This window comes from Mastigoproctus giganteus, chromosome 5, assembly GCF_048544385.1.
Source record: "Mastigoproctus giganteus isolate SK-2022 chromosome 5, ASM4854438v1, whole genome shotgun sequence".
In the NCBI taxonomy this organism is placed as follows: domain Eukaryota; kingdom Metazoa; phylum Arthropoda; class Arachnida; order Uropygi; family Thelyphonidae; genus Mastigoproctus; species Mastigoproctus giganteus.
In genome coordinates this window covers 229,071,436-229,143,524 of record NC_143579.1, presented here as the reverse complement: position 1 = coordinate 229,143,524, position 72,089 = coordinate 229,071,436, and the positions used below count along the sequence as shown (strand labels likewise).

Sequence of the window (72,089 nt, the reverse complement as noted above, 5' to 3'; positions counted from 1 at the left end):
ACTAAAGCAAAGACAACATCACCAATTTATCATATGAAGTGGCTAAAGAACCAAAGAGACCATCACCAAGTTATCATCTGAAGTGCCTAAAAGACCAAGGAGACCATAACCAAGTTGTCATCTGAATTCTTTTTATGAATCATACTGAAAATCCTGTACCTAGCGCGCTGTGCTACTTGTTTGAGATGCTCCATTTGAGAAGATACCACCAAATTCTAATCTGAAGTGCCTAAAGGACCAAAAGACCATCACCAAGTTGTCATTTGAAGTTCCCAGAAGATCAAAGAGACCACCCAGTTTTCATCTGAATTATTTTTATGATGTCATACTGAAAATCGTGTACCCAGCATGCTTTGCTACTTGCTCAAGAGGCTCCATTTGAGACGATACCACCAAGTCCTCATCTGAAGTGCCTAAAGGAATAAAGACACCATGAAGTAGTTGTCATCTCAAGTGTCTAGGCAAAAGAGACAATCGTCAACTTGACATCTGAAGTGCCTAAAGGACCAAACAGACCACAAAGTTGTCATCTGATGTGCCTAAAGGACCAAAGAAGCCACACCAAGTTGTCACCTGAAGTACCTCAAGAGACCATCACCGAGTTGTCATCTCAATTGTCTAAGCCAAATAGCCAGACTAAAGAACTATTTTGCTAGGTACACTGCTGGTACCCTACCTATCGTTTAGAAAATCATGTGACCGCCCCTGCCTGTATAAATATATTTGCACTTTCTAATTACGAAAAGCTTCTTTCTAATCAGGAAAGATGCAGTAAATATGAAGATATTTTCTTTCTACACTATACTTACAAATAAATATTAATAATGCAATAATCAAAAGGACTTTTCTCTCTTGCAAACAGTAGAACAATATATTAATAACAGTTTATAAATTTGAATAAAATAAATATTTAGTTAAAAACGTTTTTTAGTTTATAAAACCTCTTTAAAATTTTAAAAGATATTTAAAATAATTCTGTTAAAATTATAGTAATTTAAAGTTCCTTAACACACCATACTAATTTACCACTGTGAAAGGAGAGTAGAATTATCATTCCGGATGTAAATTAAAAACCAAAGTTCACCAACTCCTAATACTCGAAGCCAAATCAAAAAAATAGGTATGAGAAATCAGTTTATAGGTATCGGAAGAGTTCTGTACCTTAAAATGCACCCCCCCCCCGACTTCAATGAACCTTCTGATCAGATATATAAGTAAATCAGGGTTATTGGTATCTGTAAAGTAAGAGAATAAATGAACAAATGCAGGGGCGTCCAACCTTTTATGGATAGGGGCCAAAACAAAATGCTGAAGGTCTCAGGTTCCAGGAGTTGTTGCTGGCCACAAGACTACTTCCTATTATTAATTATGCATTTTTAAATATAGAATTCAATTTTTATTATCTACCTTCGTATATGCAGTTTTATTGTTTTTATATTTCATAATCAAATACTAAAATAAGCCGATTATTACATAATACAAATAACTATTATTATTATATGGTTATAATAATACAGTTAAATTACGGTGGAGAGGGAAAAAATGAGAGCCCATGTGATATGTATGAAAATTAATAATAATTGCTCGCTTTCTATCAGTCCGATTTGAATGAAATTTAGGATGAGTCGACAAATCTTTTTAAATGGTTCAAATATAAAATTTCATGAAAATCCACTCAATGGTAGTATATTTGTTACATGCGGACGGACGAACGAACATGGTGAAGACAATAGGGACATCATGCATATATGCTAACTCACCTAAAAATTTTGTATTATTAAAAAGGCTATTTTATCCATTTTTATAATTATTAAAAAGTATTTTGCCTTTGCAAAGAGTTGTCCTGGTATTGCACTAAGTTTCAAGAATGACATCGCGATTAATGGGGCAGCGGCGAAACTGCCGTTCTGCTTGATCCGCCAGCGGGGCCCAGAAGAGCCTCAGGAGAAAGCCCACAATTCATAGTTACGCCTCTGCAATCTGCCATTTATTTAAAAGACGACAGCCAGTTTCAATTGAGGTGTAAAAAAATTTCAATAGCTAAGATAGTCCTCAGACAGAGTAGAAAACAGCACAAAATTTGCAGACAGGAAAGAATATGGTCCAAGTCAATAAGGTCAAACAGTATTAGCTGTTTCAAGCTCCATTCAGATTATTTTTTTTTTTAATTAATCAAATTGTTGTTACTTATTCTCAGTGAGTACCATTACTCAGGCGTCACCGTTTCAAGGCTAGTTGGTTTTTCATCGGTGATTAGTGGTAAAACAAGTATCAACAGTCTTCTCTATTAGTGAAGCGTTACTTATTCGAGGTAGTTCAATACATGGGCAACTCGTTATGAAGGAAGAGCATAATATGAGAAACAGAATATGGTGTATCTATACCAATATTATATAGAATCTTAAACTCTTAAATATTATGCCTTGTTGCATTTAGTTTATTTAAGTAAATTAATTAATTAATTGGGAATAGATGTATCATAATTTTTATTTTTGGATGCTTCCATATATGGACAATCCAAATTTAATGCCCATGCATATTTAGTTTTTTCATACAATTTTTCATATAATTCGGAAAATAATAGTAATATTTATAAATAATCTTAAATAAATATATAAATACATTTTTAAGGTTTCCCGAAAAATTCATGATGAATCAACATTACAGAAATATTACCTTGAGGACTGTTATAAATCGGTATGCTCTCGTTGATTTGATTAAATAATTTATTATTTAATAAAATCTAAAAGACTGAACGCTATTTTGGTTTTTGTATGTTTAAAAAAATATAATTTTAATATTTATATTTCAAAAAAAAATTGCAAATTGTGATATTTTCATTATATTACTTGTTAGAAATTTGTATAACAAGACGTTGTACAACTGTATTGGTTGCACTGTCTTCTGATTATTGATAACACAATTATTAAAATAATTACAATCAATTATTAAAATAAAAGTACCCCAGCCTCATGCGATTGGCTAATACCAGTCACATGATAAGAGTTGCAAACCAATCATGTGAGCGTGAATTTCTGTGGGACATCAGTAGATCCGGTTAACCGGATCTAGAGATTTTAATCTCTAGTAATTGGTTTAATGTTATTACTTTCAAATATTTCAATTTTTTTTTTTATTCTCAGTTTACTTTAATAAACATAAACAAACAACAAATACCACTTCCCACATCACCTATCCATCCCCTTTAAGAATTTGTCTACTTCTTCCTAAAAATTGTTAAAACCATTTATACCTTCATGTGGCCCAATGCAAAATGGGGACTCCATCTAAAAAAAAAAACTAATAAAGAACATTTTCAATTTCATTTTATTGTAACAACAAAACAAACAAATTATGACAAAACTAAATATAAAATTTCACCAAAATCGCTAAAAACATTTTTGAAAAAAAAAACGTAATTTTCAAATTAATCTTCAAGTTTATTGACTTTGGCAGGGAGAAAGTTTAGTTTCCGATTGAAAAATCGCTTACAAAAATATTAGCAAAAACAGTATGAATTTGGGGCCCCCTCTGATTGGGGCCCTAGGCAAATGTCTTTTTTGTCTACAGGATAAAGTCCCACTGCTTCCAAAACAACAATGTAACGCTTTGGCTGAAAGCAAATTTCTACACACTGGTCTATAACCATCCTTCCTAAATTCTGAACATCTCCACCACGAGTCTCCCCGGTATTGCACTAACCACTTTATATACAAAGCACTGCTCCAGTACAGAATCTTAGGGGTAAACTGCCACTGACCCTAAGGGCCTTTATTTACACGCCCGCCCCTTAATTAACATTCGTTTTTGAATCACAGAAGGAATTCCCTTCTTGGAGATAAAATTAATACCAGGTTAAATGGAGTCAAAAAGTAGGCTTAATAAATTTCGAATATATATTATACACATAATAAAATAAAAGGTGTTGCTATATACTCATAAAAAAATAAAAGTAAACAAGACATTTTATAATTTATTGAAAATATTCAAGTAAAATAATAATTGCAAGCATCTTTTTAAAGAGATTTTATTGTTTTTGAAAATATTATTATACTATGTCAAAATATCTTTGCCTATGAACATAATCAGCACAAGAACCAAATAATAAACCAACAGCGTCTGATATTTCACTTATAAGAATTGTGGGCACGATGCCTACTCTAATGATTTTCAAAGTTCATCCAGTATGAAATTGAATTTCGATCAGTAACTAGAAATAGGAGACAATAATCAAGGGTGGAATTCAGGTTCATTTAGATATAGATAGAAATGGAATTCTGAAGGATACTCAGCATGGTTTTGTAAAGGGAAAATCATGTTTATCTAATCTCGTTAGCTACTTTGACAGGGTCACTCAAGAGCTGGACTTAGGGAATAATTTCGACATTGTTTATTTGGATTTCATCAATGCATTTAATTCAGTCCCACATGAACTGTTACTTTATGAGCTGGAACAAGTTGGAATCACAGGGAAAATCCTTAGATGGACAGCTGGATGGCTTCAGGGCAGGAGGCAGAGGGTCGTGATAAATGGTTATTCCTCAGATTGGGTTGATGAAAGAAGTAGGGTTCCCACAAGGATCAGTATTAGGACCACTGTTGTTTTTGATTTTCATAAATGACATCGATGAAGGGATAGAGAGCTAAATTTGCAGACGATGTAAAGATTGGTAGAGTAGTTAACGATCACCGCCAAGCAGAGCTTCTTCAGAATGACCTAGATAGACTTCAGGGATGGTCAGAAAAATGACAGCTATGCTTTAATCCAGCAAAGTGTAAGGTATTATAGATTAGGTATTAAGGTATTATATTAAAGTGTAAGGGGAATAGAAACCCCAAAATAATTTTTACACTTGATGGAGTTGAACTAAAGCCAGTAGTGGGGTAATCAACGATGATGAGTTTCTTTAAGGAATAACCCTGCCCCTTAAAGCAACTCCTTAGCTCTCAGAAGAAACCTTGTTCACTTAAAGAAACTCCTCCAGACAACTAAGAAAAAAACAACAATAAATAAAAATTAACAAAAAAATAAAATAAATAAAACATCATCCATTTTAATAATTAAAGGAAGAAAACTCCCTTCATCACCGATAGAATGAAACGATATCAAGGAAGATGGAATGTACAAAATAATTCCTTAAAATGAAAATAAATGAAATGCGCATAATAAAAGAAAGGGTGTATTAGTTTATATCTATAAATTTCAGATAATCACCAAAAATATTTTAAATTTTATTATAAAGTTTAAAATAAAATAATTATTGCAAGGTTATTTTATAAGAATTTCCTGTGTTATTAATATTTAACACAATCACTCGTTTTTAATAATCAATAATAAAGTTAACTGTGTCCCAGATGTTTTTTTTTTTTTTTTTAATTTATATATATTTTTCAATCCCATGACAGGCATGGCACCAAGTGCACAGGGTGATTATGGCCCTTAAAATGGACACTGTAGCTGAGTCCAAGGGTACTTAAGTAAGTCTGCTTTGAGTGACCGGGGTTCAAGTCCGTGACTGCTAAATACGGTGCTGGATCTTGAATTTGCTCTCTATTTTGTGAATTCCTCTGACCGTGCGGTCGTCCCAGATTATAAACAGACAAAAATGTATTTAAATTTATTTATTTTAAATAAGTATAGAACAAGACTATTGGATATTCCGGATTATTGAATGTTTATATAAAAATAAAAATATTTAGGTTAAATAACCCAAAAATTTTGGCACGTGCTTTTATGTATACAATATACGGATTTTCATCTCCTTTTTCTTCAATAAAATAATAAAAATATATAAAACTGTAGAGTGAAATCATTTTCTTTTTGGAAATTACGTTATACACAGCTTGATAAAAGAGCTGATCTGATGCTTTTTGGCCCTTTCTATTCTGGTTTGGGCAGCCATCGTAATTTAAATTACCTTTGTACTGGTATTGAATTATGTCTTGAATAAATGTCAAATTAACCTTTCAAAGACACCATTTGTTTGAAAGTAGTGTAATATAAAGCCAACTCGTTGTGAAGGCAAAGTTTGTTCTCCTGCTAGAGATAAAAACTATTGCATCTCCGGCCATAAAAACACATGTATGGCGTATAAAAGGTTTATTTATTTATTATTATTATTATTTTTTTTTAGTTCATGTAATGTCTTATGTTCTAAGAACAGTATGAACCAGAACTGTAATGCTCAATACGTTCTACGTTGATATCAATATTTGTAAAATAATAAGAGAAGTTCACCTCAATATGATACGTAGAACACTTCCGTTTGATACCCTCCAGAAATTAAAACGAAAACAATTTTTTATTAAAAAATCGAAAATCTTACATTACAATAAGAAATAATTAACAATAATTAAAAATTAAATGAACACAATTAAAAGTCAATTTAACGCAATTAAAAATTAAGTAAAAAATTAATTTAATGAAAAAAATACAAAATGATTTTCCTTTCTGACCCTGACAATGTCTTTCGACCGTATGTCGTGATCATAAGAATGAAAATTACCGAATAAGGGTGAGCGTGGAACTTAAATAGGGATTATTTGTCCTCGTGCATGCGCGTAAAGGCCCACGAGTGGGAGATTAGATATGGCCGGCGAACGTTAACAGAATTCTCAATTCAGCGTGCTCAACCCATTGCAATTTGCGGAACTTAAGCCTCTCTTGGTAAGAGGATCCCTTCATTCCCCTCACCAATCTTGTTGCCCTTCTCACAATTACCCCCAGGGTCCTTTTCATTCTCTACCATTGTCAGTGTAGTACCACAGAGTTGGTACGTCACTCTGGGGTTGCTGCTTCCCATATTAGTACTTTGCATTTGTCAAGGTTAAACTTCAGTTGCCACTTCTTAGCCCATCTGCCCAAATTATCTAGACCCTGTTGCAGTAGCACACTGCCATTACTGTCATTAACAACCCTGCCAACCTTTGTATCATCTGCAAACTTCGACATTAAGCCTGATATACCTTCATCAGTATCATTGATAAATATACAAAACAACAGTGGACCTAACACCAAACTGTGGGGGGAACTCCACTGATAATTTTAGTCCACGAAGAGCAACACCCATTGATTACCACCCTCTGTCTTCTCCCACTCAACCATCCTTTTATCCATTGTAGCAACTTACCCTTAATACCATTCTACTCCAATTTGTACAATAGTCTTCCATGCGCAACAGTGTCAAAAGCTTTCCTGAAATCCAAATATATGATATCAAAATTATTTTTTGCATCCAGTTCCTTTGTAACCACATCATAATATCCTATCAGATTTGTCAGACAAGACTTTCCCTTAACAAACCCATGCTGTGTCTGAATTATTGCTGCAGTCTTGTCTAGATGATCCTGCAATGCATCTTTAACCAGTGACTCCATTATTTTACCCGGAACAGAAGTTAAACTAACTGGTCTGTAATTACTCGTGTCACCCTTCGATCCCTCTTTGTGAATTGGGGATACATTTGCACATCTCCAGTCCGTTGGAACCTCCCGTTGTATACTAGGTCATTTAGTTGTGTTGCGAACGAGGAAAGGACTGAGCGATTGTTCAGTATAGTGTGTAATTTTCGTATTGGCCTGGCTACAGTTTTAAATTCGGTATCTTTGAAGAATCTGTTGTTTGTGCCACTGTTCAATATATGGAACAGAAATAAATTTTTTTTTTTTTTTATATTAATATCGTTGGTTGGTGTAATTTTTTGTATTCTATCCTTAGTTTGTACCATAATTCTGTCTATTGTAGCAAGTGGGTAACCCCTGTTTAAGAATTTGCTGGTTAATATTTGTATTTCTGAACCCAAAGGCTTAATCCTATTGGCAAACCAAAAATCTGTTTTTGTATACTTTTGTCTCGAAAGGTGATATACAGTTTAATTAAGTGAAAAATTTCCTTAATAGAAAGTTTTTAATCGGCATCGAGTTATTATTTAACATATCCCGAATAATACCTAACGAGGTTATTAAATAATGTATCGTAGTTCTTAATCCCAAATTGTATCGCCTGTCTAAAGGGTTTTATAATGCTATATACATGTGTGTCCAAGGATGAAAATGCTGAGTTCCTGTAGGAAACAATAGGCCCAATAGGAAATCCGGTCTTGTGTAATTTTACCTCACCGAAAAGTGCAGGAATATTGTATGTTCTGGCCTTCAATTCCTTTAACTGAGCCATATTAATGTAGTCGTGTTTTCGATACGTGGTTAACGTTTTATTGTATTGATTGATCAAATTGATAAATAGCGCCTTCAAGATAAGTGGAGGTATCTGATACAGCTGAATCTAACTTATTAATATAATCAGGTTTATTGAGTATTACCACTGAGCTGTCATGTGTATTCAATTTAGGAAGTCACGTTTCTTTTATTATATATTTTACAGTCGATTTGATGTATTTTATTTACTTATTTTATCTATGTTTAAAGTTATAATTGGTCAGAGTGGGCGGCATTAATTATGGATAGATTTCCTGACCACTGAGGCCATTTTAGTGATTTGTAACCTGTTGATATGTCTCATTTATCTGTTCTAAGAACAAGTAATAAGAACTTATTACTTTATTATTTAATTCAAGTTCTAAGAACAAGTAATTCAAGTAATTTATCTGTTCTAAGAACAGATAAATTACTTGAATTCTCTATCCTTCTATTATGAACTGCTCAGTTAAATCTGTCAGATTTGGCTACATTCACCAATTGAATTAAAATCAGTTTTTTCAACAACTGTGCAGGCATGTACACGATTACTTTTTGTCATATAGTGTATGTTGTTGATGAAGAAAATAGGAGTTTTTCAAAAGCCACAGATTTTTCACATAATCATTTCAGCTATTTTGAAAAGTACCCTGATCATGTCCAAAGATTGGATATGATCAGGGTGCTTTTCAAAAATGATATCATTTGGATATGATCATATGATCCCCCTGATCACATGACCAGGTGGGGTTCATCTAAGACATAAGCAGTGTTCAGGGCGAAATTGATTTATGACAATCATTTTTTTGCACTGTGGTACCCAAAGGGTTCCACAGTGCAAAAATACAACTGCTGATAGGGCTAACCAGCTATTCATTAATATGAATTTCTTAAAAGAGTGGATGAAATAAACTTAAAAATAAAAGATTTTATAAGAATATTTCAATATTTTTCGGTATTTTGAACTATCCTATTATTTACAAAATTATTTTAAATCTAGAACTGAGTTTTTTTTTTATATTTAATGTAATTCCTAAAAACTAAGGGAATTAATTAATCATATTTATGCTGAAGATTCTCTGCTAAAATGGGACACCTTTATAGCCAAAGATCCTTCAGATCTTCAATCCTTCAAAAAAAAAAAAAAAAAAAAATCTTAGGGTTGGTCACCAAACCAGTGCTTTCAAAGCTTCTTTTAGCTTTTCATCATTTTTAAAATGAGTTCCACGAAGATGGCCTTTGTTGTCTATTCATAACATGGGCTTCTGCAGCCTCCAACAACTCTCAAACAATTGTACGCCTCAGAATACTGACAACTGAAGTGGGCGGCTCATACCATGGTATACCCTTTATTAGAAGTACTACAGCCATGGCGCTATCCTTAAAACTTCCAAGACCCCATAGCTCAACTCTGGAAGATGACTCATTGCTATTGTCTCATCTGTGCCAATGCAAAGATGCCTTGGTACAAATAAGACAGTAGACACTACTTTAAAGCCCGACCCCAAAATACATCGAATCACCAAACCTTAATCTTTGAGTGAGAGAATACAATGCGTCCGTATTTTAAAAACAATTTAAATCCTTCGAAACCAAATAAATAATGAATCCATACTTTTAACACTTTGAAAACAAATATTAAGAATCCTCTGAAACGTTAAGAAACTAAAGAATTTTGTTACTTCTCTGAAGCGTGGAGATTAGTTGCAATCTTAGTGCATGCGCGTGAAGGACCATGAATCTGAGATGGATTAGGGGCGATGTACATTGATTGAATTTTGATGTAATTTAATTTCGAGCGTCCCGAAATTAATAGTTTGGTGTAATCATGTTGGATGCTGAGAATTTTTGCTTCGTTGAATAGAAAGGTGTCGCCTTCACTGATCGCATGGAATGCAAGTTCAGAAGCCGAGGAGCAGTATGAAAGGGCGGACGTTGAATGGTGCTTCATTCTCGCTTTCAGTGTGGAACGAGTGGATCCCTGGTATGAGGAGTTGCAATCCGTGCAAGATACATTGTAGACTAAATCACTTAATTGGAACGTGGAAGAGGACTGGACTTCGTGGTTTTTAAGGGCAGCATGTAGTTTTGTTATGGGTTTGGCTATGATTTTGAATTGTGTCTTTGAAAATACTATTTAGTTGTTCGAACCATTGTTCAATATAAGGTAAAGCAATAGAACATTTTTTTGTTATTATTGTTGATAACTGGGATGCTATTATGTAATCTGTTTTTAGCTTGTAACCTTATTTCTTTTATAATAGTTAGGGGTAACCTCTATTTTTAAATCTGTTTCTTAGTGTTTGTATTTCTATGGTTAGAGTTGATTCAGATGTTGATTATTTGTAGGTATTGAGAAATTGATGTAGAATAATGGATCTTTTATAGGTGAAGGGTAGTAGCTATTGTAATGAAGAAGCATTCCAATGTTGGTAACCTTTCTGTATATGCTGAATTGAATTTTGTTCATAACCCGTGTGAGGTTAAACTTTTAAAAATGTAACGATTTTGTTTCAGTATTTTCGAATTCTAGTGTAAAGTTTAATCTTGAATGGATATTATTAAAGTTTTGTATAATGTCTTGTATGGTCCCCCCATCTGTGATGCAAAGTATATCGTGCTCAGTGCTCTCTAAACGTTGGGTTCAATGTTTAAAGGATAGGGTTACTGGAAAGTCCCGGGATTTCAGAATTTGTACCTGGGACAGGTGGTTCATAAGACACGAAATCCGAGTGGTTAAGTAAGAGTATGGGAACATACTTCTTTACTGAAGTTTTCTTCAGTAAAGCTTCAGTAAAGCTTACATAAGCTTTCTTCTTCAGTAAAGAAGAAAGCCTTTAGGGCTTCAGTTCGGTGGACTATCTAGTGGTCAGCCCGAGAACACCAATTTAGAGCTGTACCGTCGGAATGTAAGGAAGATTGAATCTCGCCACGATGTCCATCATAACCTCAAAAGACATCAATCATACTGCATGATGGAAGAGATGGCGGGTGGGTTCACCGGAGCTTTGCTCTGAAGACTAAACATGGGTTTCACCACTTTAAGCCTCCAATAAGCAAAGTGATGCACCGGTTGATGAGTGTAATCTACCATCTAGTATTGCCTGGTAACACAGTGGGCGCCACACCTCGATCCCTGCTTACGTTGGTTCGCACCTGGGTGGTCATACTGGAAGTGACTAACAGTCCCATCATCGTGAAAGGGCAAGCAGAGGATTTGACTGTCGCAGATTGACGAAATTAGGTCCACTTGAGTTGAGTGTCACCCGAATATCAATTCCATCAGCGTTTTAGACTCCCAGGTAGCAAGTCCAGTTTGACATATCTGAGAGAATGTCTGTGACACCTCCCAAGGACCAGATTCATTATCGTGATTATTACCAGCTATCCATCTCACCGAACTGAGTGTTCCTGGACACATAGGTCTGTTCGAGTTCTTGTATCACGTGACACTTGAACTCAGATTAAAATGAATATTTAATCATCTGGATGTAAATGATATGAAAACACATAATTTCACGAAATTTTGCTAATTGTCCATTTTCGTTAAAAATAATTGAATTTTATTGAATAAACTAAATAAACCAATAAAAAGAATTGTCGGATCACAGCATGGCAAACAATGTTTGTGTAAATATTATTATTATTATTATTATTATTATTATTATTATTAGCCATATGGTGGAAGGAAGCCCTATGCTGCACCAGCCAAAAAAAAAAAAAAATTCTGAGTTACCCTGAGAGAGAGAGAGAGAGAGAGAGAGGGGTAGAAGGGAATCACCAAGAAGGGAGACGAATGATGATATTCTTCTCTCCAGCTCAGGACCCTGGGTGTGCTAAGACCATACTGATTCAGATGTGAGCCCCTTAAATATGATAAAGCAGAAAGCCAATGCTGTAATAATTGTACTTAAAGCTGAATGAACATGTCAGAAATATTCCTAGAAATTCAAAATTAAAAAGTAATTGTATTTTACTGGAAACTACACATCAGAAACAAAGAACTGTAATCTTGTAAAGAGATATTGGGACCATTGTGGAAAGAAGGTTCATGGAATATGACTTCAGTAAGAGATCCGAGCAAATAACATGTTTTAAACCTCTTCAGTATTATATAAAAAGATAAAAGTAAACTTTTTATTAAGAATAATGTATAACATATAATATTCTTATGAAATTATGAATTATTCTTTATATTTTCCGAGAAAACTTTAGTAAAATCAGAAATTTTTTAAGACACCTATTTATTTTTAAACAGATTTCTAGTACTATAAATAAGATTCGGTGAATTAGTTGGTTGTACTTGCTTCGGCAGTACATATACTAAAATTGGAACGATACAGAGAAGATTAGCATGGCCCCTGCGCAAGGATGACACGCAAAATCGTGAAGCGTTCCACATTTTTTTGTTCTTTTTCCTTTTTAATTTTGAGTTTCAGTTTGGATGCAGACTTTCCTGAACACGACAAATATATCCCATGACATATTCGATGATTTATATATTTTTGTATATAAAAGCAAAAATATACTATAGGGATGTACCACTTTAAAGACGTTGGCATAGTCAACCTCTTTAAAGTGATACATCCTTCCAAGCAAAAAAAAAAAAAAAGCACTGCGCCTTCTTGGATTTAGTAACATCTAATATATATTACAATTTTCGGATTATGCTGTCATATATTGCTAAGCGCAATTTTCCAGATTCTATCGCCAGGCTGGCTTCAGATTTGTATAATGACACCAATTCGCACAATTTAGTAAATTGTCTTCTGGATATCCTGAATTTCAGGATACAGGATAATTGTCTATGCAGTCCGTTGAGGGTTTTTTTTTTTTTTCTTTTGTATGAACATAATACAAACTAAATCCTGTATATGAGGTTGATTTTTTTGTGTTTGCTAGACGAAAAACCAGAGTTTCCGTGAGAAAAAACAATGTTACCCTCCCCTGAGACCAACTAACTCAGTCACCTTGTGAAAAAGGCCATAAAAATTCCATGTCATCGACAGGACTCGAACCCAGATCTTTTCCACCAGATGTAGGGGGGACGGAGTTTTTGTAACGGCCTAACCACGAGGGCATATAATTCTGGAAACTTCATATTTTTCAGTTGATGAATAGGCTACGTGATGCTTACAAACTTAAAAAATAAGTTTGTAAGCATCACGTTGCCATCAGAAGTCAAATTAGTATTACTGTAACGACTCCAAATACCCACCAACCAACGAAACTGTGCATGTGTCAATTACCCTTGAAAGTTTCCGGTCTAAGGAGTATGAGCCGACCGGGCTAGCTAGGTGGGTAAAGTGCCTGCCTGGCAACCCAAAGGTTGCGGGTTCGAATCCCGCCTCGAGCTTGGATCAAAGTACTGCAAAAACCTTGGGAGGTGCACTATGGCCACAGAAGCCGATGCGCCAACAACTACGAAAAGAAAAAGAAAGGAGGATGAAATTACAAAATGGACACCAAATTGTACGCGTCCATATTAGAAAGATTTCCTTTTGGAGAAGTCGTTTAACATGTAATTTCTAATACTTGTGACCGTGATCCAATCCTGAATATTCACTCTGTCCCTTTCATAGAGGTGTCCATTAAGAGAGTTTTCACTGTATATACGAGGTGTGGCAATAAAGTTCCTGGAATGGTGCATTAAAAAGAACCCAAAGTGAAGGGTGCTCAAATATGAATTCATTTTAATTCAGAGTAATCGCCACCTGGTTGAATGCACTTATTACACTTTCTAAAAGTGCTTGAAAAGAGTCAGCGAAGGTGTCCCAAGATATGAAGTTCAATTAGACGGTTACATTTTTCTTTATTTCTTTATTGTGCTCATATTTCTTTCCTTTCAGGACATTTTTTCACCTTGGGAAAGAGGCAGAGGTTCGCTTGTACTAAATTGGTTGAGTGTGGTGGAAGTTTGATGTGTACAATGCGTTGGTTCGTCAAAAAGGTATTCACAACAAGTGCGAATGAGCAGAGGAATTGTCATGTAACAAGAACCAGTTGCCCTTTCTTTCAAGATTGCTGTCTCACGCAAAGACTTCACCATAAACAGTTAGTAGCATTTAGTAGATTTTTATAGTAGACTTTCCCAGTTTAAAATAAAATCTGATATTCGTTTGTTGTTCCATTGCAAAATTCAGATACAAATCGTTGACGCTACAAACGAAACTGATTGTTACTTGCAAACTGCCAGCGTACTGGACAATGTCTACAACACCATCTGTTGGAGGCTGTCTGAACTACTACAAGCCACTTCCATTTATTTTCAAACTCATCGAACATGACCACAACAGCACCAGTTCGGGAAATTTCTTGCCACAACAAGTGCATGGGCAAATGATGTTTATGTAAATATTATATACATAGCTCATGATGTTGTTGAAGTAATCCAGAGGGAATACTAATTGTGGCTTTACTGAACATGATTATGAAAAGCAAGATGATTTTGTAATTTTGAAAAGCATGTCAACTAAAGGGACACATGTATGGAATTCGGATCCAACAAATCAAAAGTCAGGTTGCGCTCCTGTTTGACCCTACAACACAAAGTATCAGTTATATTTGTATTAAAAACAGATTAGTAATCATAATATTCTTGAAGAATATATATTTATATTTCAAGGTTTTCTTAAAGATATAGAAATACATAGATGTTTTTAAAACACCATTTTTTGAAGCCCTATTGGAATTTGTAGTATAAATACGATTTTAGGTGAATATTGGTTGTACTTGCTTCGGCAGTACATATTCTAAAATTGGAACGATACAGAGAAGATTAGCATGGCCCCTGCGCAAGGATGACACGCAAAATCGTGAAGCGTTCCACATTTTTTGTTCTTTTTTTTTCTTTTAATTTCCAGTTTGGTTTTGGATGAACACTTCCTTACTTTCCTGAACACAACGAATATATCAAATAACATTTTCGATCATTTACATATTTTTGTATATAAAAGCAAAAATATAGTATAGAGATGTGCACACTTTGTAGAGGTTGACACAACCACTTGCGATAATTCGGAAAAATGAAATTCACTCTTAACTGGTTGCTTAATAAGAGTTTTTCTTTTAATTGTTGATTAATATGTTTCATTTGTTTTAATGAATAACATAACTTTTAGTTAATGAACAATATTGACTCCTAGTAAAAATGAATATAAATAGCTTTGTTCAGAGCGTTTCATTCCATTATCCTTTTTAACGTAATATGATACCCTCCCTTCAATGTGTCAAAACTGCTTCCTTTTAAAATTCCAACATGTAATTAGCTTAATGTGCTGGGTTGACATGAAAAACAAAAAAAACAAAAAAAACAAAAAAAAAAAAAACAAGCACTGCTCCTTTTTGGATTTAGTAAAATCCGATATTATTGCAATTTTGCGACTATGTTATCATCTATTGCTGAGAGCATTTTCCAGATTCTATCACCAGGCTTCAGATTTGTATTATGAACGAAATTCGCACAAATTAGTAAAGGGGCTTCTGGATACAGGATAATTATCTGTGCAGTACGTACATACCACAAACTGAATCCTGTATATAAGGTTGATTTTGAGTTTGCTGGACGAATGACCAGAGTTTCCAAGAGAAAACATCATGTTACCCTTATCTGAAACCAACTAACACAGCCACGTTGTGAAAAAGACCCATAAAAATTCCCCATGTCATCGACAAGACTCGAACCCAGGTCTTTTCTACCAGGTTTGGATTGGCGATTCTACTAATTGTGCTACCCACCCGAGCTTATAATTCTGGCAACTGAATTTTTTTCAGTTTGACGAATACCAGAATAAGTTTGTAAACAACACTTTCCAGTACTGGAAAGTACTGGAAAAACGTAGCCATCAGAGGTCAAATTAGTATTACTGTAAGGACTCAGCCTTCGTAGCAAATACCCGCTGACCAACAAAACTGTTCATGTGTCATGAAAGTGTCCGGTCTAAGGAGGATGAAAATACAAAATGGAAACCAATTAAATTTTAAGCGCCCATATTATAAAGATTCCGTTCTGCAGAGGTCGTTTAACATGTAATTTCTAATACTTGTAAACGTGATCCAATCCTGAATATTTAATCTATCCTTTTCACAGAGGTGCCATTTAGAGAGTTTGTACTGTATATATACGAGGTGTGGCAATAAATTTCCCGGAATGGTGCATTAAAATGAACATAAAATGAAGGGTGCTCAAAAATGGTTTCATTTAAATTCAGAGTTTTCGCCACCTGGTTGAATGCACTTATTACGCGTTCTAAAAGTTGCTATGAAGAGTCAGCGAAGGCGTCCAAAGATTTGAAGTTCAATTCGTTTAAGCTTTTCTTTATTTACTTATTATCGTGACATCTCTTTCCTTTGAGAACATTTTTCTCCTTGGGAAAGAAGCAGAAGTGGGCTGGTGCTGAATCGGGTGAGTAGGGTGAATGTTTAGGTAAATATGATTACATACATAGCTCATGATGTTATTGAAGAAATCCAGAATTAATAGTAATTGTGGCTTTGCTGGAACACATTTATGAAAAGCAGGATAGAGTTGTAATTTTGGACAGCAAGTGAACCAAACCGACTCGTGCATGGTATAGGGATCCAACAAATCAAAAGACAGATTTCAGACCCCTTTCACCCTAAACAACAGGGTATTAGTTATATCTCTATTAAAAATAGTTTCGTAATTATAATATTCTTCCAGAATATTTATTTATCTTTTAAATGTTTCTTAAAATTATACAAAACCTGTGAGGTTTCTAAAACACCAGTTCATGATCCTATATTGGACTCTGTACTATAAATGAGATTTCAGGTGAATGTTGGTTGTACTTGCTTAGGCAGTACATATTCTAAAATTGGAACGATACAGAGAAGATTAGCATGGCCCCTGCGCAAGGATGACACGCAAAATCGTGAAGCGTTCCACATTTTTTGTTCTTTTTTCTTTTTAATTTTGAGTTTCAGTTTGGATGCAGACTTTCCTGAACACGACAAATATATCCCATGACATATTCGACGATTTATATATTTTTGTATATAAAAGCAAAAATATACTATAGGGATGTACCACTTTAAAGACGTTGGCATAGTCAACCTCTTTAAAGTGATACATCCTTCCAAGCAAAAAAAAAAAAAAAAAGCACTGCGCCTTCTTGGATTTAGTAACATCTAATATATATTACAATTTTCGGATTATGCTGTCATATATTGCTATGCGCAATTTTCCAGATTCTATCGCCAGGCTGGCTTCAGATTTGTATAATGACACCAATTTGCACAATTTAGTAAATTGTCTTCTGGATATCCTGAATTTCAGGATACAGGATAATTGTCTATGCAGTCCGTTGAGAGTTTTTTTTTTTTCTTGTGTATGAACATAATACAAACTAAATCCTGTATATGAGATTGATTTTTTTGTGTTTGCTAGACGAAAAACCAGAGTTTCAGTGAGAAAAAACAATGTTACCCTCCCCTGAGACCAACTAACTCAGTCACCTTGTGAAAAAGGCCATAAAAATTCCATGTCATCGACAGGACTCGAACCCAGATCTTTTCCACCAGATGTAGGGGGGACGGAGTTTTTGTAACGGCCTAACCACGAGGGCATATAATTCTGGAAACTTCATATTTTTCAGTTGATGAATAGGCAACGTGATGCTTACAAACTTAAAAAATAAGTTTGTAAGCATCACGTTGCCATCAGAAGTCAAATTAGTATTACTGTAACGACTCCAAATACCCACCGACCAACGAAACTGTGCATGTGTCAATTACCCTTGAAAGTTTCCGGTCTAAGGAGTATGAGCCGACCGGGCTAGCTAGGTGGGTAAAGTGCCTGCCTGGCAACCCAAAGGTTGCGGGTTCGAATCCCGCCTCGGGCTTGGATCAAAGTACTGCAAAAACCTTGGGAGGTGCACTATGGCCACAGAAGCCGATGCGCCAACAACTACGAAAAAGAAAGGAGGATGAAATTACAAATTGTACGCGTCCATATTAGAAAGATTTCCTTTTGGAGAAGTCGTTTAACATGTAATTTCTAATACTTGTGACCGTGATCCAATAATGAATATTCACTCTGTCCCTTTCACAGAGGTGTCCATTAAGAGAGTTTTCATGTCTATACGAGGTGTGGCAATAAAGTTCCTGGAATGGTGCATTAAAAAGAACCCAAAGTGAAGGGTGCTCAAATATGGCTTCATTTTAATTCAGAGTAATCGCCACCTGGTTGAATGCACTTTCTAAAAGTGCTCGAAAAGAGCCAGCGAAGGTGTCCCAAGATATGAAGTTCAATTAGACGGTTACATTTTTCTTTATTTCCTTATTATCCTCATATTTCTTTCCTTTTAGGACATTTTTTCACCTTGGGAAAGAAGCAGAGGTTCGCTTGTACTAAATTGGTTGAGTGTGGTGTAAGTTTGACGTGTACAATGCGTTGGTTCGTCAAAAAGGTATTCACAACAAGTGCGAATGAGCGGATGAGTTGTCAAGTAACAAGAACCAGTTGCATTTTCTGTCAAGATTGCTCAGCCTGGAAATCCGCTTTCAGTCTCAGCCTGGAAATCCGCTTCAATAGCCTTTGCAGAACTTGTATGTAGAACGCATCATTCACTCTTTTTCACTTCAGGTACAAATTCCTTTGTGAATCGCACCATGTTTCTTTAAAAAAAAAAAAAAAAAACATGATCAACATGTTGGTCCTTGACTTCTGTAAACGAAATTATGTTGGCCTCAGTGTTAATTTCGAAGTCCACTGCATGCTGTGAGGTTTTGTCTCTGGATTATACTGAAACACCAACGACAATATAGTGGAGGAAAATAGGTTTGTCTTCACAAGTCTGGATGAAGTCTTTGCGTGATGACATTCTTCGTTGTTTCTACTCATCCATGCAGCTGTGCAACATAAATTTTGTACAGACCTTCCTTTTCCCGAATTTGACAAATTGTCTCTTCATTCATATCCAATTCATGAGCCATCATTCTGAGGGTCAAACGACGATCTTTTGGCAAAATTTCTGAACTTTTGCTACTCTGTCCTCATTCCGGGAAGTTGATGTGAGCCCACTTCTTGGGTCATCGCGACTGGCACGACTTAACTCATCACCATAAACAGTTAGTAGCATTTAATAGATTTTTATGGTAGACTTTCCCAGTTTAAAATAAAATCTGATATTCATTTGTTGCTCCATTGCAAAATTCAGATACAAATCGTTGACGCTACAAACGAAACTGGTTGTTACTTGCAAACTGCCAGCGTATTGGACAATGTCTACAACACCATCTGTTGGAGGCTGTCTGAACTACAACAAACCACTTCCGTTTATTTTCAAACTCATCGAACATGACCACAACAGCACCAGTTCGGGAAATTTCTTGCCACAACGAGTGCATGGGCAAATGATGTTCATGTAAATATTATATACATAGCTCATGATGTTGTTGAAGTAATCCAGAGGGAATACTCACTGTGGCTATACTGAACATGATTATGAAAAGCAAGATGGTTTTGTAATTTTTGAAAGCATGTCAACAAAAGGGACACATGTATGGAATTGGGATCCAACAAATCAAACGTCAGGTTGCGCTCCTGTTTGACCCTACAAAACAAAGTATCAGTTATATTTGTATTAAAAATAGATTAGTAATTATAATATTCTTGAAGAGTATATACTTATATTTCAAAGTTTTCTTAAAGATATAGAAATACATAGATGTGTTTAAAACACCATTTTTTGGAGCCCTATTGGAATTTGTACTATAAATGAGATTTCAGGTGAATATTGGTTGTACTTGCTTCGGCAGTACATATTCTAAAATTGGAACGATACAGAGAAGATTAGCATGGCCCCTGCGCAAGGATGACACGCAAAATCGTGAAGCGTTCCACATTTTCTGTTCTTTTTTTTTCTTTTAATTTCCAGTTTGGTTTTGGACGAACACTTCCTTACTTTCCTGAACACGACAAACATAACATATAACATGTTCGACCATTTACATATTCTTGTATATAAAAGCAAAAATATACTGTAGGGATGTGCCCACTTTGCAGCGGTTGAAACAATCACTTTCGATAATTCGGAAAAATGAAATACACTCTTAACTGGTTGCTTAATAAGAGTTTTTCTTTTAATTGTTGATTAATATGTTTAATTTGTTTTAATGAATAACATAACTTTTAGTTAATGAACAATATTGACTCCTAGTAAAAATGAATATAAATAGCTTTATTCAGAGCGTTTCATTTCATTATCCTTTTTAACGTAATATGATACCATCCCCTCAATGGGTCAAAACTGCTTCTTTTTAAAATTCCAACATGTAATTAGCTTAATGTGCTGGGTTGACATGAAAAAAAAAAAAAAAAAACAAGCACTGCTCTTTTTTGGATTTAGTAAAATCCGAAAAATCCGATTTTACTAAATACTAAATTTGGATTTAGTAAAATTGTATTATTGCAATTATGTTATCATCTATTGCTGAGAGCATTTTCCAGATTCTATCACCAGGCTTCAGATTTGTATAATGAACGAAATTCGCACAAATTAGTAAAGGGGCTTCTGGATACAGGATAATTATCTGTGCAGTACGTACATACCACAAACTGAATCCTGTATATAAGGTTGATTTTGAGTTTGCTGGACGAATGACCAGAGTTTCCAAGAGAAAACATCATGTTACCCTTATCTGAGACCAACTAACACAGCCACGTTGTGAAAAAGACCCATAAAAATTCCCCACGTCATCGACAAGACTCGAACCCAGGTTTTTTCTACCAGGTTTGGATTGGCGATTCTACTAATTGTGCTACCCACCCGAGCTTATAATTCTGGCAACTGAATTTTTTTCAGTTTGACGAATACCAGAATAAGTTTGTAAGCAACACTTTCCAGTACTGGTGAGTTCATTGAAGGCATGTTGTGGCATGCTCTGTGAGAAAAACGTAGCCATCAGAGGTCAAATTAGTATTACTGTAAGGACTCAGCCTTCGTAGCAAATACCCGCTGACCAACAAAACTGTTCATGTGTCATGAAAGTGTCCGGTCTAAGGAGGATGAAAATACAAAATGGAAACCAATTAAATTTTAAGCGCCCACATTATAAAGATTCCGTTCTGCAGAGGTCGTTTAACATGTAATTTCTAATACTTGTAAAGGTGATCCAATCCTGAATATTTAATCTATCCTTTTCACAGAGGTGCCATTTAGAGAGTTTGTACTGTATATATACGAGGTGTGGCAATAAATTTCCCGGAATGGTGCATTAAAATGAACATAAAATGAAGGGTGCTCAAAAATGGTTTCATTTAAATTCAGAGTTTTCGCCACCTGGTTGAATGCACTTATTACGCGTTCTAAAAGTTGCTGTGAAGAGTCAGCGAAGGCGTCCAAAGATTTGAAGTTCAATTCGTTTACGCTTTTCTTTATTTACTTATTATCGTGACATCTCTTTCCTTTGAGAACATTTTTCTCCTTGGGAAAGAAGCAGAAGTGGGCTGGTGCTGAATCGGGTGAGTAGGGTGAATGTTTAGGTAAATATGATTACATACATAGCTCATGATGTTGTTGAAGAAATCCAGAATTAATAGTAATTGTGGCTTTACTGGAACACATTTATGAAAAGCAGGATATAGTTGTAATTTTGGACAGCAAGTGAACCAAAGCGACTCGTGTATGGTATAGGGATCCAACAAATCAAAAGACAGATTTCAGACCCCTTCACCCTAAAAAACAAGGTATTAGTTATATCATTATTAAAAATAGTTTCGTAATTATAATATTCTTCCAGAATATTTAATTATCTTTTAAATATTTCTTATAATTATAGAAAACCTGGAGGTTTCTAAAACACCAGTTCATGATCCTATATTGGACTCTGTACTATAAATAAGATTTCAGGTGAATGTTGGTTGTACTTGCTTAGGCAGTACATATTCTAAAATTGGAACGATACAGAGAAGATTAGCATGGCCCCTGCGCAAATATGACACGCAAAATCGTGAAGCGTTCCACATTTTTTGTACTTTTTTTCCTTTTAATTTCCAGTTTGGTTTTGGACGAACACTTCCTTACTTTCCTGAACACGACAAACATAACATGTTCGACCATTTACATATTTTGTATATAAAAGCAAAAATATACAGTAGGGATGTGCCTACTTCGCAAAGGTTGGCACAGCCACTTTCGATAATTCGGAAAAATGAAATTCATTGTAACTGATTACTTAGTAAGAGTTTTTCTTTTAATTATTGTTTATTATGCTTCAGCTGTTTTAATGAATAACTTTTAGTTAATGAACAATATTGACTCATAATAAAGATGAATAGCTTGTTCAGGGCATTTCATTTCATCATCCTTTTAATGTTGTATGGTACCTCTGAAACTTAGTCGGTCAAAACTCCTCCCTTTTAAAATTCCAAAGTGAAATTAGCTCAATGTACTGCCTTGATATGAAAAAAAGAAGAAAAAAAAAGAACTGCGGCTTCTTGGATTTAGTAAAATTCGAAATTATTGCAATTTTGGGATTATGCTGTCATTTTTTGCTGAGGGAATTTTTCCAGACTCTATCACTGGCTTCAGATTTGTATAAAGAGCCCAATTTGCATGATTTAGTAAGGGGGCTTCTGTATAGCCAGAATTTCTGGATACAGGATATTCATCTGTGCAGTCCGTTGATAGCTTCTTTTTTTTTTTTTAATCCTGTATATAATTTCCGGGAGAAAAAACGTTACATTCACCTGAGACCAACTAATTCAGCCATAGTAACGAATGGGCCTGGAGTACTGGGGTCCATAGTTTAATATACACGTAAGTTAGTTATAAACCAGTTATACAAATAGATTTTTGTTAATCTATTTGTATAACTGGTTTATAACTAACTTACGTGTATATTAATTCAGCCATGTTGTGAAAAAGGCTCAAAAAATATCTCATCGACAGGACTCGAACCCAGGTCTTTTCCACCAGATGTATGGTATGTATATTGTGTCGATGGCTCCTGGAACGTTGGCTCATTATTTGCAACGAAGTGTTTTAAAAGTAAAATAAGACGTAATATGTGGTGCAAAGAATGGTTGAAAAAAAGAAAAGTTTATTTACATGTAAACTTGTTAAGTGAATTGCAGTTGGCCCATAAAGATTGGTATAATTATTGGAGGATGAATGGAGAAACTTATTTAGAGCTTCTTTCATTAGTTACTCCAGTAAAAATAAAACGATACTTTAATGAGGATGGCCAGTTCACTGCACGAGAGATTAACTGTAACTCTGAGATTTCTTGCAACTGGAAGAAGTACGAAGATCTTAAATTTTTCACAATAATTTTAGAGAAATTCACAGAAAAAGCCCACAGATTTATTAAAATTTAATAAAATAATATAGTAATGAATTTTATTATTGCTGTTATTATAAATTATATTTATTGACACTCTGATATTCAAAGTTAAAATTTACATCTATAATCCAGGCAATTTTTTTATTAATCGGCGACAAAATTAATAGTGAATTTTTTTCATAGAATTTATGTAATTATTAATGATAGTTGAATAGGGAAATCCCCCAATCTGGCAGTGCGCCTGCCACGTCCCTACACACGCTCCGGTTTGCCCGCACAGGCCACTCTGGTTCAGGCAAATTGAAGGGGTTTTCATATTTCCTCCGCTCGCCTGTGCAGGTCAAAATAACTGTGCAGTTTTATCATCTACACGCTCCTGTAGACCTATACAGGTGTGCCTGCGCAGGCATAACTGACGGGTTTACCTGAACGTGTCCAGCAGCCTTTACTCTCTACTTTCGGAATTCGGAAAAATGAAATTCACTGTAAGTGGTTGCTTACTAAGAGGTTTTCTCTTAATTATTGATTATTATGTTCCAGTTGCTTAAATAAATAACATAACTATTAGTTAATGAACAATATTGACTTCTAGTAAAGATGAATATAAATAGAGCGTTTCAATATAAATAGAGCGTTCAGAGTGTTTCATTTCATTATCCTTTTAATGCACCCATCTCCTCCTTAATGGATCAAAACTCCTGTTTTAAAATTCCAACATGAAATTAGTTCAATGTACTGACTTGTCATAAAAAAAAAACAAAAAAACTGCGCCTTCTTGGATTTAGTAAAATCCGATATTATTACAATTTTGCGATTATGCTGTCATCTATTGCTGAGCGCATTTTTCCAGATTCTATCACCAAGCTTCAGATTTGTATAATGAACCCAATTTGCACAATTTAGTAAAGGGGCTTCTGGATGCCCTGAATTTCTGGATACAGGATAATTCTCTGTGCGGTACATTGACAGTTTTTTTTTTTTGTATGTATCTACCACAAACTGAATCCTGTATATAAGATTGAATTTGTGTTTAGTGGACGAGAAACCAGAGTTTCCTGAAGAAAAAAGAATGTAAACCTCACCTGAGACCAACTCCCTCAGCCAAATTGTGAAAAAAGCCCATAAGATTTCGAATTCAAGTCTTTTTCACCAGGTGTAGGGGAGTCGGCGATTCCACTAATTGTTCTAGGTCTGTGGCGTCGGGCAGTGCAGTCGCATTTTACTGTGCTCTGTGTTCAACGTAGTTTTCTGGTCGGATCTAAATCGCCAACGGTGTTGAAAGTTTGCCTATCGTGAGGACGCAATGTACACTTCATACAGTGTTAATCTCCATCCTCTAGGACAGATACAACAGGTAAAATCTTTAATAATTGCTTTCGAAAATTCTGTTAATAAATGACTATATTCGCTAGTCAGACTGTTCAAGGTACGTCGTCAAGGTCGCGAGCCTCGCAAGAAGGCATGGAAGTGACCCCTGCAGGTTAATCCTTGCCTGAAGCTTCTTCACTGCCTTCGAAGCTGGTAAAATCTGGAACGATTGGTGATTGATCTCACCATTGATAATGAGAGGTTAAAAACAAATTTAGACTTAAGAGTTTTGCCAACGTCCACCCCTGTGGCCACTTATGCTAAGGTGGCTGCAGCGAGCGCAGGCATAAAGACTACTGCTGAACTGATTCCCTCGGGAACTAGGTCAAAGCATGTAGTGTTGATTAAAGCTAGTGAAAAGTGTGAATTAAAAACGAGTGAAGAAGTTAAACAGGTGATTGCAACGAATTTTAAATCCGAACTTAAACAGATTAAAATAAAATCTATACAAAAGTTAGAGAAAAAGGCGTTGCAATTGAAACTGCCACTGACGAAGACATTACTAAATTAAAGAACTGCCCGAAATTTGGGGAACACAAATTAATTGTAGACTCGCCCCGAAAACTAAACCCGACTGTGATATTCTATGACATGCAAAAAGATATGTCAGACCAAAAGTTCTTGGAGGATCTGTATGTCAAAAACTTGTGCGAGCACAATGTTAGTGAGGAAGATTTCAAAAAGGGGGTTAAGGTGAGATTTAAGATTAACGCTAAAAACAAAAACAACAAACACTGGATAATTGAAGTTCCTGCCTATATCAGGCGAATAATATTAAAAAATGACGCTCGCGTCTACCTGGGCTGGTCGGTTCACAACGTGAAGGATTTTATTATCGCTTCACGTTGTTTTAAGTGTTTGGCTTATGGGAATTCGGCTAGATATTGCAGACAGCAGGACTACACATGTGGGCGTTTTGGAGTGCAAGGTCACCAGTCGCAATCGTGTCCCACTCCTCAATCACCTGTTACATACCCTTCTAGGACTCCTGGAATTATACTCCTACAAAGGCAAAGTTAAAGGATTACCAAACGGCTGTAGGGTGGTTCAATCTAATGTATCTGTTACAGGACAGGGTGCAAATGCTGTGGCAAGGGTGTGGGCAGCTCTCGTTATAGCGGACAAGCAGATCACGATCACGAGGGTAAATGGACTCTGCTCCGAGCATGCGGCATGTGCATGCTTGGAAGGTTTTGGACAAATATTCTTCATCTCAATCTACATGCAGTGCTCACAGCATTCTCAACAAATTGAGCCTTATCTAAACTTCCTTGAGACAGCTTTAATTAGGTTATCAGGCAAAAAGATAGTTATAATGAACGACGCAAATGCTTCTTCCACCATGTGGAACAGCCCCATAATGAGTAATAAAGGTGAATTACTGGAGGAATTCATAATAACTAACGGATTGATTGTCTGGAACTCCCCCGGGCATCTGCCCACTTGCTCATCCCCTTCTGGTCAGTCTTACATAGATGTCACTCTGTCGAATGCAACATTCAGGAGATGCATAGAAAACTGGACTGTTCACTCCTCTTGGTCGGTAAGTGACCACAATGTAATAACCTTTGACATAATATCCAATGAAAACGCAGCAGCTTTGTGAGGCACTCGTGACTTCCCCAGTTATAAAACTCGACAAATCAATTGGAATCCTTTTGAAAAATTACTTAAGGAAAAATTTACGGATGAAAAACTGACAAATCTGACAGACCTTACTTTGGACCAACATCTAAAAGAATTGATGGCAATCATCACCGAAATATGCGACGAGACGATTAAGAAGAAACAGAGAAGACAAAATTCGGTTACTTGGTGGTCCCAGAACCTTTCTACTCTAAGGAATCATACAAAGAGCGCAAGACGAGATGATCAGAGAGCTAGGAGAGATGGTAGCTCTCTGAAGATGAGATAAATCGATTGAATGAAATATACAAAAATGCGAGAAGGGCATATTTCAACAATATTTACAAAGAAAAACGCTCCGCTTGGGAACGCTTAGTTAAACAAACTATGGACCAGGAGCCCTGGGGCTTGATCTACAAGCTGACTCTAGACAAAATTCATCCGGGGGAAATATTCTCCTCTGTACTTAGACCTGATAACTCCGAAACTCTGACATGGGCCGAGACTATGGAAACAATTTTGGATGAATTGATTATGCAGGATGAAACTGTACCAGAAAGTCCGGTAGAAACAGGCATTCGTTTAGAACATCTTTCCTACGTAGGCCAAAGCCACGAAGATGATTTTGACAGACACGAGGTAGGTCTTGCTGTTGCGACTTTGCGTGATGGCAAATGCCCTGGACTGGACCTATTAGAAGTTACCATAGTTAAAAGAATCTGGAGCACCTGTCCCCAACTGATGATGAACCTCTTTAATGCCTGCCTACAATATGGATCCTTCCCCTCTCCTTGGAGAAAAGCAAATCTTAAATTACTCATTAAGAATAACAACAAAACAGCAAATCAGGCAAATTCATATCGCCCAATTGCTCTACTTCCGGTCTTCGGAAAAATACTAGAGAAGTTGATTGTAGCGAGATTCCAAAAGCACTACAGAGAAAGAAACCTAAACTACAAATATCAGTTTGGCTTCACTGCTGGGATGTCTACAGTGGATGCCATTAACCTAGTTATTAATAACGTTTCAGCCTCCAATGAAAAGTATGTCCTCGGCCTCCTTGTGGACTTCAAAGGGGCCTTTGACACTGTTTGGTGGCAAAGTGTCCTGGAGAGGTTCCGAGAGGCCGGGGTCTCCATGCGTATTTATCATCTCATCACGGATTATTTCCAGAATCGCTCACTTGTGGTCTCCACTGGATCCTGCTCTGTTGCGAGACCTGTGACTCGCGGTTGCCCTCAGGGATCAGTTCTCGGACCAGTATGCTGGAACGTGGTCCTTGATGGGTGGCTGGCTACCGAACATAATTGCACTACTAAGATGGCTTACGCAGAAGATTTAATTATCCTTGTTTCTGGAAACTCCATACTACAATTTGAAATCCGTGCTAATGAAGTCCTATCAGACCTAGATGAGTGGTGTAGTACACATAAATTAACTATTTCTGTTCCCAAAACAAAACAAATTCTTCTCAAAGGAAAATTAGACCCAAATAGACCTCCAAGTATTAAGATTAAAGAACAATCAATAAAATTAATTAACTCGTACAAATACCTAGGAATTATGTTAGATAACAAACTTCAATTCATTACCCATGCTAAATACGTACTAAGCAAAATCAAGACTTTGACAGGCAAAATAATCAGAATTACCAAAGGTTCGTGGGGTCTGAAACCCTCCACTTTCAAGTTGTACTATAAATGTATATTTATTCCTATTGTCTGTTATGCTGCGGGCGCTTGGGGCCCCAGTATACGCAGAGTCACGGTGGAAAAAATCTTGACTCAAGCCCAGCGCTTCTTTCTGATTGCAACTTCAAGAGCTTGTCGCACAATTTCAACGTCGGCACTACATGTAATCAACGGCAAACTACCAATTAAATACGAAGTGCTGTACAATTACTTTCAGTATTGTAGAAGGAAGGGTATTGCGGCACAGTTCAACCAGTTTTCTGTTAACCTGTACGTGCCAGTGAAAGAAGACAACACTAGATTAAGAAACCAGTTCCTCCAGGAATGGCAAAACGAATGGACTAATGCCAACACTGGAAGAATTACTACCCTTTTTATACCTCAAGTTTCCGAATTTGACAAAAAACATTGGCCCCGGTTTAACCCGGGTCTTCACCTAACTTTCCTTCTATCCGGGCATGGCAGCCTAAACTCAAAGTTATTTACTCTGGGTTTGGCTGCGTCTCCTCTTTGTAAATGTGGCTCAGAGGAGACAGTCCAACATATAATCTTAGAATGTCGATATTATGTAGACATTCGATTTGAACATCAGGCATTGACCGAAGTTTACAATGCAAATAACTTCACCAAGTTCTTAGAATGTAAAGAAAATTATGAGGCACTGGCTAACTTTGCAGACAAGGCTTTCTGCAGAAGGAAAGGACTTGCGGGCTGAGAATAATTATGTAATAAGTGTACTACCACTGTATATAGTTGCATCCTTGGTATTAATCGTATTGTTACAAGACCTCTGATGAGGAAATTTATTTGTATTTATTGCCGGAAGGCAATATTAGCGTTCAGAATATATAAGTCGATGTGCCAGGATCACTGTTGGGTGGACGGTGTCCTGGGACTTCAGCCTGTAATAAGTTGTATATCATACATTGTAAATCTTAAATTGTATAAATTGTAAGATATATATCGGACCTCATTGTAACCGAACTGGTACGTCCTAACTATCTGTATAGTTGTATAAGTTGTGAAGGTTAATATAGAAATTGGTGCCTTCAACAAATTGTAATAACTTAGTTGCAAGTTTAATGGATATACAATATGGTCAAATGTGCGGCTATACTACATTGATCTCAGGCAAGAGACTTATTGTTTGTAATCATTCCTGTGAAGATGCTGGATCAAAAGATGTTTTGCTAAACTACAAATTGTAAATAATGTACAGTTACTCTTCAGCGGCGGATAGGGGAAACCCTGGAGCCCGCAGAAAATAATAAAATACATTGAATACTTATCCCTTTCGCAAAGGTGTCCATTAAGAGAGTTTGCACTGTATTATACATATATATAATATAATATATAATATATATGCTCATTCGCATATATATTATATATATATATATGCGAATGAGCGGATGAATTGTCGTGTAAAAAGAACCAGTTGCCCTTTCTGGCTCAGCCGTGAAATGCAGTTCAATACTCTTTGCAGAACTAGTATGTAGAATGCATCATTGATTCTTTTTCATTTCATGTTCAAATTCCTTTGTGAATTACACCATGTTTGTTAAAAAAAAAAAAAAAATTAACATCATCATCTTAATCCGGGACTTCTGTCAACGAAACTATGTGGGCCTGAGTGTTGATTTTCAAGTCCACTACATGCTGTGATGCTCCGTCTCTGGACTGTACTGAATCAATCAACACTCATCTCCAAAGACAATACAGTTGAGGAAAATAGGGTTGTTTTCACAAGTCTGCATGAAGTCGTCCCATTATGATATTCTCGTTTTTCTGCTCATCCGTGCGGCTGTGCGACACAAATTTTGCACAGACCTTCCTTTTCTCTAAATCGTCATGCACAATTTGACAAATCGTCTCCCCATTCATATCCAATTCATGAGCCATAATTCTGAGAGTCAAACGGCGATCTTTTGCCAAAATTTCCGAACGTTTGCAACTCTGTCCTCATTCCGGAAAATTGATGGGCGCCCACTTGCAGGATCATCGCGAACATCCTCACGTACGTCTTTGAACTACTTATACCATTCAAACACACTGGCTCGACTTCACCATAAACTCATCACCATAAACAGTTAGTAGCATTTAATACATTTTTATGGTAGATTTTCCTAGTTTAAAACAAAATCTGATATTCGTTCATTGCTCCATTGCAAAATCCAGATACAGATCGTTGACGCTACAAACGAAACTGGTTGTTACTTGTAAACTGTCAGCGTGTTGGACAATGTGTACAACAGCATCTATTGGAAGCCGTTTGAACTACAACATACTACTTCCGTTTATTTTCAAACTCATCGAACATGACCTCAACAGCACCAGTTCGGGAAATTTAATACCACAACTGGTGCACACACGCTAAAAACAGAGGATTCTTTATTTACTTTTGTTGAGGGGGAAGGGCCATCCTGTACATTAGCTTAAGCAAAGTAAACTTGGACCCTTTAATCCGGTTTATATGGTCTGTGCCAGAATAGGAATTCTCCACTCTTTCAAGAAACCCACAGTGGCACCAACCAGAAGTAAACCGAATACACTCGTATTCAGTTGGTATTCAGTTTACTTCAGGGGTTTACTTCAGGCTATAATCAGAGGAACAGAGCATGCGCAATTGATGTTTAGATAAATATGATTACATAGTTCATGATGTTGTTGAAGCAATCCAGAAGGAATACTAATTGTGGCTTTACTGGAACATGATTATGAAAAGCAAGATAGTTTTGTCACTTTGGACTTTTATATACATCGGATTTTACTAAATCCAAGAAGGCCCAGTGCTTGTTTTTTTTTTTTTTTTTGTTTTGTTTTTTTCATATCAATGCAGCACATTACGCTAATTACATGTTGGCATTTTAAAATTAAGTAGTTTTGACCCATTAAGGGGATGGTATCATATATCATATTACATTAAAAAGGATAATGAAATGAAACGCTCTGAGCAAAGCTATTGATATTCATTTTTACTAGGAGTCAATATTGTTCATTAATTAAAAGTTATGTTATTCTTTAAAACAAATGAAACATAATAATCAACAATTAAAATAAAAACTTTTATTAAGCAACAAGTTAGAGTGAATTCCATTTTTTCGAATTATAGAACGTGGCTGTGCCAATCTCTTTAAAGTGGCCACAGCCCTATACTATATTTTTGCTTCTATATACAAAGATATGTAAATGATCGAATATGTTATGTGATATATTTGTCGTTTTCAGGAAGGTAAGGAAGTGTTCGTCCAAAATCAAACTGGAAATTAAAAGAAAAAAGAACAAAAAATGTGGAACGCTTCACGATTTTGCGTGTCATCCTTGCGCAGGGGCCATGCTAATCTTCTCTGTATCGTTCCAATTTTAGAATATGTACTGCCGAAGCAAGTACAACCAATAATCACCTGAAATCTTATTTATAGTACAAATTCCAATAGGGCTTCAAAAAATGGTGTTTTATAAACATCTATGTATTTCTATATATTTAAGAAAACTTTAAAATAGGAGTAATTATTCTGCAAGAATATTATAATTAATAATAATGTAACTAAAACCTTGTTTTATAGGTCCAAACATGTGCGAAACCTGTCTGTTGATTTGTTGGATCCCTATACTATACATGTGTCGCTTCGGTTCACTTGCTGTCCAAAATTACAAAACTATTTTGCTTTTCATAATTATGTTCCAGTAAAGCCACAATTAGTATTCCCTCTGGATTGCTTCAACAACATCATGAGCTATGTATGTAATCATATACACCTAAGCATGATTTGCGCATGATCTGTTCCCACTTCTCTGTATCGTTCCTATTTTAGTACTGTACGTACTGTATATGTAGTTGCTCTGAGAGAGAGGGAGAAGCAGAAAGGTATCAACAAGAAAGAGAAAAATGATTATATCTAGCTCTGGACCCAAGGTTTGCCAAGCACATACTCATCAGATGTGAGCCCCTGGAGTTTACCTGTGTATTCAGTTTACTTCTGGTTGGTGCCACTGTGGGTTTTTTAAAAGAATGGAGAATTTCCTATTATCGCACAGACCATATAAACCGGATTAAAGGGTCCAAGTTTGCTTTGGTTAAGGTAATACATGACGGCCCTTCCCACCCCCACCCAACAAAAGTAAATAAAGAAAAGAGAATCAGTTAAGTTTTACTGTCATTTCTGCTTTTCCTGGAAATCCTTTGTTTTTAGCGTGTGTGCACCAGTTGTGGTATTAAATTTCCCGAACTGGTGCTTTTGAGATCATGTTCGATGAGTTTGAAAATAAACGGAAGTGGTATGTTGTAGTTCAAACGGCCTCCAACAGATGTTGGAATTTGCCTGAACCGGAGTGGCCTGTGCAGGCCACTCCGGTTCAGGCAAATTCAATGGTTTTTCACATTTACTCCGATCGCCTGTGCAAGTCAAAATAACTGTGCAGTTTTATCATCTGCACGCTCCGATAGACCTGTACAGGTGGGCTTCCTGCGCAGGCATAGCTGACGGGTTTACCTGAACGTGTCTAGCAGCCTTTACTCTCGTAAACACGACAATTATATCACCTAACATGTTCGATCATTTACATATTTTTGTATAGTAAAGCAAAGATACACTATAGGAATGCGCCCATTTTGCAGAGGATGGCACAGCCACTTTCGACAATGCGGAAAAAAATCTACATTTTTCTATAATTCTAAGAAAATATTTGAAATATGAGTATATATTCTGCAAGAATATTATAATTACTAATCTATTTTTAATAGAAATCTAACAAACACCTTGTTTTATATGTCCAAACACGTGCGAAACCTGTCTGTTGATTTGTTGAATCCCTATACTATACATGTGTCGCTTCGGTTCACTTGCTGTCCAAAATTACAAAACTATTTTGCTTTTCATAATTATGTTCAAGTAAAGCCACAATTACTATTAATTCTGGATTTCTTCAATAACATCATGGGCTATGTATGTAATCATATTCACCTAAACATCATTTGCGCATGCTCTGTTCCCCCTTCTCCTCTGTATCGTTCCAATTTTAGTATATGTAGTTCCCTTGAGAGAGAGAGAGTAGAAGCCCTACTCACCAGATGTGAGCCCCTGGTGTTTACCAGTGTATTGAGTTTACTTCTGGTTGGTGCCATTGTGGGTTTTTTAAAGGCATGGAGAATTTCCTATTCTCGCACAGACCATATAAACCGGATTAAAGGGTCCAAGTTTGCTTTGCTTAAGATAATGTACAGGATGGTCCTTACCCGAACGAAAGTAAATGAAGAAAAGAGAATTAGTTAAGTTTTACTTTCATTTCTTCTTTTTCTGGCAATCCTCTGCTTTTAGCGTGTGTGCACGAGTTGTGGCAAGAAATTTCCCGAACTGGTGCTGTCGAGGTCTTGTTCGATGAATTTGTAAATAAACAGAAGTGGTATGTTGTAGTTCAAACGACCTCCAACAGATGCTGTTGTGGAGATTGTCCAGTACGCTAACAGTTTGCAAGTAACAACCAGTTTCGTTTGTAGCATCAACGATCTGTCTCTGGATTTTTTAATGGAATAACGAACGAATATCAGATTTTGTTTTAAACTACGAAAATCTGCCATAAAAATGTATTAAAGGCTGCTAACTGTTTATCATTAAGTCGTGGCAGTTTGTTTGAGGGACGTGAGATGTTCGCGATGACCCAAGAATTGGGCGTCGATCAATTTCCCAGAATGAGGACAGAGTTGCAAGAGTTCGGAAATTTTGGCAAAAGATCGTCGTTTGACCTTCAGAATGATGGTCATCAATTTGATATGAATGAGGAGACGATTTTGGGAAATGGAAGGTCTGTGCAAAATTTGTGTCACACAGCCACATGGATGAGCTGAAACAACGAAGAATGTCATGATGCTAAGTCTTCACTAGACTTGTGAAGACAACCCTATTTCGCTCTTCTGTATTGTCACTGGAGATTAATGTTAGGTGTTTCAATACAAACTAGAGACGAAGCATCACAGCATGCAGTGGACTTCAAAATGAACCCTCAGGCCAACAAAGTTTCGTTTACAGAAGTCCAGGATCGAGACGATGTTGTTCGTGTTTTTTTTTTTTTTTTTTTTTTTGTTCAACAAAGATGGTGCGATTCACAAATGAATTTGTACCTAAAGTGGAAAAGAATCAATGATTGGTTCTACATGAAAGTTCTGCAACGGCTGTTGAGGCGCATTTATAGGCTGACCAACAGTCTGACACCTGTGTGAATGGGACAGAATGGATATTCAGGATTGGATCACCGTCACAAGTGCTAGAAATTACACGTTAAACCACCTCTCCAAAATGGAATCTTCCTAATATGGACGCGTACAGTTTAATTGGTTTTCATTTTTGTGTTTTCATTTTGTGTTTTCATCCTCCTTAGACGGAACGCTTTGAAGGGTCATTGACACACGAACAGTTTCGTTGGTTGGCTCGTATTTACAATGAAGGCTGAGTCGTTACAGAAATACTGATTTGATTTCGGCTACGAGTTACTCACAGAGCAGGAAACAACATGCTTAAATGAGCTCACCAGTACTGGCAAGTGGTGCTTACAAACGTATTCTGGCTATTCGGCAATATAAAAAAAAAAATAATAAAAAAAATGCAGTTTGCCGAATTATAAGCTCTCGTAGGTAACACAATTAGTAGAATCGCCGACACCCCTACACCCGGTGAAAAAGACCTGAATTCGAAATTTTATGGGCTTTTTTCACAGTGTTGCTGAGGGAGTTGGTGGTCAGCTAAGGTTAACATCGTTTTTCTTTTTTTTTTATTTTGCAAAAATCTGGTTTTTCGTCCACTAAACACAAATTCGACCACTACACACAAATTCAATCTCATATACAGGATTCAGTTTGTGGTATATACATGCAAAAAAAAAAAAAAAAAACTGTCAATGTACCACACAGATAATTATCCTGTATCCAGAAGCCCCTTTACTAAATTGTGCGAATTGGGTTCATTATACAAATCTGAAGCTTGGTGATAGAATCTGGAAAAATGCGCTCAGCAATAGATGACAGCATAATCGCAAAATTGTAATAATATCGGATTTTACTAAATCCAAGAAGGCGCAGTTTTTTGTTTTTTTTCATGACAAGTTAGTACATTGAACTAATTTCATGTTGAAATTTTAAAAAGGAGGAGTTTTGATCCATTAAGGAGGAGATGGGTGCATTAAAAGTATAATGAAATGAAACGCTCTGAACAAAGCTATTTATATTCATCTTTACTAGAAATCAATATTGTTCATTAACGAAAAATTATGTTATTTTTTTAAACAACTGGAACATAATAATCAATAATTAAAAGGAAACCTCTTAGTAAGCAACCACTTACAGTGAATTTCATTTTTCCGCATTGTCGAAAGTGGCTGTGCCATCCTCTGCAAAATGGGCGCATCCCTATAGTGTATCTTTGCTTTACTATACAAAAATATGTAAATGATCGAACATGTTAGGTGATATAATTGTCGTGTTTACGAGAGTAAAGGCTGCTAGACACGTTCAGGTAAACCCGTCAGCTATGCCTGCGCAGGAAGCCCACCTGTACAGGTCTATCGGAGCGTGCAGATGATAAAACTGCACAGTTATTTTGACTTGCACAGGCGATCGGAGTAAATGTGAAAAACCATTGAATTTGCCTGAACCGGAGTGGCCTGCACAGGCCACTCCGGTTCAGGCAAATTCCAACATCTGTTGGAGGCCGTTTGAACTACAACATACCACTTCCGTTTATTTTCAAACTCATCGAACATGATCTCAAAAGCACCAGTTCGGGAAATTTAATACCACAACTGGTGCACACACGCTAAAAACAAAGGATTTCCAGGAAAAGCAGAAATGACAGTAAAACTTAACTGATTCTCTTTTCTTTATTTACTTTTGTTGGGTGGGGGTGGGAAGGGCCGTCATGTATTACCTTAACCAAAGCAAACTTGGACCCTTTAATCCGGTTTATATGGTCTGTGCGATAATAGGAAATTCTCCATTCTTTTAAAAAACCCACAGTGGCACCAACCAGAAGTAAACTGAATACACAGGTAAACTCCAGGGGCTCACATCTGATGAGTATGTGCTTGGCAAACCTTGGGTCCAGAGCTAGATATAATCATTTTTCTCTTTCTTGTTGATACCTTTCTGCTTCTCCCTCTCTCTCAGAGCAACTACATATACAGTACGTACAGTACTAAAATAGGAACGATACAGAGAAGTGGGAACAGATCATGCGCAAATCATGCTTAGGTGTATATGATTACATACATAGCTCATGATGTTGTTGAAGCAATCCAGAGGGAATACTAATTGTGGCTTTACTGGAACATAATTATGAAAAGCAAAATAGTTTTGTAATTTTGGACAGCAAGTGAACCGAAGCGACACATGTATAGTATAGGGATCCAACAAATCAACAGACAGGTTTCGCACATGTTTGGACCTATAAAACAAGGTTTTAGTTACATTATTATTAAAAATAGATTAGTAATTATAATATTCTTGCAGAATAATTACTCCTGTTTTAAAGTTTTCTTAAATATATAGAAATACATAGATGTTTATAAAACACCATTTTTGAAGCCCTATTGGAATTTGTACTATAAATAAGATTTCAGGTGATTATTGGTTGTACTTGCTTCGGCAGTACATATTCTAAAATTGGAACGATACAGAGAAGATTAGCATGGCCCCTGCGCAAGGATGACACGCAAAATCGTGAAGCGTTCCACATTTTTTGTTCTTTTTTCTTTTAATTTCCAGTTTCATTTTGGACGAACACTTCCTTACCTTCCTGAAAACGACAAATATATCACATAACATATTCGATCATTTACATATCTTTGTATATAGAAGCAAAAATATAGTATAGGGCTGTGCCCACTTCGCAGAGGTTGACAACTATTGTCGATAATTTGGAAAAATGAAATTCCCTCTAACTTGTTGATTAATAAGAGTTTTTATTTCAATTGTTGATTAATATGTTTCATTTGTTTTAAACAATAACATAACTTTTAGTTAATGAACAATATTGACTCCTAGTAAAAATGAATATCAATATCTTTGTTCAGAGCGTTTCATTCATTATCCTTATTAACGTAATATTATACCCTCCCCTTAATGGGTCAAAACTCCTTCCTCTTAAAATTCCAACATGTCATTAGCTTAATGAGCTGCGTTGTAAAGAAAAAAAAAGTAATGGATTTCTTGGATTTAGTAAAATCCGATATCATTGCAATTTTGCGATTATGCTGACATCTATTGCTGAGCGCATTTTCCAGATTCTATCACCAGGCTTCAGATTTGTAGAATGAACGAAATTCGCACAAATTAGTAAATGGGCTTTGGATACAGGATAATTGTCTGTGCAGTACGTACATACCACAAATTGGAGCAGAATGGTATTAAGGGTAAGTTGCTACAATAGATAAAAGGATGGTTAAGTGGGAGAAGACAGAGAGTGGTAATCAATGGGTGCTGCTCTTCGTGGACTAATGGTATTAGTGGAGTCCCACGGGGTTCGGTGTTAGGTCCACTGTTGTTTTCTATATTTATCAATGATATTGACGAAGGTATATCAGGCTTAATGTCGAAGTTTGCAGATGATACAAAGGTTGGCAGGGTTGTTAATGACAGTAATGGCAGTGTGCTACTGCAACAGGATCTAGATAATTTGGGCACATGGACTAAGAAGTGGCAACTGAAGTTTAACCTTGACAAATGCAAAGTACTGCATATGGGTAGAAGTAACCCCAGAGAAACGTACCAACTGTGTGGTACTACACTTAAGGTAGTAGAAAATGAAAAAGACCTGGGAGTAATTGTGCAGGCAGATATGAAGTTTTCTGAGCAATGCAGACAGGCTGCCAGGGCAGGTCCTGGGGTTTTGTCAATGATATATAGGAATTTTGCTAGCAGGGAGAAGGAGGTGATTATCCTTCTGTATAAGGCAATGGTCTTGAGTACTGCGTACAGGTTGGAGGTATCATTTTAGGAAGGATGTAGATTTACTTGAGCGTGTACAGAGAAGGGCAACAAGATTGGTGAGGGGAATGAAGGGATCCTCTTACCAAGAGAGACTTAAGTTCGGCAAATTGCAGTGGCTGGAGACTAGGCACGTGCGCGGTGATCTGATTGAACTGTATAAGGCTTTGAATGGGTTGAGCACGCTGAATTCTGATGGGATCCTTCCACTTGTTCAGATTACAAACCTAAGGGGGCATAAATTCAAATTAAAAAAAGACAGATGTAGAATAGATGTGCGGAAATTTGCCTTTAGCCAGCGGGTGGTTAATTGCTGGAACAAACTTCCATCTGTCGTTGTGGAAGTTGATAATTTGAATAAATCTGAGGAGGAACTGAACAGGCATTTGGAGGGAATGGTGTGATTTTTTTTTTTTTTTTTTTTTTTGGCTGATGCTGCATAAGCTCATACACTTGCTTTCTTGCATCACATGCCACTATTACTACTACTACTACAAACTAAATTCTGTATATAAGGTTGATTTTGCGTTTGCTGAACGAATGACCAGAGTCACAATGTTATCCTCACCTTAGACCAACTAACACAGCCACGTTGTGAAAAAGGACCATAAAAATTCCTCACTTCATCAACAGGAATCGAACCCAGGTCTTTTCTATCAGGTGTAGGGGTGGAGATTCTACTAACTGTGCTACCCACAAGGGCGTATAATTCTGGCAACTGCATTTTTTTCAGTTTGACGAATACCAGAATAAGTTTGTAAGCATCACTTTCCAGTACTGGTGAGTTCATTGAAGGCATGTAGTGGCATGCTCTGTGAGTAAAACGTAGCCATCAGAAGTCAAATTAGTATTACTCTAAGGACCCAGCCTTCTTTGCAAATACCCGCTGATCAGCAAAACTGTGCATATTTCAATTACCCTTGAAAGTGTCCGGTCTAAGGAGGATAAAAATACAAAATCGATACCAATTAAATTGTACTCGTCCATATTAGAATGATTCGGTTTTGCAGAGGTCGTTTAACATGTAGTTTCTAATACTTGTAACCGTGATCCAATCCTGAATATTCAGTCTGTCCTTTTTCACAGAGGTGTCCATTAAAAGAGTTTCCACTGTATATACGAGGTGTGGCAATAAAGTTCCCGGAATGGTGCATTAAAAAGAACACAAAATGAAGGATGCTCAAAAATCATTTCATTTAAATTCAAAGTACTTGCCACCTGGTTGAATGTACTTATTACACGTTCTAAAAGTTTCTGTGAAGAGTCAGCGAAGGCGTCCAAAGATTTGAACGAAATTTTGCGGGCCTGAAGGTTCATTTTGAAGTCCACTGCATGCTATGATGCTTCGTCTCTAGTTTGTACTGAAACACCCAACACTCATCTCCAGTGACAAAAACAGTCGAGCAAAATAAGGTTGTCCAGACTTCACAAGTCTGGATGAAATCTTTGCATGATGAGATCCTTCGTTGTTTCTGCTCATCCACGGGGCTGTGCGACACAAATTTTGCACAGACCTTCCTTTTCCCTAAATCGTCAAGCAGATTTGACAAAAGGAATAGTAATTGTGGCTTTATTGGAATATGATTATGAAAACCAAGATAGTTTTGTAATTTTGGACTCTGAACCAAGGCTACACGTGTATGGTATAGGGATCCAACAAATCAGGTGAAACGTTTCGCACCCGTTTGACCCTAAAAATTAAAGAATTTGTTATATTTCTATTAAAACTAGTTTCTTAATTATAATATTATTCCAGAATATTTATTTTTATTTTAAATATTTCTTAAGATTATAGAAAATCTGTAATGTCTTTAAAACACCAATTCGTGATCCTATACTGCACTTTGTAGTATAAATATGATTTTAGGTGAATGTTGGTTGTACTTGCTTAGGCAGTACATATTCTAAAATTGGAACGATACAGAGAAGATTAGCATGGCCCCTGCGCAAGGATGACACGCAAAATCGTGAAGCGTTCCACATTTTTTTTCTTTTTAATTTCGAGTTTGGGTTTGGACGAACGCTTTTCGTCCAAAGTAAATACTGTTAAATAACTTTTAGTTAATGAACAGTATTTACTTTTAGGAAAGATGAATATAAATAGCTTTGTTTAGAGCATTTCATTTCATCATCCTTTTAACGTGATATGATACCCACCCCTTAATGGCTTAAAACTCCTCTTCCTTTTAAAATTCTAACATTTTTAACATGAAATTAGCTTAACGTACTTCGTTGACATGAAAAAAAAAAAAAAAAAGGGGGAGGAGGAGAGGCTTTGTCACCAGCAGTGAAAATTTATGTTCAAGTGGCTACTGGCTCGTTGGAGCTGTTCTCATGTTGCTTCGTCTTCGTGCAAAGGCTCCTTTGGCAAAGTTCTGGAGTGCCTTGAAGTTGTCCGAGTTTGACACCAAGCATTGGAGGTTGTGTTGAGCCCGTTGTGTGCTGTTGATCAGGTTGGTCCTCAAATCTGCGTAGATCGCGCAGTCCAGGAGCACGTGTTTCCAGTTCTCTCTCTGGCACCGCAAGAGCACTGTTCTGTGTGATGTAGCCCATGTTGATGCAGCTAATCGTTAAGGGATCCGTGGTTGCTTCCAGTGCAGGGGAGAACCATTTCTGGACTGCTCTGGCTGGCATGTAGGTCACATTCGGTAATATTTATTTGGTAGCTGCCCCGAGCGACGTCTTATCCCAGCGTGCCTGCCACAGCTTTATCAGCTCATTGCAGCAGCAGTAGTTTCTGTTTGGGTATCCATATTCATGTTTGTTGGGATGCCAAGAAACGTGGTTGGATTGCTTTTCCTTATCCGGTATTTCAAGCCTCGATAGGCAACGTAAAGGTCAAGTGGCAGCGCACCGGCCAGTACTTGTAGGGCCGGGGTGGACACTGTCCTGCACACTCTGTAGATGGCGAGCAACATTAATCGCTGGATTGAGCTGAGCTCGTTCCTCATCTTTACCAAAGGCTATTTGGGAAGGTGCGAGGGAGCCAGTTCTGTATTACCATAATCCATACAAGGGGCCCCAGTACATACCCCTGGGGGCACCCTCGACTGATACTTCTCTTGACCTGTTAGAACTTGGATTGCAGGAGGACCTCTCTTCCAGAGAAGTAGCTAGGAATCAATTTGTGCAGTTGTCGTGAGCAGGCAGCTGTGCGGAGCCGCGCCACAGTTCCACCAGATAGTGTCGAAGGCCCCCTCAACATCCACGAAGACAGCAAGCTCGAATTTTGCTGCAGAGCTTTCAATGCGGAGAACAAAAATCTCAAAGAGGAACTCCTCGCAGGACCTTCCAGGGGTGGAAACCGTATTGGTGAGGTGAGATCAGGTGTTTTTCTATGAAGAGTATTGTATTTCGCTGTTCTCTCAAAGACTTTCCCCACATTTGCTAGGAGGGCTATAGGCCTAAACGCACCTATAGGCCTACCATTCTTGATGAGGCGCAAAAGTGCCAGTTTCCACACTCGGGGGAAGGCACTTTCTTGTAGGCATATGTTAAACAACTGTAGCAAGTGAAGTGAAGCGGTATGATTTTGCAAACACGGATAATGAATTCGTACTCTTTGAGATCAATACCGGGGCATTTCTTAGGATTAATCTTCTTGAGTGCTGCTGTTAGCTCGTCCAGAGTAAAGGGATCAGTTTCCTCCTGTGGGATGTACCGCTCATTGGCCTGCCGAATCTGTGTGTTCGGGGAGATCGATCTGGCGATCACCAGGAGGGAAAAGTTTGTCCAAAATTAGATTGATTAAAATCAATCCAGTTAGTTGTTTCATGTCTGTCATCCAGAACTGTGCAGTGGATTTCCGGAGAAAAGGTTTTGTCCCTTATTATTTTATAGGTCAATCCCCATGGGTTGCTCGCATTTGTGCATTTGACAAAGTTTCTCCATGTCGCTTTTTTCCGTGTCGCAATTTCTTTTACGTATCTATTCTTTGTGGAGATGTACCTTCTATAAAGTTGTTCAACTTCATGTGGGGGTTCAGTCAATGTGTCGCTGGAACCTCCTTCGAGCTGTGTGAACATCTCTCCTAAGCAGAGTAAGGTCGTGTTTTCCATCATTTTGGTAGTTGGTGGATGAAATCGTTTCTTTCTCACAGATTTGTAAGCTTTAAGTTTGAGGAATAGCCAAAAGAAGTTTGTAATCATCACTTACCATTACTCGTGAGCTCATTGAAGGCATGTTGTGCCTTCAATTAGCGTACTAATTTGACTTCTGATGGTTACGTGTTACTCACAGAGCAACACGTAGCCATCAGGTGTCAAATCAGTATTACTGTAACGACACAGTCTTCACTGCAAATACCCGCTGACTAACAAAACTGTGCATGTCTCAATTACCCTTCAAAGTGTCCGGTCTAAGGAGGATGAAAATACAAAATGGACACCAAAGTACGCGTCCATATTAGAAAGATTCCGTTTTGGAGAGGTCGTTTAACAAGAAATTTCTAATACTTTTGAACGTGATCCAATCCTGAATATTCACTCTGAGAGATTTTCCATTTTATATATACGTGGTGTGGCAATAAAATTCCCGGAATGGTGCATTAAAAAGAATACAAAGTAAAGGGTGCTCAAAAATGGTTTCATTTTAATTCAAAGTAATCGCCGCCTGATTGAATGCACTTATTACACGTTCTAAAAGTTTCTGAAAAAAGTCAGCAAAGGCGTCCAAAGATATGAAGTTCAATTAGACGGTTACTTTTTCTTTATTTCCTCATTATCCTCATATCTCCTTCCTTTGAGGGCAGTGTTCACCTTGGGAAAGAGGCAGAAGTCCGGTGGTTCTTAATTGGTTGAGTGTGGTGGAAGCTCGATGTGTTCAATGCATTGGTTCGTCAAAAAGGTATTCACAACAAGTGCGAATGAGCGGATGAATTGTCGTGTTACAAGAACCAGCTGCCCTTTCTTTCGAGATTGCTGCCTCAGCCGGGAAATGCGCTTCAATAGTCTTCGCAGTACTAGTATGTAGAATGCATCATTGATTCTCTTCCCTTCAGGTACACATTCCTTGAGAATCACACCAACAACATCGTCTTTGTCCTGTACTTTTGTAAACGAAACTTTGCGGGCCTGAGGGCTCATTTCGAAGTCCACGGCATGCTGTGATGCTTCGTCTCTAGTTTGTACTGAAACACCCAACACTCATCAACAGTGACAATACAGTCGAGCAAAATAAGGTTGTCTTCACAAGTGTGGATGAAATCTTTGCATGATGAGATCCTTCGTTGTTTCTGCTCATCCATGTGGCTGTGCGACACAAATTTTGCACAGACCTTCCTTTTCTCTAAATCGTCATACAGATTTCACAAAAGGAATAGTAATTCTGACTTTACTGGAACATGATTATGAAAACCAAGTTGGTTTTGTAATTTTGGACATTTGAACCAAAGCGACACGTGTATGGTATAGGGATCCAACAAATCAGGTGACACGTTTCGCACCCGTTTGACCCTAAAAATTAATGAATTTGTTATATTTCTATTAAAAATAGTTTTGTAATTATAATATTATTCCAGAATATTTATTTTTATTTTAAATATTTCTTAAGATTATAGAAAATCTATGATGTCTTTCAAACACCAATTCGTGATCCTTTACTGCACTTTGTAGTATAAATATGATTTTAGGTGAATGTTGGTTGTACTTGCTTAGGCAGTACATATTCTAAAATTGGAACGATACAGAGAAGATTAGCATGGCCCCTGCGCAAGGATGACACGCAAAATCGTGAAGCGTTCCACATTTTTTTTCTTTTTAATTTCGAGTTTGGGTTTTTACGAACACTTTCCTGAACACGACAAATACTGTATATCACATAACGTTTAGTTAATGAACAGTATTTACTTCTAGTAAAGATGAATATAAAAAGCTTTGTTCAGAGCATTTCATTTCATCATCCTTTTAACGTGATATGATACCCTCCCCTTAATGGGTCAAAACTCCTTTTCCTTTTAAAATTCTAACATTTTTAACATGAAATTAGCTTTAAGCCTGACGTAGCCCGGTGGTCAGGAGCGAGAGTGCATATCACGCGTTCCTTGAGTGGACCGGGGTTGAAGCCCGTGACTACTAAATACGATAAATATTTGTATTGACGATTTATTGTAAACTCTACTGACTTGGTTGTCGTACCGGAGTATAAACAGTACTTCGTTGACATGAAAAAAAAAAAAAAAAAAAAGGAGGAGGAGAGGCTTTGTCATCAGCAGTGACAATTTATGTTCAAGTGGCTACTGGCTCGTTGGAGCTGTTGTCATGTTCATTCGTCTTCGTGCAAAGACTCCTTTGGCAAAGTTCTGGAGTGCCTTGAAGTTGTCCGAGTTTGACACCAAACGTTGGAGGTTGTGTTGAGCCAGTTGTGTGCTGTTGACCAGGTTGGTCCTCAAATCTGCGTAGATCGCTCAGTCCAGGAGAATGCGTTTCCAATTCTCTCTGGCACTGGAAGAGCACTGTTCTGTGTGATGTAGCCCAAGTTGATGAGCTTATCGTTAAGGGATCCGTGGCCCGTCAGTATAAAGGTTGTTTCCAGTGCAGGGGAGCACCATTTCTGGACTGCTCTGGTTGGCATGTAGGTCATATCCGGTAGTAACAATTTGGTAGCTGCCCCGAGCGACGTCTTATCTCAGCGTGCCTGCCACAGCTTTATCAGCTCATTGCAGCAGCAGTAGTTTCTGTTTAGGTATCCATACTCAGGTTTGTTGGGATGCCGAGAAACGTGGTTGGATTGCTTTTCCTTATCCGGTATTTCAAGCCTGGATAGGCAACGTGAAGGTCAAGTGGCAGCGCACCGGCCAGTACTTGCAGGGCCGGGGTGGACACTGTCCTGCACACTCTAGATGGCGAGCAACATTAATCGCTGGATTGAGCCGAGCTCGTTCCTCATCTTTACCACTCTCACACGGTGAAACCAGGTGCCAGCCGCATAATCACAAATTGGAAGGAAAGCTGCTTTATAATAAAGTGATAGGGATCGTCTGGATAATCCTCATTCATTTCTAGTAGTTCTGACTATAGTTGCAGAGAATTTTTTAATCTTGGTGCATAGATGAATCAAATGAGTTAGGAAACTTAACTTGTGGTCAACAATGATGGCCAGAACCTTAGTCTGGGTGAACGATCGGGAGCTGCGTGCCTGCAATTTTTGCCTGAGGTCCAGTTTTCCTTTGAACAACATCATCTTGGTCTTCTTTGGGTTTATGGCGAGTTTGTTTGTGACTGCCCAGGATTGAATGTCAGCTAGGACCTGGTTAGCTCTCACTTCAAGGGCTCTTCGGAATTGGCTAGAAACAACAATTGTAACATCGTCGGCAAAGGCTATTTGGGAAGGTGCGAGAGAGCCAGTTCTGTATAACCATAATCCATACAAGTGACCCCAGCACATAGCCCTGGGGGCACCCTCGACTTATACTTTCTCTTGACCTGTTGGAACTTCAATTGCAGCAGGACTTCTCTTCCAGAGAAATAGCTATGAATCAATTTGTACAGTTGGCGTGAGCAGGCAGCTGTGCGGAGCCGTGCCACCATTCCACCAGATAGTGTCGAAGGCCCCCTCAACATCCACGAAGACAGCAAGCTCGAATTTTGCTGCAGAGCTTTCAATGCGGAGAACAAGATCAAACAGGACCTCCTCGCAGGACCTTCCAGGTGTGGAAACCGTATTGGAGAGGTGAGATCAGGTGTTTTTCTATGAAGAGTATTGTATTTCGCTGTTCTCTCAAAGACTTTCCCCACATTTGCTAGGAGGGCTATAGGCCTAAACGCACCTATAGGCCTACCATTCTTGATGAGGCGCAAAAGTGCCAGTTTCCACACTCGGGGGAAGGCACTTTCTTGTAGGCATATGTTAAACAACTGTAGCAAGTGAAGTGAAGCGGTATGATTTTGCAAACACGGATAATGAATTCGTACTCTTTGAGATCAATATCGGGGCATTTCTTAGGATTAATCTTCTTGAGTGCTGCTGTTAGCTCGTCCAGAGTAAAGGGATCAGTTTCCTCCTGTGGGATGTACCGCTCATTGGCCTGCCGAATCTGTGTGTTCGGGGAGATCGACCTGGCGATCACCAGGAGGGAAAAGTTTGTCCAAAATTAGATTGGCTAACCAGCTGCCCTCTCGATCCTGTATGTAGAATGCATCATTGATACTCTTCCATTCACGTACAAATTCCTTTGTGAATCGCACCATGTTTGTTTAAAAAAAAAAAAAACATCGTCTTCATCCTGGACTTTTGTAAACGTAACTTTGGAGGCCTGAGTGTTGATTTTGAAGTCCATTGCATGCTGTGATGCTTCGTCTCTGCAATGTATTGAAACACCCAACACTCATCTCCAGTGACAATACAATCGAGGAAAATAGGGTTGTCTTCACAAGTCTGGATGAAATCTTTGCATGATGAGATTCTTCTTTGTTTCTGCTCATCAGTTCTGCTCATTGCGACACAAATTTTGCACAGACCTTCCTTTTCCCTAAATCCTCATGCACAATTTGACAAATCGTCTGTTCATTCATATCCCATTCATAAACCATCATTCTGAGGGTCAAACACCGATCTTTTGCCAAAATTTCCGAATTTTTCAACGCTGTCCTCATTCCGGAAAATTGATGGGCGCCCACTTCCAGGATCATCGCGAACATCCTCACGTCCGTCTTTGAACTTCTTATACCATTCAAACACACTGGCTCGACTTAACCATAAACTCATCACCATAAACAGTTAGTAGCATTTAATACATTTTTAGGGCAAATTTTCCCACTTTAACAAAATCTGATATTCGTTTGTTGCTCCATTTCAAAATCAAGATACAGATCGTTGACGCTACAAATGAAACTGGTTGTTACTTGCAAACTGTTAGCGTACTGGACAATCTCCACAACAGCATCTGTTGGAGGCCGTTTGAACTACAACGTAACACTTCTGTTTATTTTCAAACTCATCGAACATAACCTCAACAGCACCAGTTCGGGAAATTTAATCCCACAACTCGTGCACACACGCTAAAAACAGAGGATTGCCAGGAAGAGAAGAAATGAAAGTAAAACGTAACTGATTCTCTTTTCTTTACTTACTTTTGTTGGGTAGGGGAAGGGCCGTCATGTAACTTTAACCAAAGCAAACTTGGGCACTTGAATCCGGTTTATATGGTCTGTGCCAGATTAGGAAATCCTCCATTCTTTCAAGAAACCCAGAGTGGCACCGACCAGAAGTAAACGGAATACTCTGGTAAACACGATCAGGGGATACAGGGCATGCGAAAATGATGCTTATGTTAATATGATTGCATACATAGCTCATGATGTTGAAGAAATCCAGAATTAAGAGTAATTGTGGCTTTACTGGAACATGATTATGAAAAGCAAGATAGTTTAGCAATTTTGGACAGCAAGTGAACCGAAACGACACGTGTATGGTGTAGGGATCCAACAAATCAAAAGACAGATTTAACACCAGTTTCACCCTAAAAACAGGGTATTAGTTATATTTATATCAAAAATAGTTTCGTAACTATAATATTATTTCAGAATATTTATTTGTTTTTTACATTTATCTCAAAATTATAAAAATTCTGGGCTGTCTTTAAAACACCAATTCGTAATCCTATACTGAACTTAGTACTATAAATATGATTTTAGGTGAGTGTTGGTTGTACTTGCTTCGGCAGTACATATTCTAAAATTGGAACGATACAGAGAAGATTAGCATGGCCCCTGCGCATGGATGAACACTTTCTTACTTTCCTGAACACAACGAATATATCAAATAACATGTTCGATCATTTACATATTTTTGTATATAAAAGCAAAAATGGCACAGCCACTTTGGATAATTCAGAAAAAGGAAATTCACTCTTAACTGGTTGCTTAATAAGAAATTTTATCTTTTAATTGTTGATTATGATGTTTCATTTGTCTTAATGAATAACATAACTTTTAGTTAATGAACAATATTGACTCCTAGTAAAAATGAATATAAATAGCTTTGTTCAGAGCGTTTCATTTCATTATTCTTTTAACGTAATATGATACCCTCACCTTAATGGGTCAAAAAACTCTACCCATTTAAAATTCCAACATGAAATTAGCTGAATGTGCTGCGTTTACATGAAAAAAAAAAAAAAAAAAACACTGCGCCTTTTTGGATTTAGTAAAATCCGATATGATTGTAATTTTGCGGTTATGCTGTCATCTATTACTGAGCGCATTTTTACAGATTCTATCACCAAGCTTCAGATTTGTATAATAAACGAAATTTTCACAAATTAGTAAAGGGACTTCTGAGTACAGGATAATTATATTTGTTTAAAATAAAAAAAACCTTGTATTCATCGTGGACTTCTGTAAACGTAACTTTATGGGCCTGAGTGTTGATTTTTAAGTCCATTGTATGCTGTGATGCTTCGTCTTTGCATTTTATTGAAACACCCAACACTCATCTCCAGTGACAATTCAATCGAGGAAAATAGGATTGTCTTCACAAGTCTGGATGAAATCTTTGCACAATGAGATTCTTCTTTGTTTCTGCTCATCAGTGTGCCTGTGCGACACAAATTTTGCACAGACCTTCCTTTTCCCTAAATCGTCATGTACAATTTTACAAATCGTCTGTTCATTCATAACCAACTCATAAGCCATCATTCTGAGCGTCAAACGACGATCTTTTGCCAAAATCTCCGAACTTTTTCAACTCTGTCCTCATTGCGAAAAATTGATTGGCGCCCACTTCCAGGATCATCGTGAACATCCTCACGTCCGTGTTTGAACTACTTATACCACTCAAACACACTGGCACGATTTGACCATAAACTCACCACCATAAACAGTTAGTAACATTTAATACATTTTTAGGTCAAATTTTCCCAGTTTAAAACAAAATCTGATATTTGTTTGTTGCTGCATTTCAAAATCCAGATACAGATCATTGACGTTACAAAAACTGCTTGTTAATAAATAAATAAATTTTCTGTTTATACTCCGGGACGACCAAACGGTCAGAGGAGTTCACAAGATAGACAGAATACAAGAAACAGCACCGTATTCAGCAGTCACGGGCTTGAACCCCGGTCACTCAAGGCACGTGTACTTATGCACCCGCGCGCCTGACCACTAGGCTACGGTTACTTGCAAACTGTCAGTGTATTGGCCAATCTCTACAACACCATCTATTGGAGGCCGTTTGAACTACAACATAAAACTTCTGTTTATTTTCAAACTCATCGAACTTGACTTCAACAGCACCAGTTCGGGAAATTTAATAACACAACTCGTGCACACACGCTAAAAACAGGATTGCCAGGAAGAGAAGAAATGAAAGTAAAACGTAACTGATTCTCTTTTCTTCATTTACTTTTGTTGGGTTGGGTTGGGAGGGGGGAAGGGCCGTCATGTACGTTACCTTAACCAAAGCAAGCTTGGACACTTTAATCCGGTTTATATAGTCTGTACCAGATCAGGAAATTCTCCATCCTTTCAAGAAACCCACAGTGGCACCAACCAGAAGTAAACTGAATACTCTGGTAAACACGATCAGGGGATACAGGGCATGCGAAAATGATGTTTATGTAAATAAAAATGATTACATACATAGCTCATGATGTAGTTGAAGCAATTCAGAGGAAATACTAATTGTGGCTTTACTGGAACATGATTATGAAAAGCAAAATAGTTTTGTAATTTTGGACAGTAAGCGAACCAAAGCGACAAGTGTATGGATTAGGGATCCAACAAATTAAAAGACAGATTTATCACCTGTTTCACCCTAAAAACGGAGTATCAGTCATAGTTATATTAAAAATAGTTTCGTAATTATAATATTCTTTAAGCATATTTATTTGTTTTTTAAATATATCTTAAAATTATAGAAAAACTTTGATGTTTTTAAAACACCAATTCATAATCCTATATTGGAATTTGTACTTTAAATACGATTTTAGGCGAATGTTGGTTGTACTTGCTTCGGCAGTACATATTCTAAAATTGGAACGATACAGAGAAGATTAGCATGGCCCCTGCGCAAGGATGACACGCAAAATCGTGAAGCGTTCCACATTTTTTTTTCTTTTAATCTCCAGTTTGGTCTTGGACGAAAACTTTCTTACTTTCCTGAACACGACAAATATAACACATAACATGTTCGACCATTTACATATTTTTGTATATAAAAGCAAAAATATACTGTAGGGATGTGCCCACTTTGCAGAGGTTGGCACAACCACTTTCGATAATTCTGAAAAATGAAATTCACTCTTAACTGGTTGCTTAATAAGAGTTTTCCTTTTAATTGTTGATTAATATGTTTCATTTGTTTTAATGAATAACGTAACTTTTAGTTAATGAACAATATTGACTCCTAGTAAAAATCAATATAAATAGCTTTGTTCAGAGCGTTTCATTTCATTATCCTTTTAATGATACCCTCACCTTAGTGGGTCAAAAAACTCTTCACTTTAAAATTCCAACATGTAATTAGCTTAATACGCTGCGTTTACATGAAAAAAAAGAAAGAAAAAAAAAAAAAAAACAGTGCGCTTTATTGGATTTAGTAAAATTCGATATTATTGTAATTTTGCGATTATGTTGTCATCACTGAGCGCATTTTTCACGATTCTATCACCAAACTTCAGATTTGTATAATGAACGAAATTCGCACAAATTAGTAAAGGGGCTTCTGGATACAGGATAATTATCTGTGCAGTATACACATATCACAAACTGAATCCTGTATATAAGGTTTATTTTGAGTTTGCTGGAAGAATAACCACAGTTTTCAAGAGAAAACACCATGTTATCCTTATCTGAGACCAACTAACACAGCCAAGTTATGAAAAAGGCCCATAAAAATTCCTCATGTCATCGATAGGACTCGAACCCAGGTCTTTTCTACCAGGTGTAGGGGTGGCGATTCTACTAAGTGTGCTACCCACCAGAGCTTATAATTCTGGCAACTGAATTTTTTCAGTTTGACGAATACCAGAATAAGTTTGTAAGCATCACTTTCCAGTACTGGTGAGTTCATTGAAGGCATGTTGTGGCATGCTCTGTGAGAAAAACATAGCCATCAGAAGTCAAATTAGTATTACTCTAAGGACCCAGCCTTCGTTGAAAATACCCGCTGACCAACAAAACTGTGCATCTGTCAATTACCCTTGAAAGTGTCCGGTATAAGGAGGATAAAAATACAAAATGGAAACCAAATGGTACGCGTCCATTTTAGAAAGATTTCGTTTTGTAGAGGTCGTTTAACATGCCATTTCTAATACTTGTAACCGTGATCCAATCCTGAATATTCAGTCTGTCCTTTTCACAGAGGTGTCCATCAAGAGAGTTTCCACTGTATATACGAGGTGTGGCAATTGTAAGAACCAAATTCTTACACTTATCCTAAGGAATGTTATGAAATAAATATTATAACATAACAAGAAAATATATGTATATATTAAATAATATTATTTACATAGGATGATTTTCAGCTTAGATTCCGATCGCTCTGTACTATACAGTTAAGTAGGGGAGGATTAGTGTAACAACGGGGGGTAGCTGGACAGGGCACAAAAGTACATGGGAGCACCGTAAGGGCAGTTCAAGTCGCTATAAACAGAAAGTGGGCAGCTCTTTGGAAGAAAAGAACAAGGGAACCGACTCCCCCTTGTGGAGAGGAAGGATTTTAAAGACTAAGAGGGTGGATGGGGATCCTGGATGCTGCATACACCTTGTAGAAATGGCTAGCCAGAATAAAACAAACCGACTCCTTGAGCACTTACTGATTTCAAGGAGCTGTAGAGAAAAAACAGAGTGGACTAATAGCGGTAAGTGAATCGGGATGATCACAAGGAGATATCCAGAAATTTCTAGACTTCTGGAAGTTCATCGAAGCTTCTAGAAATTTCGAGAAATCGGATGTTTCCCCAGGAAAGGGAAGGGCCAAGAAAACGGAGGAAGTGGGAGAGAGCAAATGAGAATATAGAGATGATGAAGAACGAACTGCGATTGGATCAGAATAGAAGGGGTGGCTGAAACAAAAGGAGATGGAACAGGAGTGACAGAGCCAGTTTTTTGACAGTTTGGGAGTTTTGGAAGTTGAAGAGTTCCTGTGGGTGTGCCTGAGTGATGTGCGGCCGGAAAGAAATCCCGAGAAGTGCCGGGAGAATCGCTGGAATGTGGTAGTGGAAATTGAAGCAGTTTGTCGCAAAGACAATTCGTTAGGCAAGTTCTGGGAGAGGTCAGTCGCAACATAGAAATAGGAAGGAGATGCCCAATGAAAGATGGAAACACATATGCTGGAGCTGAGTGATAAGGATCGAAAAGTCTCGGTATAGAAAGATAAGGAAGAGTTGTACAGTCTGGCTTCTCGATAGAGCAGTAAGGAGAGTCCTGATAATTTTATTATGCACCCCAGTATCGTCGAGCTGATCAGACGCCCAAAGCGGGCCAGAGCAACCCATTTATGGTGAAAGGAGAGTTCCTGAACGAGGGAGAATTCCTGTAGATGAGCAGCAGTTCCTTAGCCCATGACTAATTCCAGTAGGAGTCTGATGATGCCCTATATTGATGATGATGGCCGCCCCTGAGCTGAGAAAAAGGTTGTGTAAAGAGTGATCCCCTAAGCTGTTATGTAAGTACCAGATAATATTTTTAAGCTTGAATTGAGGAAAAGGACTTTAGGAAATGTCTTTATTTAGTTGATAGTAGATTTGCTATTGTTTAGCATAAAAGGAAGGAAAAAGTTCATAAGATATATGTACTTCATCACAAAGATAAGTTTATTAAGCAAGGAAGATTTAGATGTATGTACTCGAGACTAGTGTGTTTTAAGTTGAGATTATGTTCTATGCACATGTAATTATTTTGGAGGGGATAATTAAAGAAAGATTATAGCGGGGATTTATAAATGTAGGAAAATACATATATAGGTGTTATGCTCACTGCTGTAATCCCAGTTGGGAAGTTTAAATTGTTAGAAGACAAGAGAATGTTATGAGATGTAAACTAAACCAGAAGGAGAAAAGGCAGAAAGACATGAAGAGACATGATATATGAATTGTGATTATCTGTACATCTTAGCACACATATAATTCTAGTAATTAACATAATCCCCAAATGATGATGTATGATATATTCTTTTAATGTATATACTGTGAATAAACAATATTGTATATGTTGATCAAGTGTAGTATGAGTCATTCTGAATACTCAGGCAGTCCAGAGGAGACATACACGAACTTCTATTCCCCTAAAATCTGTGATCTTCTGTGCAATATACAAGTCAGGTGTTAATGTGGGAGGGTGTAAATTAGGGGGAAAATAAACGGGGAAATACAAAGTAAGAGAGGTGGGTCAGAAAGATCAAAGAGATTTATTAATTACAATAAAAATAATAATTAATAATAATAAATAACAGTAATTGCCACCTGGTTGAATGCACTTATTACGCGTTCTAAAGGTTTCTGTGAAGAGTCAGCGAAGGAGTCCAAAGATTTGAAGTTCAATTCGTTTACGCTTTTCTTTATTTCCTTATTATTCTGATATTTCTTTCCTTTGAGGGCATTTCTCACCTTGGGAAAGAAGAAGAAGTCAGCTGGTGCTAACTCAGGTGAGTAGGGCGGATGCTCGATCTGTTCACTGTGTTGATTTGTCAAAAATGTATTTACGACAAATGCGAATGAGCGGATGAATTGTCGTGTAACAAGAACCAGCTGCCCATTCTTTCGAGATTGCTGCCTCAGCCGGAAAATGCATTTCAATGATCTTTTCAGATCCTGTATGTAGAACGCATCATTGACTTTCTTCCCTTCAGTTACAAATTCCTTTGTGAATCGCAGTGTTTGTTTAAAAAAAACATCGTCTTCATCCTAGAATTCTGTAAACGTAACTTTATGGGTCTGAGTGTTGATTTTGAAGTCCAGTGCATGCTGTAATGCTTCGCCTCTGCATTTTATTGAAACACCCAACGCTCATCTCCAGTGACAATACAGTAGAGAAAAACAGGGTTGTCTTCAAAAGTCAGGATGAAATCTTTGCATGATGAGATTCTTCGTTGTTTCTGCTCATCAGTGTGCCAGTGCGACACAAACTTTGCACAGACCTTCCTTTTCCCTAAATGGTCATGCAGAATATGACAAATCGTCGGTTCATTCATACCCAAATCATGAGCCATCATTCTGAGGGTCAGACGACGAACTCTCAAAAATTTCTGAACTTTTGCAACTCTGTCCTCATTCCGGAAAAGTGATGGGCGCCCACTTCTTGGGTCATCGCGAACATCCTCACGTCCGTCTTTGAACTACATATACCATGCAAACACACTGGCACGACTTAACCATAAATAGTTAGTAGCATTTAATACATTTTTATGGCCGATTTTCACGGTTTAAAATAAAATCTGATATTCGTTCGTTGTTCCATTGCAAAATCCAGATACAGATCGTTGACGCTACAAACGAAACTGGTTATTACTTACAACCTGTCAGCATACTGGATGATCTCTACCGCACCATCTTTTGGAAGCCGTTTGTACTACAACATACCACTTCCGTTTATTTTCAAACTCATCAAACATGACCTCAACACCACAAGTTCTGGAAATTTCTTTCCACAACGAGTGCATACACATTAAAAACAGAGGAATGCCAGGAAAAGAAGAAATATAAGTAAAATTTAACTGATTCTCTTTTCTTCATTTACTTTTGTTGGGTGGTAAGGGCCATCCTGTACATTATCTTAAGCAAAGCAAATTTTGACCCTTTAATCCGATTTATATGGTCTGTGCCAGATTAGGAAATTCTCAGTTCTTTCAAGAAACACACAATGGCACCAACCAGAAGTAAACTGAATACACTGATAAACACAATGAGGGGAAAAGAGCATGGGCAAATGATGTTTATGTAAATAAAAATGATTACATACATAGTTCATGATGTAGTTGAAGCAATCCAGAGGAAATACTAATTGTGGCTTTACTGGAACATGATTATGAAAAGCAAAATAGTTTTGTAATTTTGGACAGCAAGCAGAACCAAAGTGACATGTGTATTGTATAGGGATCCAACAAACGAGAAGTCAGGTGTGGCACCAGTTTGACCCTAAAATAAAGGTACTAGTTATATCTCTATTAAAAATAGTTTCGTAACTATAATATTCTTCCAGAATATTTAATTATCTTTTAAATGTTTCTTATAATTATAGAAAATCTATGAGGTTTCTAAAACACCAGTTCGTGATCGTATATTGGACTCTGTACAATAAATAAGATTTCAGGTGAATGTTGGTTGTACTTGCTTCGGCAGTGCATATTCTAAAATTGGAACGATACAGAGAAGATTAGCATGGCCCCTGCGCAAGGATGACACGCAAAATCGTGAAGCGTTCCACATTTTTTTCCTTTTTATCTTTTTAATTTCAAGTTTGGTTTGGACAAAGACTTCCTTAATTTCCTGTACACGACAAATATATCACCTAACATGTTCAACTATTTACATATTTTTGTATATAAAAGCAAAATATACTGTAGGGATGTGTCTACTTTGTAGAGGTTGGCACAGCGACTTTAGATAATTTGGAAAAGTGAAATTCACTGTAACTGGTTGCTTACTAAGAATTTTTCTTTTAATTATCGATTACTATATTTCAGTTGCTTTACTGAATAACATAACTTTTAGTTAATGAACAATATTGACTTCTAGTGAAGATGTATGTAAATGGCTTTGTTCAGGGCGTTCATTACATCATTATTTTAATGTAATATGATACTCTCCCCTCAATGGGTCAAAACTCCTCTCCTTTAAAATTCCAACGTGAATTTAGTTCATTGACATGAAAAAAAAAAAAAAAAAAGAAAAAAATTACTGGGCCTTCTTGGATTTAGTAAAATCCGATATCATTGCAATTTTGCGATTATACTGTCATTTATTGCTGAGGGCATTTTCCAGAGTCTATCACCTGGATTCAGATTTCTATAATGAACCCAATTCGAACAATTTACTAAAGGAGCTTCTGGATAAAGGATAATTATCTGTTGAGTCCGCAGGTAGCGTTTTTTTTTTTTTTTTTTTGTATATACATACCACAAACTGAATCCTGTATACGAGGTTGAATTTTCATTTAGTGGACATAAAACCAGAGATTCCGGAAGAAAAAAACAATGTTAACTTCACCTGAGACCAACTCCCTCAGCCACATTGTGAAAAAAAAAAGCCCATAGAAATACCTCACGTCACCCACAGAACTCGAGTTGGCGATCCTTCCAATTCTACCAACGAGAGCTTATAATTCGGGAAAATGCATTTTTTTTATTTTATTATTTTTTTTTTATTTTAACGAATAGCCAGAATAAGTTTGTAAGCACCACATGCCAGTACTGGTGAGCTCATTTAAGCATCTTGTGCCATGCTCTCTGAGTAACACGTAGCCATCCGAAATCAAATCAGTATTACTGTAACGACTCAGCCTTCACTGCAAATATCCGCCGACCAACGAAACTGTTCGTGTCAATGACCCTTCAAAGTGTTCCATCCAAGGAGGATGAAAATACAAAATGAAAACCAATTAAATTGTACGCGTCCATATTAGGAAGATTCCGTTTTGGAGAGGTAGTTTGACGTGTAATTTCTAGCACTTGTGACCGTGATCCAATCCTGAATATCCATTCTGTCCCTTTCACACAGGTGTCAGAATGTTGATCATTCGATAAATGCGCTTTAATTGTCTTTGCAGAACTTGTATGTAGAACACATCATTGATTCTTTTTAACTTCAGGTACAAATTCATTTGTGAATCGCACCATCTTTGTTGAACAAAAAAAAAAAAAAAAAAAACACGATCAACATCGTCTCGATCCTGGACTTCTGTAAACGAAACTTTGTTAGCCTAAGGGTTCATTTTGAAGTCAACTGCATGCTGTGATGCTTCGTCTCTAGTTTGTATTGAAACACCCACCATCAATCTCCAGTGACAATACAGAAGAGGGAAATACGGTTGTCTTCAGAAGTCTAGTGAAGACTTAGCATCATGACATTCTTCGTTGTTTCAGCCCATCCATGTGGCTGTGCGACACCAATTTTGCACAGACCTTCCTTTTCACAAAATCGTCTCCTGATTCATATCAAATTCATCAGCCATCATTCTTAGGGTCAAATGATGATCTTTTGCCAAAATTTCCGAACTTGTGCAACCCTGTCCTCATTTTGGGAAGTTGATGGACGCCCAATTCTTGGAGAATCGCGAACATCTCAAGTCCGTCAAAACAAACTGGCACGATTTAACCATAAACTCACCACCATAAACAGTTAGTAACATTTAATACATTTTTATCATAGATATAATAGAACCAAAGCGACTCGTGTATGGTATAGGGATCCAACAAATGAAAAGACAGATTTTGCACGTTATATTTGTATTAAAAATAGTTTCGTAATTATAATATGCGTTCAGAATGTTTATTTGCCTTTTAAATATATCTTAAAATTATTGAAAAACTTTGACGTTTTTAAAACACCAATTCATGATCCTACATGGGACTTTGTACTTTAAATATGGTTTCAGGTGAATGTTGGTTGTACTTGCTTAGGCAGTACATATTCTAAAATATGTACATATTTTATATATTCTTCTAATCTTCTCTGTATCGTTCCAGAATACATATTCTGGAACGATACAGAGAAGATTAGCATGGCCCCTGCGCAAGGATGACACGCAAAATCGTGAAGCGTTCCACATTTTTTTGTTCTTTTTTTCTTTTAATTTCCAGTTTGGTTTTGGATGAACACTTTCTTACTTTCCTGAACACAACGAAGATATCAAATAACATGTTCGATCATTTGCATATTTTTGTATATAAAAGCAAAAACATACGATAGGGATGCGCCCACTTTGCAGAGGTTGGCACAGCCACTTTGGATAATTCGGAAAAAGGAAATTCACTCTAACTGGTTGCTTAATAAGAGATTTTATCTTTTAATTGTTGATTATGATGTTTCATTTGTCTTAATGAATAACATAACTTTTAGTTAATGAACAATATTGACTCCTAGTAAAAATGAATATAAATAGCTTTGTTCAGAGCGTTTCATTTCATTATTCTTTTAACGTAATATGATACCCTCACCTTAATGGGTCAAAAAACTCCTCCCATTTAAAATTCCAACATGAAATTAGCTTAATGTGCTGCGTTTACATGAAAAAAAAAAAAAAACAAGCACTGCGCCTTTTTGGATTTAGTAAAATCCGATATGATTGTAATTTTGCGGTTATGCTGTCATCTATTACTGAGCTCATTTTTACAGATTCTATCACCAAGTTTCAGATTTGTATAATGAACGAAATTTTCACAAATTAGTAAAGGGACTTCTGAATACAGGATAATTATCTGTTCAGCACGTGCATACCACAAACTGAATCCTGTATATAAGATTGATTTTACGTTTGGACGAATGACCAGAATTTCCAAAAGAAAACACCATGTTTACCTCACCTGAGACTAACTAACACAGCCACGTTGTTTAAAAGGCCCATAAAAATTCTTCACGTCATAGACAGGACTCGAATCCAGGTCTTTTTTATCAGGTGTAGGGGTAAGGGCTTATATTTCTGGAAACTGCATGTTTTTCAGATTGTCGAATACCAGAATAAGTTTGTAAGCATCACTTTCCAGTAGTGGTGAGTTCATTGAAGGCATGTTGTGGCATGCTCTGTGAGTAATACGTAGCCTTCAGAAGTTAAATTAGTATTACTTTAAGGACCCAGCCTACGTTGGAAATACCCGCTGACCAGCAAAATTGTGCATGTGTCAAATACCCTTGTAAGTGTCCGGTCTAAGGAGAATAAAAATACAAAATGGAAACCAAATGGTACGCGTCCATATTAGAAACATTGATTTTTGGAGAGGTCGTTTAACAAGTAATTTTTAATACTTGTAACCGTGATCCAATCCTGAATATTCAGTCTGTCCTTTTCCACAGATGTGTCCATTAAGTGAGTTTCCACTGTATATACGAGGTGTGGCAATAAAGTTCCCGGAATGGTGCATTAAAAAGAACACAAAGCGAAGGGAGCTCAAAAATGGTTTCATTTAAATTTAGAGTAATCGCCACCTGGTTGAATGCACTTATTACGCGTTCTAAGAGTTTCTGTGAAGAGTCAGCGAAGGGGTACAAAGATTTGAAGTTCAATTCGTTTACGCTTTTCTTTATTTCTTTATTATTCTGATATCTCTTTCCTTTGAGGGCATTTCTCACCTTGGGAAAGAAGAAGAAGTCAGCTGGTGCTAACTCAGGTGAGTAGGGCGGATGCTCGATCTGTTCAATGTGTTGGTTTGTCAAAAATGTATTTACAAGAAATGCGAATGAGCGGATGAATTGTCGTGTAACAAGAACCAGCTGCCCTTTCTTTCGAGACTGCTGGCTCAGCCAGGAAATGCATTTCAATGATCTTTTCAGATCCTGTATGTAGAACGCATCATTGACACTCTTCCCTTCGGGTACAAATTCCTTTGTGAATCGCACCATGTTGTTTAAAAAAAAAAAACATCGTCTTCATCCTAGAATTTTGTAAACGTAACTTTGTGGGCCTGAGTGTTGATTTTGAAGTCCACTGTATACTGTAATGCTTTGTCTCTGGATTGTATTGAAACACCCAACACCATCTCCAGTGACAATGCAGTAGAAAAAAATGTGTTTTCTTCAAAAGTCTGGAGGAAATCTTTGCATGGTGAGATTCTTCGTTGTTTCTGCTCATCAGTGTGCTAGTGCGACACAAACTTTGCATAGACCTTCCTTTTCCCTTAATCGTCATGCAGAATTTGACAAATCGTCTCTTCATTCATACTCAAATCATGAGCCATCATTTTGAGGGTCGGAAGACGATCTCTTTCAAAAATTTCTGAACTTTTGCAGCTCTGTCCTCATTCCGGAAAAGTGATGGGCGCCCACTTCTTGGGTCATCGCGAACATCCTCACGTCCGTCTTTGAACTACTTATACCATTCAAACACACTGGCACGACTTAACCATAAACTCACCACCATAAACAATTAGTAACATTTAATACATTTTTATGGCCGATTTTCACAGTTTAAAATAAAATCTGATATTCCTTCGTTGTTTCATTGCAAAATCCAGATAGAGATCGTTGACGCTACAAACGAAACTGGTTGTTACTTACAACCTGTCAGCATACTGGATGATCTCTACCGCACTATCTTTTGGAAGCCGTTTCAACTACAACATACCACTTCCGTTTATTTTCAAACTCATCGAACATGACCTCAACACCACAAGTTCGGGAAATTTCTTGCCACAACTCGTGCATACACACTAAAAACAGAGGATTGCCAGGAAAAGAAGAAATATAAGTAAAATTTAACTGATTCTTTTTTCTTCGTTTACTTTTGTTGGGTGGGAAGGGCCATCCTGTTCATTATCTTAAGCAGAGCAAACTTGGACCCTTTAATCCGGTTTATATGGTCTGTGCCAGATTAGGAAATTCCCAGTTCTTTTAAGAAACCCACAGTGGCACCAACCAGAAGTAAACTGAATACACTGATAAACACAATGAGGGGAAAAGAGCATTCGCAAATGATGTCTATGTAAATAAAAATGATTATATACATAGTTCATGATGTAGTTGAAGCAATCCAGAGGAAATACTAATTGTGGCTTTACTGGAACATGATTATGAAAAGCAAAATAGTTTTGTAAATTTGGACAGCAAGCGAACCAAAGCGACACGTGTATGGTATAGGGATCCAACAAATGAGAAGTCAGGTTGTGCACCAGTTTTACCCTAAAAAACAAGGTATTAGTTACATCTCTATTAAAAATAATTTCGTAATTATAATATTATTCCAGAATAATTAATTATCTTTTAAATGTTTCTTAAAATTATAGAAAACCTGTGAGGGTTTAAAAACACCAATTCATAATTGTATATTGGACTCTGTACTATAAATAAGATTTCAGGTGAATATTGGTTGTACTTGCTTCGGCGGTACATATTCTAAAATTGGAACGATACAGAGAAGATTAGCATGGCCCCTGCGCAAGGATGACACGCAAAATCGTGAAGCGTTCCACATTTTTTGTTCTTTTTTTTTCTTTTAATTTCCAGTTTGGTTTTGGACGAACACTTCCTTACTTTCCTGAACACGACAAACATAACATATAACATGTTCAACCATTTACATATTTTTGTATATTAAAGTAAAAATATACTGTAGGGATATGTCCACATTGCAGAGGTTGGCACAGCCACTTTCGATAAATCGGAAAAATGAAATTCACTCTAACCGGTTGCTTACTAAGAATTTTTCTTTTAATTATTTATTTTTATTTTTCGGTTGTTTTAATGAATAACACAACTTTTAGTTAATGAACAATACTGACTTCTAGTAAAGATGAATATAAATATCTTTGTTCAGAGCGCTTATTACATCATTCTTTTAATGTAATATGATGCTCTCCCCTCAATGGGTCAAAACTCCACCCTTTTATTTCATTTAATTTAATTTCATCATCCTTTTAATGTTGTATGATACCCTGTTGCACTTAGCGGGTCAAAAATCCTCTCTTTCAAAATTCCAACGTGAAATTAGCTCAATGTATTGCCTTGACATGAAAAAAAAAAATAGAAAAAAAAAGCACCGCGCCTTCTTGGATTTAGTAAAATCCGATATCATTGCAATTTTGCGATTATCTTGTCGCTTATTGTTGAGGGCATTTTCCAGAGTCTATCACCTGGATTCAGATTTGTATAATGAACCATTCTTTCGGAATTTCTGGATAAAGGATAATTATCTGTGGAGTCCGTTGGTAGTGCTTTTTTTTTTTTTTTTTTTGTATGTACATACCACAAACTGAATCCTGTTTAGTGGACGAAAAACCAGAGTTTCGGGAAGAAAAAACAATGTTAAACTCACCTGAGACCAACTCCCTCAGCCACATTGTGAAAACAGTCCATAAAAATTCCTCCTGTCATCGACAGAACTCGAATTCGGTTCTTTTCCACCAAGTGTAGGGGAGTCGGCGATTCTACAATGTGCTACCCACGAAAGCTTATAATTCGGAAAACTGCATTTTTTATTATTATTTTTTTTATTTTACCGAATAGCAAGAATAAGTTTGTAAACACCACTTGCCAGTATTGGTGAGCTCATTTAAACATGTTGTGTCATGCTCTGTGAGTAACACGTTGCCATCCGAAATCAAATCAGTATTTTTGTAACGACTCAGCCTTCATTGCAAATACCCGATGACCAACAAAACTGTGCATGACTCATTTACCCTTGAAAGTGTCCGGTCTAAGGAGGATGAAAGTAGAAAATGGAAACCAATTAAACTGTACGCGTCCATATTAGAAAGATTCCGTTTTGGAGTGATCATTTAACATGTAAATTCTAGCACTTGTGACCGTGATCCAATCCTGAATATCCATTCTCTCCATTTCACACAGGTGTCAGACTGTTGGTCAGCCGATAAATGCGCTTCAATAGTCTTTGCAGAACTTGTATGTAGAACACATCATTGATTCTTTTCCAGTTTAGGTACAAATTCATTTGTGAATCGCACCATCTTTGTTAAACAAAAAAAAAAAAAAAAAAAAACACGATCAACATCGTCTCGATCCTGGACTTCTGTAAACGAAACTTTGTTGGCCTGAGGATTAATTTTGAAGTCCACTGCATGCTGTGATGCTTCGTCTCTAGTTTGCATTGAAACACCCAACATTAATCTCCAGTGACAATACAGTCGAGCAAAATAGGGTTGTCTTCAGAAGTCTAATGAAGACAGCATCATGACATTCTTCGTTGTTTCAGCTCATCCATGTGGCTGTGCGACACCAATTTTGCACAGACCTTCCTTTTCCCAAAATCGTCTCCTCGTTCATATCAAATTCAAATAACCATGTTTTGCCAAAATTTCCGAACTTTTGCAACCCTGTCCTCATTTTGGGAAGTTGATGGACGCCCAATTCTTGGATAATCGCGAACATCTCAAGTTCGTCAAAACAAACTGGCACGATTTAACCATAAACTCACCACCATAAACAGTTAGTAACATTTATAGGGATCCAACAAATCAAAAAACAGATTTTGCACCTGTTTCACCCTAACAATAAGGTGCTAGTTATATTTGTATTAAAAATAGTTTCGTAACTATAATATTGTTCTAGAGTGTTTATTTATCTTTTAAATATATCTTAAAAGTATAGAAAATCTTTGACGTTTATAAAGCACCAATTTATGATCCTACACTGGACTTTGTACTTTAAATATGGTTTCAGGTGAATGTTGGTTATACTTGCTTCGGCAGTACATATTCTAAAATTGGAACGATACAGAGAAGATTAGCTTGGCCCCTGCGCAAGGATGACACGCAAAATCGTGAAGCGTTCCACATTTTTTTCTTTTAATTTCCAGTTTGTTTTTCGACGAAAACTTCCTTACTTTCCTGAACACGACAAATATAACATATATTATGTTCGACTATTTACATATTTTTGTATATAAAAGCAAAAATATACTATCGGGATGTACCCACTTTGCAGAGGGTTGGCACAGCCACTTTCAATAATTTGGAAAAATGGAATTCACTCTAACTGGTTGCTTAATAAGAATTTTTCTTTTAATTATTGATTACTATATTTCAGTTGCTTTACTGAATAACATAACTTTTAGTTCATGAACAATACTGACTTCTAATAAAGATGAATATAAATGGCTTTGTTCGGGGCGTTCATTACATCATTCTTTTAATGTAATATGATACTCTCCCCTCAATGGGTCAAAACTCCACCCTTTTAAAATTCCAACATGAAATTAGCTTAATGTATTTCGTTCATATGAAAAAAATAAAAAAGAAAACAAGCACTCCGCCTTCTTGTATTTACAAAATTCGGATATTATTACAATTTTGCGATTATGCTGCGCGAATTTTTTCAGATTCTATCAACAGGTTTCAGATTTGTATAATGAACGAAATTCGCACAATTTAGTAAAGGGGCTTCTGGCTACCCTGAATTTCTGGATACAGGATAATTATCTGTGCACAACGTTGATTTTTTTTATTTATTTATTATTATTTTTTTTTTGTATGTACATACCACAAACTGAATCGTATATATGAGGTTGATTTTGTGTTTGCTGGATGAAAAACCGAAGTGCCCTGGAGAGAACACCATGTTACCCTCACCTGAGAACAACTAACTCAGCCACGTTGTGAAAAAGACCCATAAAAATTCCTCACGTCATCCACAGGACTCCAATGCAGGTCTTTTCTCCTAGGATTAGGGGTGGCGATTCTACTAACTGTGCTACCCACGATGAATTATAATTCTGGAAACTTCATTTATTCGGTTTGACGAATACCAGAATAAGTTTGGAAGCACCACTTACCAGTACTGGTGGGTTCAATGAAGCATGTTGTGCCATGCTCTGTGAGTAAAACGTACCCATCAGAAGTCAAATTAGTATTACTGTAAAGAAGTGTTGGTATTGCCATTACTTTGTAAAATTTCAATCGTGTTTCTTTCCTTGTTTTCTTAACCAAAGTTCTTTTTATTGTTCCACATATATTTTGAAATTTCGCCAATTTCTGATTCATATCTTCTTCGACATCATATGTTATATCACATCCTAGATATTTAAAATGTTTTACTTGTTCTAATATTTTATTGACTATAACTATTTTTGTTCTCAGCGTATTTTTCCCCTTAAAAACAATTGTTCTAGTTTTCATCGTTGAGATTTTAACTTTATATTCTTCTGTTATTTGATTTAATTTAAATACTGCTCTTTGTAAATTATCTTCACTACTTGAATAATTACTTGATAATCTGCAAATAACAGTGTGTTAATTCTATTCTTTGTATTTAAATATATCCCTGCTTCGGCAGTACATATTCTAAAATTGGACTGTCAAAGAGAAGATTAGCATGGCCCATGCGCAAGGATGACACGCAAAATCGTGAAGCTTTCCACATTTTTTGTTCTTTTTTTTCTTTTAATTTCCAGTTTGGTTTTGGATGAACACTTCCTTACTTTCCTGAACACGACAAATATATCAAATAACATCTTTAACCATTTACATATTTTTGTATATAACAGCAAAAATATAGTATAGGGCTGTGCCCAATTTGCAGTGGTTGGCACAGCCACTTTCGATAATTCGGAAAAATCAAATTCATTGTAACTGGTTGCTTATTAAGAATTTATCTTTTAATTATTTATTTTTATTTTTCGGTTGTTTTAATGAATAACACAACTTTTAGTTAATGAACAATACTGACTTCTAGTGAAGATGAATATAAATAGTTTTGTTCAGAGCGTTTCATTTTATCATCCCTTTAATGTAATATGATACCCTCTACCACTTAATGGGCCAAAACTCCTCCCTTTTAAAGTTCCAACATGAAATTAGCTCGATGTACTCCCTTAACATGTTAAACTCTGCCAGGATGTTTGCACAAACAGGCGTTTCTCATGAATTGCATAACTGCAGGTGTACTCTCGGTGGCTTCTTTTTAAACTGTGTTCCAAATTTAGTAGTAGTAGTGGCATGTGATGCAAGAAAGCAAGTGTATGAGCTTATGCAGCATCAGCCAAAAAAAAAAAAAAAAAAAATCGCACCATTCCCTCCAAATGCTTCTCCAGTTCCTCCTTAAATTTATTCAAACTATCAACTTCCACAACGACAGATGGAAGTTTGTTCCAGCAATTAACCACCCGCTGGCTAAAGGCACATCTTTCTACATCTGTCCTTTCTTAATTTGAACTTATGTCCCCGTAGGTTGGTAATCTGAACAAGTGGAACGATCCCATCAGAATTCAGCGTGCTCAACACATTCAAGGCCTTATACACCTCAATCAGATCACCGCGCAGGTGCCTAGTCTCCAGCCACTGCAATTTGCAGAACTTAAGCCTCTCTTGGTAAGAGGATCCCTTCATTCCCCTCACCAATCTTGTTACCCTTCTCTGTACACGCTCAAGCAAATCTACATCCTTCCTAAAATGAGGCCTCCAGACCTGTATGCAGTACTCAAGGCGTGGCCTGACCATTGCCTTACACAGAAGGACAATCACCTCCTTCTCCCTGCTAGCAAAATTCCTATATATCATTAACAAAACCCCAGAACCTACCCTGACAGCCTATCTGCATTGCTCAGAAAACTTCATATCTGACTGCACAATTACCCCGAGGTCTTTTTCATTTTCTACCACCTTAAGTGTAGTACCACACAGTTGGTACGTTTCTCTGGGGTTACTTCTACCCATATGCAGTATTTTGCATTTGTCAAGGTTAAACTTCAGTTGCCACTTCTCAGCCCATCTGCCCAAATTATCTAGATCCTGTTGCAGTAGCAAACTGTCATTAACAACCCTGCCAACCTTTGTATCATCTGCAAACTTCGACACTAAGCCTGATGATATACCTTCATCAATATCATTGATAAATATACAAAACAACAGTGGACCCAACACCGAACCCTGTGGGACTCCACTAATAACATTAGTCCACGAAGAGCAGCACCCATTGATTACCAACCTCTGTCTTCTCCCACTTAACCATCCTTTTATCCATTGTAGCAACTTACCCTTAATACCATTCTTCTCCAATTTGTACAGTAGTCTTCCATGCGCAACAGTGTCAAAAGCTTTCCTGAAATCCAAATATATGATATCAAAATTATTTTTTGCATCCAGTTCCTTTGTAACCACATAATAATATCCAATCCAATTTATGTCTGAATTATTGCTGCATCTTGTCTAGATGATCCTGCAATGCATCTTTAACCAATGACTCCATTATTTTAACTGGAACAGAAGTTAAACTAACTGGTCTGTAATTACTTGTGTCACCCTTCGATCTCCCTTTGTGAATTGGGGATACATTTGCACATCTCCAGTCCGGTCAATTACCTTTGAAAGTGTCCAGTCTAAGGAGAATGAATATGCAAAATGGACACTAATTCAATTGGACGTGTCCATATTAGAAAGATTCCGTTTTGTAGATGTCGTTTAACATGTAGTTTCTAATACTTGTAACCGTGATCCAATCCTGAATATTACGCTGTCCTTTTTCACAGAGGTGTCCAGTAAAAGAGTTTCCACTCTATATACGAGGTGTGGCAATAAATTTTCGGGAATGGTGCATTGAAAAGAACGCAAAGTAAAAGGTGCTCAAAAATTGTTTCATTTTAATTCAAAGTAATCGCCACTTGATTCAATGCACTCATTACACGTTCTAAATGTTTCAGTGAAGAGTCAGCGAAGGCGTCCAAAGATATGAAGTTCAATTAGACGGGTACACTTTTCTTTATTTCCTTATTATCCTGATACCTCTTTCCTTTGAGGGCAGTGTTCACCTTGGGAAAGAAGCAGACATCCGCTGGTGCTAAATCGGGTGAGTAGGATGGATGTTCGATCTGTACAATGCTTTGGTTCGTCAAAAAGGTATTCACAACAAGTGCGAATGAGCGGATGAATTGTCGTGTAACAAGAACCAGCTGCCCTTTCTTTCGAGATTGCTGCCTCAGCCGGGAAATGCCCTTCAATATTCTTTGCAGAACGCATCATTGACTCTCTTTCCTTCAGGTACAAATTCCTTTGTGAATCGCACCATGTTTGTTAAAAAAAATAAATAAATAAAAACCACTTGATCAACATCGTCTTCATTCTGGTCTTCTGTAAACGAAACTTTGTGGGCCTGAGTGTTCATTTTGAAGTCCATTGCATGCTGTGATGCTTCGTCTATGGATTGTACTGAAACGCCCAACACTCATCTCCAGTGACAATACAGTCGAAGAAAATAGGGTTGTCTTCACAAGTCTGGATGACATCTTTGCATGATGACATTCTTCGTTGTTTCTGCTCATCCATGTGGCTGTGCGACACAAATATTGCACAGACCTTCCTTTTCCCAAAATCGTCATGTCATTCCCAAAATGACAAATCGGCTCCTCATTCATAACCAATTCGTGAGCCATCATTCTGAGGGTCAAACGACGATCTCTTGCCAAAATTTCCGAACTTTTGCAACTCTGTCCTCATTCTGGGAAATTGATGGGTTACCATTCAAACACAGGCACGACGCTACTAATGAATCTCGATGTTGTTTCCAACAGCACCAGGTTGGGAAATTTATTGCCACAACTCGTGTACACTTGCTGAAAATTGGGGATTACCCCGAGAACAAGTAATGAAAGTAAAACGGAACTGACTCTCTTTTCTTGGTTTGCTTTTGTTGGAGGGAATCAAATTAATCAAATTACTATATTAGGGTTACTCGTAAATGATTACATTAACCCGTATTCGTGTCTGTAAATTGCGTGTGTTCTCTGGTCGATTTGCCTGTTTTGCTGGACGAAAAAACCCCAGTTTCTGAGGGAAAAAACCTTTCTATCTACGCCTGAGACCGACTAACTCAGCCACGGAGTGAAAAAAGCCCACTAAAATTCCTCGCGTCATCGACGGGATTCGAACCCGGGCCTTTTCCACCCGGTGTGGGGAGGATGGTTTGTTGGAGGGAATGGCCATCCTGTACATTAGAGTAAACAAAACAAACCTGGACCCTTTAATCTGGTTTCTGTGGTCTGTGCCAGAATAGGAAATTCGCCATGCATTCATGAAACCCACAGTGGCACCAACCAGAAGTAAACTGAATACACTGATAAACCCCAGGGGCCCACACCTTGTAAGTATGGGCCTGGCACACCGAGTTCTAAAGCTGGATATAATCATTCTTCTCTTTCTTGGTGTTTCTCCTTTACTTCTCTCTCTCTCTCTCTCTGTCTGGACTGGTACAGCATAAGCCTCAGGCAACTTTCTACCATATGGCTAATAATAATAATAAATAATAATCTTCTTCTTCTTTGTCCTTGCCTTCTTCCCACGTTCATATGGGGTCGGCATTTCCTTCCTTAATTCTCTTCCTCCATTCCTTTCTAACCAGAGCTTCCTCTTTCCTCCATCCTCTCTCTTTCAAATCCTCTACCACATGGTCCTTCTGTCTCAGCTTAGGTCTCCCCCTCTTCCTCTTCCCTATCACCTCCAGCTTTTCACACCGCTTCCCAACATACTCCTCACTTCTTCGTTCCACATGACCAAGCCACCTCAATCTAGATTCCTGCATTTTTTTACTCAGAGGCCCCACTTTAACCGTAACTCTAATGTAGTCATTTCTTAACCTGTCCTTCCTCGTCACACCACACATCCATCTTAGCATCCTCATCTGCGCCACTTCCATCTTCTTCTCCTGGGCTCTTGTAATCGCCCATGTCTCAGCACCGTACATCAATGCGGGTCTAACCACAGTTTTATACACTCTTCCCTTCATTCTACAATTAACTTTCTTATCACACAGCACCCCACTCATCTTTCTCCAGTTCAGCCATCCACATTGCACTCTGTGCTGTATTTCTGCACTCAATCCTCCATCCCTCTCAACGTTCGATCCCAGGTACTTAAATTTCGAAACAGATGGTAGCTTTTCCTCCATCAGTTTTATAGAACTCTCAACTTCTCCATTCAATACCATATATTCTGTCTTTGTTCTACTTATCCTCATGCCTCTATCTTCCAACGCTTTCCTCCATTCCTCCAATTTCTTCTCTGCATTTCCTTGGGATGATTCGCACAGTACAATATCATCCGCGAACAGCATACTCCATGGTGCTCTACTCTTCACTTCTCTCACCAACACATCCATTACCAGATCAAACAGATATGGGCTGAGAGCTGATCCCTGGTGCAGTCCAACTTCTACAGAGAACCCCTCAGTCATACCTACACTGCTCTTAACCTGAGTCACCGCTCCCTGGTACATATCCTTCAGAAGCCTTACGTACTTTTCCAATGTACCCTTCTCCCTCATGCATCTCCATACCTCTTGTCTGGGCACTCTATCATATGCTTTTTCCAGGTCTATAAACACCATGTGCAACTCTACTTGCATCCCCCTGTATCTTTCCATCACCTGCCTTAAAGCAAAGACCGCATCTGTTGCTCCTCTTCCCGGCATGAAAGCAAACTGTTCCTCTCCTATTTCCGTCTCCTGCCTTATCCTTCCTTCCATAATTTTTTCCCAGATCTTCATCGAATGAGACATTAACTTTATTCCCCTGTAGTTCCCACATTCCTGCACATCACCCTTTCCTTTAAAGATTGGCCCAAGTATACTTTCCCTCCACTCATCGGGTATCCTCTCCTGCTGCCACAGTTTTTCCATCAAGTCCCATAGGATATCGATCCCTTCTTCTTCCAGACTACTCCATACCTCTACTGGTATCTGATCAGCACCTTCTGCTTTCCCTCTCTTCATTTTTCTGAGTGCGCTTTCCACTTCTTTCCTGCTTATGCCTTCCACTACTCTCACATTCATCTCTTCATCCTCGCCTAGTGCTCTTGGGTTTTCCTCATTTAATAGCTTCTTAAAATAGTCTTTCCACCTTTCCTTAACCTTCTCCGGGTCCTGTATAACCACTCCCCTCTCATCTTTTATCTGTTTTATTGATGCCTTCGATGCCTTATCTCTCGCTTTGGCTATTCTCATCAGTTGCCTATCCCCCTCTTTCCTTTCCAGTTCCCCACAGACCTCGTCCACTGCCCTCGCCTTTGCTATTGCCACAGCCCTTTTTGCCTCCTTATTTGCTAATTTATATGCTTCTTTATCTTCCTGGCTACCTGTTATCCCATCTTTCCTTCATCTCCTTCTTTTGTTTTATCACCGATTGCCCTTCCTCATTCCACCACCAAGCCTCCTTTGCCTCCAGCACCCCCTTTCCTGATGTTTTCCCCAACAACTCTTCTCCAACTTTCCTTATGATACAACTATTTAACTTCCACCACTCTTGCACGTCTTCCGGTAACTTTATTCCTTTTAGCGCCTTTTCTATGAACTCCTTCCTCAAACCCTCCTCTTTCAATCTCCACCACTTTATCCTTTTCTCCCTCTGTCCTGAACATTTCCTACTTTTGTCCACTGCAACCTCCCAATCGGCCACAAGCAATCTATGTTGTGCAATGTGCAAATCTATGTAATCCTTGCTGTTCCTCATTTCCTTTAGATGCCCCCTATGGCACATGATATAGTCAATGTGGCTTGTCCTTTCCCCACTCCTGTATATTATCAGCTGGCTTTCTTTCTTTTCGAATTGGTGTTAACTATCGCCAGATCGAATGCCACTGCGTGTTCTACTATCCTCTCCCCTTCTCTGTTTCTTTCCCCAATACTCCACCTTCCTTCCTCTCTCTTGCCTCTTCCTAAATGACCATTTAGATCGCCCCCAACGTTCCACATTTTTTGTGTATTTATTTATTTATATTTTTTAACTCAATTTTTCTTTAAACTTTCGAACGCGATATTTGGGTTGTGCGTTTTTAATTTTATATTTTAATTTTTTATTCTTTATTACCCATCATGTCTTGCAAAATGGCTTACAACGGCAACCAAGGCCATGTGGCTCCGTGTATATTGTCTATGAATTGCGTGTGTTCTGAGGTCGATTTTCTATTTGCTGGATGAAAAATCCGAGTTTTCAGGATTAAAAACCATGCTACTTCTCCTGAAACCGACTAACCCAGCCACGTTGAGAAAAAGGTCCACAAAATACCTCACTTAAATGACGGGACTCGAACTCAGGTCTTTTCCACCTGGTGTAGGGAGGACGGCAATCTTACCAACTGTGCTACCCACGAGGGTATCTAAGGTGTCGAGGAAAGGCATTTCCTTTAATGTAAAACTGCAAGTGTTGAGGCGATTGGAAGCTGGTGAGCGTGAGGTGGATGTGGGTGCCTCTTTGAACTTGGCTACGTCCACAATTAGAACAATTATCAAAAATGTAAAGAAGATAAAAGCTTCAGCAACGAGGAATGACCCGTTTAAGAAGCCAATTGCTTGAAGAAATGGAAAGATGTCTTAGTATTTGGGCGGAGGACCAAACACAACGGATCAT

At 37.4% G+C, this 72,089-nt stretch overlaps 15 non-coding genes and 1 pseudogene across 15 annotated transcripts; 15 read left to right on the top strand and 1 right to left on the bottom strand.

The window, feature by feature from the left end:
- The first annotated feature begins 12,492 nt into the window (after positions 1-12,492).
- Positions 12,493-12,599, top strand: LOC150086223 (U6 spliceosomal RNA). Its single transcript, XR_016547024.1, has one exon. It is a non-coding gene; the product is annotated as a U6 spliceosomal RNA (small nuclear RNA).
- A 2,322-nt stretch (positions 12,600-14,921) lies between these two features.
- Positions 14,922-15,028, top strand: LOC150086222 (U6 spliceosomal RNA). Its single transcript, XR_016547029.1, has one exon. It is a non-coding gene; the product is annotated as a U6 spliceosomal RNA (small nuclear RNA).
- Positions 15,029-17,000: 1,972 nt separating this feature from the next.
- On the top strand, positions 17,001-17,107 carry LOC150086221 (U6 spliceosomal RNA). The gene has a single exon (XR_016547032.1). It is a non-coding gene; the product is annotated as a U6 spliceosomal RNA (small nuclear RNA).
- Positions 17,108-19,958: 2,851 nt separating this feature from the next.
- On the top strand, positions 19,959-20,065 carry LOC150086220 (U6 spliceosomal RNA). Its single transcript, XR_016547035.1, has one exon. It is a non-coding gene; the product is annotated as a U6 spliceosomal RNA (small nuclear RNA).
- A 2,015-nt stretch (positions 20,066-22,080) lies between these two features.
- Positions 22,081-22,187, top strand: LOC150086219 (U6 spliceosomal RNA). The gene has a single exon (XR_016547036.1). It is a non-coding gene; the product is annotated as a U6 spliceosomal RNA (small nuclear RNA).
- A 9,281-nt stretch (positions 22,188-31,468) lies between these two features.
- On the bottom strand, positions 31,469-31,575 carry LOC150086218 (U6 spliceosomal RNA). The gene has a single exon (XR_016547028.1). It is a non-coding gene; the product is annotated as a U6 spliceosomal RNA (small nuclear RNA).
- A 5,229-nt stretch (positions 31,576-36,804) lies between these two features.
- LOC150086217 (U6 spliceosomal RNA) lies at positions 36,805-36,911 on the top strand. The gene has a single exon (XR_016547026.1). It is a non-coding gene; the product is annotated as a U6 spliceosomal RNA (small nuclear RNA).
- A 3,126-nt stretch (positions 36,912-40,037) lies between these two features.
- Positions 40,038-40,144, top strand: LOC150086216 (U6 spliceosomal RNA). Its single transcript, XR_016547031.1, has one exon. It is a non-coding gene; the product is annotated as a U6 spliceosomal RNA (small nuclear RNA).
- A 3,655-nt stretch (positions 40,145-43,799) lies between these two features.
- On the top strand, positions 43,800-43,906 carry LOC150086215 (U6 spliceosomal RNA). The gene has a single exon (XR_016547030.1). It is a non-coding gene; the product is annotated as a U6 spliceosomal RNA (small nuclear RNA).
- Positions 43,907-47,802: 3,896 nt separating this feature from the next.
- LOC150086214 (U6 spliceosomal RNA) lies at positions 47,803-47,913 on the top strand. Its single transcript, XR_016547040.1, has one exon. It is a non-coding gene; the product is annotated as a U6 spliceosomal RNA (small nuclear RNA).
- A 2,186-nt stretch (positions 47,914-50,099) lies between these two features.
- LOC150086213 (U6 spliceosomal RNA) lies at positions 50,100-50,206 on the top strand. Its single transcript, XR_016547025.1, has one exon. It is a non-coding gene; the product is annotated as a U6 spliceosomal RNA (small nuclear RNA).
- Positions 50,207-55,419: 5,213 nt separating this feature from the next.
- On the top strand, positions 55,420-55,526 carry LOC150086212 (U6 spliceosomal RNA). The gene has a single exon (XR_016547034.1). It is a non-coding gene; the product is annotated as a U6 spliceosomal RNA (small nuclear RNA).
- Positions 55,527-57,768: 2,242 nt separating this feature from the next.
- Positions 57,769-57,867, top strand: LOC150086211 (U6 spliceosomal RNA; annotated as a pseudogene).
- Positions 57,868-61,114: 3,247 nt separating this feature from the next.
- Positions 61,115-61,221, top strand: LOC150086210 (U6 spliceosomal RNA). Its single transcript, XR_016547033.1, has one exon. It is a non-coding gene; the product is annotated as a U6 spliceosomal RNA (small nuclear RNA).
- A 2,213-nt stretch (positions 61,222-63,434) lies between these two features.
- LOC150086209 (U6 spliceosomal RNA) lies at positions 63,435-63,541 on the top strand. The gene has a single exon (XR_016547037.1). It is a non-coding gene; the product is annotated as a U6 spliceosomal RNA (small nuclear RNA).
- A 1,479-nt stretch (positions 63,542-65,020) lies between these two features.
- On the top strand, positions 65,021-65,123 carry LOC150086208 (U6 spliceosomal RNA). Its single transcript, XR_016547039.1, has one exon. It is a non-coding gene; the product is annotated as a U6 spliceosomal RNA (small nuclear RNA).
- The last annotated feature ends 6,966 nt before the right edge of the window (positions 65,124-72,089 follow it).